This window comes from Typha latifolia, chromosome 3 (genome assembly GCF_019914945.1).
Source record: "Typha latifolia isolate L0001 chromosome 3, TyphaL0001v2, whole genome shotgun sequence".
Taxonomy (NCBI): Eukaryota; Viridiplantae; Streptophyta; class Magnoliopsida; order Poales; family Typhaceae; genus Typha; species Typha latifolia.
This window is the reverse complement of record NC_133088.1, coordinates 9,463,634-9,535,722: the sequence shown is the minus strand read 5'-3', so window position 1 is coordinate 9,535,722 and position 72,089 is coordinate 9,463,634. Positions and strand designations below refer to the sequence as shown.

General features: G+C 38.5%; 3 protein-coding genes across 6 annotated transcripts; all 3 read right to left on the bottom strand.

Annotated features, from left to right (window-relative positions):
• Positions 1–16,573: 16,573 nt before the first annotated feature.
• LOC140785194 (beta-fructofuranosidase, insoluble isoenzyme 3-like) lies at positions 16,574–21,060 on the bottom strand. 2 transcript variants are annotated; one of them, XM_073132963.1, is made up of 7 exons: positions 20,868–21,060; positions 18,902–18,910; positions 17,939–18,798; positions 17,696–17,860; positions 17,319–17,560; positions 16,953–17,046; positions 16,574–16,877 (listed from the first exon to the last, which is right to left on the bottom strand). In XM_073132963.1, the coding sequence occupies exons 1-7, from the start codon at positions 21,058–21,060 to the stop codon at positions 16,692–16,694; spliced, it is 1,749 nt and encodes a 582-aa protein (XP_072989064.1). In that variant the 3' UTR covers positions 16,574–16,691. The 2 variants fall into 2 exon arrangements, with proteins under 2 accessions (XP_072989064.1, XP_072989063.1); XM_073132962.1 differs by lacking the exon at positions 20,868–21,060 and adding an exon at positions 19,504–19,771.
• A 5,613-nt stretch (positions 21,061–26,673) lies between these two features.
• LOC140785195 (short integuments 2, mitochondrial-like) lies at positions 26,674–54,432 on the bottom strand. Of its 3 annotated transcripts, XM_073132967.1 has the most exons (6): positions 54,187–54,432; positions 53,555–53,774; positions 46,899–47,003; positions 46,607–46,710; positions 27,676–27,779; positions 26,674–27,006 (listed from the first exon to the last, which is right to left on the bottom strand). In XM_073132967.1, exons 2-5 carry the CDS (start codon positions 53,711–53,713, stop codon positions 27,773–27,775), a joined length of 375 nt encoding a protein of 124 aa, XP_072989068.1. In that variant the 5' UTR covers positions 53,714–53,774; positions 54,187–54,432; the 3' UTR covers positions 26,674–27,006; positions 27,676–27,772. The 3 variants fall into 3 exon arrangements, with proteins under 3 accessions (XP_072989068.1, XP_072989066.1, XP_072989065.1); XM_073132965.1 differs by lacking the exon at positions 27,676–27,779; XM_073132964.1 differs by lacking the exons at positions 26,674–27,006; positions 27,676–27,779 and adding an exon at positions 37,064–38,121.
• A 1,666-nt stretch (positions 54,433–56,098) lies between these two features.
• Positions 56,099–56,944, bottom strand: LOC140783632 (uncharacterized). The gene is made up of 2 exons (XM_073130574.1): positions 56,706–56,944; positions 56,099–56,507 (listed from the first exon to the last, which is right to left on the bottom strand). The coding sequence occupies exons 1-2, from the start codon at positions 56,942–56,944 to the stop codon at positions 56,099–56,101; spliced, it is 648 nt and encodes a 215-aa protein (XP_072986675.1).
• Between the last annotated feature and the right edge of the window lie 15,145 nt (positions 56,945–72,089).

Genomic DNA, 72,089 nt, shown 5'->3' with positions numbered 1-72,089 from the left:
TTAACATCTATGATTAAAAAAACAACATATCTCATTCCTAACTAAATCACTTAAACCTCATATTTCTTCAAGAGTTCTCAACTTAATATTTTATCACATCCTCTATATAAAGTCCACCACATATACTGAACACTTTAATCTTATAGCATCATCAAAAAAGTCTTTCTATATAACATCATTAATATCACCTAATAATCATAAAAAATAAGTATGTATATTTATAATTAAAATTCATCAACCAAAACACACAAATATTATGCTATAATATTCATATCCTCTAAATCAATGTCTAAAACTAAACTAATAATCAAAATATACTTTCACTATCATATATGTCATGAGACCATCAACTTAGTAACTATCATTACTCTATAAAATTCCTTTCATTATCATTCTTTTCATATAATCATATTAACATACTTAGCAGCTACTAAACTAAACCTACTATCGTGTCATCCAGAACTATATACATTATGTCTCAACTACTAAAATAATTCATAATCCAATAACTGTACCCATGTCATATTTCCTATGCTCATTACCCTCTTTGGTAATCATCAACTTAAAGATTTAAATGAGACGTTAATTGTAACGCCCCCGCCTGGCACGGGCACGTGCACGCCCACGCGCCCACACGGCATGCGCAGCGCACGCGACAGGTCGGATGGGGCCCGTCACGCACAGATACTCTCCTGTACACATACAATCATGATATCATCAAATACTACCTGCTAACATATCCATGATCACATAACCCATCACCGATTAAATCATATTATTAACCAAATAAACCTATTAACATATGAATATCCCAGTCCATAATAATATACATTAAACCACTATATCCCAGTCCATAATAATATACATTAAACCACTACATAATCTGGCAAAACTCACACAGACCACAACAAACTATCAAGATACAACTAAAATGACTAATATAAGAGTACATATGATTCGACCTGTATTATACAATTCATCGTCTAATACAACATAGTACAAATATCAAATACTGGCACAACTCAATTCCTATATAAACTATCATCTATACTGTCTCACATCTATAGCTCACCTCATCATCACTCTAAAATATTTTCTCGAGATATCTCAAGTTGCTATCACATACCACGTATCTGAGGGGGTTAGAAAATAAATAAAGAGAATCATGAGCAAAAGGCTCAATGAATAGACCTTACCCCGAATTAATGATACCAAATAGAGAGTAAATCATGTACTAGATAATATGAATCAGAAAGTAGCATGATGCCATGTATGAACATGTATATATGTATTCTCAATGACATATATATGAATAGAATTAATTCTCATGAATGAGCATATTATATCCTCAACTAAAAATATATCACATGATGAAATTACTATATAGCATCACCGAATATAACGACATATCATGTATAACAATAATAAAACTGGTCACATCAATGATGATGCATGATGCATGCCAACCACTAGATAATCGTATATGTCAGAGCTAGATATAATCCACATATTTCTCACTATCACAATCAACCGTCTCAACTCTAAATATCATCCACCATGCTGGACTACGGTACCCGGCCCCAAACTTGATACACATCATGTCACAAGCTCAGAGCATACCCTGTCATACGCTAAGAGTATCTCTGTAGATAAATCATACTCTGCCATACACTAAAGGTATCTCAGAAGAAAGTAATCATACCCTGCCATACGCTAAGGGTATATCAATGATAGTTGTACCCTGTCATACGCTAAGAGTACAACCATCAGCCATCACCATACTCTACCATACGCTAAGAGTATGTCCAATACCAATCCGGACTAGATACCGTTCCAGCCATCACATCACATCACATCACATCACATACACATGTACTTTTATGATTTCCTATACATGATAAATCATATGCATATATCTAGTACGACAACAGATCATGCAACTCAGGAATTTAGGTAGTAAAGAAGCCGAGAGAAAAATGATGCAATGCCAACTTTAACCATGTATACTTTTGCTAATCTATCACATGCATACTCATGATAGAGATCATCCCGATATAAAAACCATAACAGTATAATCATCTGTATATATCACCAATGTACTCATATCTTAGATCAACCTAATCAAATGTATGATAAAATATGCTTGACTAAAATCATCTCTAGATAAAATTATATAATCATGCTGGAGGCCAAAACATGCGTGTACATAAAATATAATATATCTTAATTTGATAAAGGCGTCTAGGGAATAAGACTACTCACCACCACTGCAAATACCAAACAACCACTCGTTCACGTTGCTACGACAATGATCAAGACTCGATAGCTAAGTCCACGGGATCCTAAACAGGGGGGATCGGAATCTGAAATTATTTAAGTAGTATGATGTTAACCGTTTATCTAATTAAAATCCGTTCATATAATATATGATGATTTAGAAGGTTTTAGAATTTCTACTTATCTTTATAACAAGTTAGATTTTTTTTAATTACAGATAAAAATAAAAATAAAAATATAGATGAAAACCTAACTATAATTATATCTTGATTAATTAGAGATTACTTTATAAAATAATAAATAAATACATAAGCCTATGTATTTTATTTGTTACAAAAATAATAATGTATAAGACATTAATAGAATTACTTAAAATGTATATCATAAGAATATTAGAATATAAATCTAATAATTATAATTTACAAATCTATCTATTAATCCAATATACATATAAGTAAATAAATAAATAAATATAAGTATTACCTATATTTATGTGTAATAGTTTATAACCTAATTAATCATTAATTAATTATAATTAACAATAATTATATTGATGAATATTATTATTAAAATAAATAATGTCTAAATTTCTTTGTATTAATTAAAACAGAAATACGTAAACAAATAAAAAAATACCAAAATAAGGATTACTAGTACTAGTGCTGGGCTTGGTCCAGCGCTAGCCTGCTATAGTGCTGGGCCGAGCCCAGCATTGTTGCAGAAAGACAAGAAGAGAAGAAGCAGCTGAGAAAGAAGAAGCAGAAAGGAAGAAGAAAGAAGGAAGAAGAAGAAGAAGAGAAGAGAAGAGAAGAAGAAAAGAAAGAGAGGAGGGGAGGGAACTGCGGAACCGGGCCGGCGGGGAGGGCACCGGCCGCTGGGGCCAGCCAGCGGCCGACCTCTCGCCGACGGCTCGATTCCGACGGGCCCGAGCTCGGGTGTGAGTGGAGAGAGAGAGAGAGAGAGAGAGAGAGAGAGAGAGAGAGAGAGGAAGAAAGAGAGAGAGAGAGAGGAAGAGATAGGAGCTCACCGAAGCTCGCGGAGGTGGCGGTGGCGATAGGCCGACGTCGATGAGAGAGGGGGGGAGAGAGAAAGAGAGACCGAGAGAGAGAGCGAGAGAAAGAGAGATGTAGAGGGAGAAAGAGAGGCGGTGGGGGGGTCTTGGCGGTGGCTATGGCGGCGCTGGGGCCTGCCGCGGCCAGCTGGCCGCTGCCGATTGGCTGCGGCGACGCGAGGGGGGCGTGGCACACTCCCCTCCTGCCACTGCATGGCACGAGGCCAGCTACACTATGGCCGACCACATCGTGCCATGTAACTAGTGTTTTTTTTTGCGGGGGGATTGGTTGTTACATTAATCATCTAGTAATACTATTGGACAAACATATCCCTATTAAATCATCAATCTCGTCAGTATAATCAAAATTTTATACCTATTAACACAAATATCTTACAAACATAATTTATTATACTAGTCATCCCAAAAATTCTTTTTCATATACAATCTATAATCATCTATATCACATCACTTAATATCTTTTTGGTTATACAAAATCATCATGTCTTACTCATCCATCCACAATCCATAATTATAACCCTCATAAAAATCAAAATAGTCTATATCTGCTCAAAATAACCTCAAATCTACTGATAATAATCCAATGCACAAATTATATATTTCCACATATTTACAAATCTCTACACTTTATCACAACATATGAACATGTCTATATATCCAATATTATGCTCCATAGACTATAACTCCTCAATATTAATAACATCAATGCATGATTTTAGTAATATATCTCTTCCTATTCATTAGTCACTCAGATTTGTTCTCAATATACCAATATCACAAATTATTTCTATCAATATCATCAAGTATCAAAACTTAATAATCTCGACATCACAACCTAGATATCTATCTCAACCAATTAATATTCCACTCGTAAGGATCGATTACTAGCATAACCATAAAATAAACCGACAACTACTATACTTGATGGTTTGCCAGATCATCCTTGAACCTAAGCTCTGATACCACCTGAATTGTAACGTCTCTGCTCAGCATAGGTACGTGCACGCCCATATGCTCACACAGCACGTGTGGCGCACGCGATAGGATGGGCGGGGCCCGTCACGCATAGATGCACTCCTGTGCACATATATCATAACATATCCATGCTCACATAATCCAACACCAAATAAATCATATTATTAACCAAATAAATTTATTAACATATGAATATCCAAGTTCATAATAATATACACTAGATCACTACATAATCTGGCAGAACCCACACATGCCATAACAAACCATCAAAATATAACTAAACAACTGATACACGAGTATACTATAATCTGACATGTATTATATAAATCACTATCTGATACAATCAAGTATAAATATCAAATAATTATACAACTCAATATCTAGTTAAACTATCTTCTATACCATCTCACGTCTATAGCTCACCTCATCCTCGCTCTAAAATATCTCCTCAAGATATCTCAAGTCGCTATCCCGTACCATATATCTGAGGGGGTTAGAAAAAAAAATAAGAGAGTTATGAGCAAAAGACTTAGTGAATATACCTTACCCCGAATTAGTGATGCCAAACAAAGAGTAAATTATGTACTGGATAATATGAATAAAAAAAAGCATCATATCATGAATGAGTAAATGAATATATCCTCAGTAATACATAAACGAAATATAGATAATATGTCATAACTAATAAAAGTGTATAATCCTCGACAAAGAATAAATAAATCACCATGTTATACTATTGTCATAACTCTCTCTCAAATATGACACATGATGCATGTCAATCATGACCATGCTATAATATCAAATGCAATCATATATGATGTATAATGACCACTCGATAATTAGAAAATTAGATGATAATAAAATCATATGCATTTCTTAACATCTCAGTCATCAATGTCAGCTCTATATGTCATCATCATACTAAACCACTGTGCACAGTCCACACCCGGTACCCGGTCTCAACATCATGTCCGAAGGATCAGAGTATACTCTGCCACCCGCAAGAGTATCTCAAATATAACCATACCCCGCCATTCGCTAGGGTATCAATATCCATCCAGACCGGATACCCACATAGTAGATAGAAATCTCGTGAGAATAACTCGCCACATATGCCCTCGGGAACGGCATGTGTCCGAACATCTGCTGTGCACACAGAATAACGACCTCAGACGTAAGGCCAATAGGATCGCGACTATGTCGAGCGATCAATCATCTCTAGGCACGCCCTAACCCTCGCGCCCACTCAGGTATCCTCATGCTTTCTATCAACTATCCTATCAATCACATTTCACATTTTCCTTCTAAATAACAAATCATATGCATATATCCAGTACAATAATAAGTCAATGCATAACAGGAATTTAGGTGGAATAGGAATCAAGAGAAAATGATGCAATGTAGTCTCCAACTGTATCGTCAACACATGCATACTCATGCTAATCTATTACATGCATACTCATGCTACAGATCAATTCGGTATACAATCATAATAGTAGAATCATCTCCAATCATCTCTATATATATCACCAATATACTTATATCCCAGATCAACATAATTAAATGCATGATAAAATATGCTCGACTATAATCATCTCTAGATAAAATTATATAATCATGCTGGAGGCTAAATCATGCATGTACATAATATATAATATAACCTAATTTGAGAAAGGCATCTAGGGGATAAGACTACTCATACTGATCAGAAGACACAAACCACATACCCTTACATCCGCCAATCAACCGAGTGACACTCATCGCTAGCAAGGTCCACGGGGTTTCAAATAAGGGGTTCGGGATCTAAAAATATTTAAGTAACTGTTTATCCCATTATAATCCATTCGAGTAAAATATGATGATTTATTAGATTTTAGAATTTCTACTTATTTTTATAACTAGCTAGATTTTTAATTAAAAAATATAAAAATCCGATTATTTTATAAAATAATAAATAAATACATAAGCCGATTATTTTATTTGTTACAAAATAATAATGTATAATAAATTATTAGAATTATTTAAAATGTATCTCATAAAAATATTAGTATATAAATTTGATAATTATAATTTACAAATCTATATATTAATCTAATAGAGATATAAATAAATAAATATGAGTATTACCTATATTTATACCTAATTAATCATTGATTATATAAATTATAATTAATACTAATCATATTGAAGAATATATATTATTATTAAAATAATTAATGTCTAAATAATCTATTTGCATTAATTAAGAAGGAAAACCTAAATAAATAATGTTAATAAAATAAATAATTAATTAATTAATTAATTAGTTAAAACACTGCCATTAGTGCTGGGCTCGGCCCAGCACTGTGCAGAAAAAAGGAGAAGAAGCCTAGAAGAAGAAGAAAAAAAAGAAAGAAAGAAGAAGAAGAAGAAGGAGGAGGAGAAGAAGAAGAAGAAGAGAGGAGGGGAGCTGAGGGAAAAGAAAGGAGAAAGGAAGAAGAAATAAGAAATAAGAAGAAAGAAGAAAGAACAAGAAGAAGAAGAGGAGAGGAAGAGAAGAAAGAGAGAAGGTGAGGGAGGGGGTTTGCGGACCTAGGCTGGCGGGGAGGGCACTGGCCGCTAGTGGCCATCCAACGGCCAGGCTCTCGCCGACGGCTCGGCTCCGGCGAGCGCGAGCCCGAGGCAAGAAATAGAGAAAGAGAGAGAGAGAGAGATATAGTGATAGAGAGAGAGAGAGAAAGATAAGTTATTACAAGGTCTTGTGGCCGGCCACGTCGTGCCCATAACACAGTTATTTTTTTAGGATAGTTTATTACAAGGTCCCCTTAGGCCAAAGTTCGATCATTTCTGATTTTCAGATCTTGACAGAATCTAATATGGAACTTTGAAAATAGATCCTGAAAGATTCAGCCGTCGAATCGATGTGAAATTTTGATATGTTGTAGCCCCAAAAAATAGATCAAGTTTTAGGCGAATTGGATGTTGGGATTTCGAGATATCGTCTGATTAGTAGATGAACGTCAGGAAGTCTGTCTTAGGATCTGTCGATAGAGGCACGAAATCCTTGGTGATGGTGGAGGTTGGTGGACCGGCATTAATAGGGTGGCACCGGTGAATAAATGGTGGTGGAAGGGTTAGGGCAAAGTGATGGATAGATTGGAAGAAGGGGGAGGAGTGGGCCGCCCCTAAGGGACTTGGGTGATTGGCCGGTCGAGTGAGGCTAGAAGCGACGACGCCGAGGAACGAGAGAACGGGAGAGAAGAAGACGAAGGAGACAAGGACAAAACTCAATTTATTCAATAATGATTCCATGGTTGCCATCCACACCGAGAGGCTAACCAAACAATTAAAAAATAGCAATTATTAACCCTAAAACAGTAGATTTTCGCCGACCACGTTCGAACGCGCCCGATCACATTCGAACGCATATTTTGCGTTCTCTGTATCTGCGAACACGATGCAGGTGTTCGCAGGCGCGTTCGAACGCATATTTCACACTCTCTAGATGTACGAACCTGATGTAAGCGTTCACAAGCGCATTCGAATGCACTCTACTCGCGTTCGAACGCGAAATACAGAAAACTTACTTTTTTAAGACTTAAGCACTAAAACAAGAAACAAAGACATCCCTAAAGTGTATCCATGCCTGAGACGACATCGGTGAAGTCCGAATCATATCAGATTTCCTTATATTTATTGATCTAGTAGAGTTAGTATATTAATTACAATGATTTGACACACTATTAAGGTTCACTAATGTGATTATCATTACATTTACTGCTTCACCCATTATTGTCCATTTAAATTAAAAAGAATAGACTACATTCAATTAATTTTATTGACTATAAAAGAACCTCTAATGTAATTACCAAACTCTAATTATAATTAAATTCCCATTAAAAGCAAATTCAAAGAAATACTCACATGCATTGCCCCATTTATTAATATTACGATTATTATGGCTAACTAGACTACCTTCCAAAGGTGATCAATACTTAAGGCTCAATTGATAAGAATAACGCATAAGATGACTAACATAAATTTAAATAATTATGGTGCTACCAATATGCTTGGACCAACTCAAGGCCAAGCACAAATCCCCCAAGATTGGGCCCGAAGCCTCGAGGCAACTAAGCCTAAAAGCCTTTTGGGCTGGGCCGTAGCCCTACCCACCAAATCATTAGAGCTTGGCTAAGCTGCACCTAGCCCACCCACTAGAGCTGGGATGGGCCGCACCCAACCCAACCCACCTACACTAACCCAAGGACTGGTCCAAAATCCAACCTAGCCAAGACTCCACTTGGGCTGGGTTACAACCCAACCCAACCCGAGCTGGGTCACACTCACCTCCTCCTCTCTCACTCGACAGCAGACTCACCAAGGGAGGAGATGGCTGCCGATGGCGAGGAGCAGCACGCCGGAGAGCCGAGGGAAACAGTAAGAAAGCTTGAATCCAGCATAATAAGGAAGTCGACAAGGACCAATGGTTAGCCAGCCAAGGTGGTTGGCGGCGATGAGAGGCCTCCTCCATGGCCGACGGCCATGGGGTTTGCTAAAACAACCCAATGAGCCATAATAGCCCCATTAGATGGTTGCTCAACCTCCCACGAAGGGAGAGGAATCTGATCGACCTAAGAGAGAGGGGACACATCGCCCTCGACGGCCGGAAAAGCCTCGAGAAACCAGCGACGGGAGGCTACGGTGTAGCCTCAACCGGCGGCCTAGAGTACTCATGAAAGGTACCTAGCGAGGGGGAGCTCCCCGGTTCGTCATGGTGTCTACATGAGGTCGCCGACTGGCCTACTGCCCGACGAGACGAATAACGGAAGGGGGGAAAGAAGTATACCAATGCGCTAATTAAACAAAAATTATATTCACAAGTCGAAAGGGGAGTTACCGGCAAGTCAGACCATGGGATCGACGGGCTCCGATGGCGCTCCGGCGCGATAGGAGGAAAAAGGGGGAAAATGGTGGCTGCGGGGGTAGGGGAGAGAAAAGAAGAGAAAGAAAAAGAAGAAGAAGAAAGAAAGAAAAGAAGAGAGGGAGGGGTCAGCATGTGCGCTCACTTTTTTTTATATTAACTAGAACGGGATGTTACACAAACCTATGGACATGCCAACTTTTCGAGGTCAAAAATTATCTATATTCAATGGTGATTCCTTAAATGATCTACTTCAGTATTGCCAACTAGTTAGATTTTTACAATATATGACCTTAACTAGGCTAGATATCACCTATGCAGTTAATCAAATTTGTCAATATTTTCATGCGCCAACTACTTGTCATCTGGTTGCTGCAAAAAGGATCTTAGATATGTGAAGAAAACTTTAAAATATGGTCTTCATATCAATTGGTCTAAAGAGATTTCTTTGATTGTATACTATGATGTAGATTGGGCCGGCTCCTCGATGAAAGACCACCCCTGGTTTTGCTATCTATCTAGGACCTACTATCATTTCTTAGGGGTCAAAAAGATAGGCAACAGTATCACGATCAAGCTACGAGGCTGAATACTGAGCACTTGCTACAGTAACTTTTGAACTGTTATGGATGCTTAATATTTTCAAGTTTTTGCAATTATCTTTTATTGAATCTCCCTTTTTATATTGTGATAACCAAAGCATAGTTCATATGACATCGAATTTGGTATTTCACAATCGCAGCAAACATATTGAGATCGATGTGCACTTTGTTAGGGAAAAGGTTTCTGAAGGTCTTCAACTGCAGCATTTACTAGGTGAACTACAACTTGTTGATCTGTTCACAAAGGCCTTCCTCATCAACGGTTTCTCAATCTCATATTCGAGCTATGTGTTGATGAACAACCTTGAGCTTGCGAGGGGATGTTAGAGATAAAATTAATTAGAGTAATCACAGTTGTAACCTTCTATATATATCCCTTAATTTTCTCTTTTAGTTTTTCATTAATTGTGCATCCTAAGATTGTGCTTACGACTGTAACTAATTTACAGTCGTACTTCTATAAGAATAGAAGCAAACCCTAGGAAAGGATAATGGGGTTTTACCTTTCTTCTATTGTGTTGGTTACTATTCATCATCTTCCTTGGATTTCTACAGAGATTAGGTGAGGGTGTTCTATTACACCTTAGGGAGCAAGCAAACAAAAATGATAGTTTTTATATGTATTGAGTATATTAGATCTCCTTTTCTATGCCTAACTACTGAAAATCGAACACCAATTGCCGTCACATGTGTGGCATATGCTGACATAAGAGTTGGGTTGAAAGCATATGAGTTTATACAAGGATAAATTGAAATTGTGATGTCTCTGTTCAATTGATATGGGACTAGTATATAAAATGTCTTCATCTTGAAGCTAATCATGCTCCAATCCTTGCAAGGGCTAGGTGTGATTAGTATAAACCAATAATAATGGTAGAAAAGGTCACAGTGCGTGAGGTGCTGCTATTTCTAAGGGACAAAAGGATATCGAATATCATCATTAAGTTAGATTCACTTCTCCTAGTCAACGCTTTGAATGGTGTCACGAAATTTGCATAGGCCAAAGAGGATCTTGTTGCTGATATTAAATATCTTACTTGCTGTTATTAAAATTGTAAAGTCATTCATATTTTTAGAGAGGCTAATCATAATGCTGATTGACTTCCTAATTATGGTAGAACCATAGGTTATGGTTGTACCTGGGATGGTGATTTTTCTGGTGAGCTTCTACAGCTTTTGATCTCCGACTCTAATAAAACGTTTATAACCATGGAAGTTAAGTTTCTAATATATTTCATTTTATTTAAATAATTTTCATCTTCCTAGCTGTTGCACGATAACATATCTTTACTCTAGTATGTCAATTTTTCTACTTCAAATTGATTATAATTCAACTTCAATTTTTCTACTTCAAATTGACTTCTTTGATGGTTAAATTTGAATCGAAAGAAGGTTGATTGATTGATTGATTTTAATCCAACTACTTTTTCTGGGCTAGTATGTGCAAAAGAAAAAGTTTTAAATCAATTTAGTGGAATTGAATAATATATGGCATTGTGAAATATTTACTGCTAAATAGCTAAAAACAAGGAACATTAAATAATAATAATAATAGGCAAATAGAAATGTTTCAATCATATACACAATTATACACATCAAATTATTGCATCACAGAAACATGAGTTGCCCAACTGGGAATTTCAAGAAGTTCTCCACTGCGACTATATTTGAATATGACCATTTTTGGAGTCAATAAGATTATACTTCACATTGATCCTCTTGTTGCTGACAACATCTGCATGGCTGATGATTATGTAACGCAGAATTTCCTTAACATGAATAAGTAAATTTGAGTTTAAGAATTGGAAGCACCAAGGAACAGAGATTAACTATCTCAAAATTCTTGCAACTTAATTACTTTCTACAAATCAATGTAAGAAAGCATCAAGCAGTGGATGGGTAGACCAACTAAACTTTAATTTTCTTCTTTTCTACTTGATAAGAGAAGAAAGTTAAACATCTCAACTGCAAGTGTAATATAAGAATGTTTTCTATACTTCTAGACAATATACACAATCCATTAAATAATGCTTCGATTTACAACCATTCATCATGGGTTAACCATTCATCAAGCAGTGGATGGGTAGACCAACTAAACTTTAATTTTCTTCTTTTCTACTTGATAAGAGAAGGAAGTTAAACATCTCGACTGCAAGTGTAATATAAGAATGTTTTCTATACTTCTAGACAATATACACAATCCATTAAATAATGCTTCGATTTACAGCCATTCATCATGAGTTAACTGATAGAGAAAATAAAACTCTAGTCATTTGCCAGATGGCTCTTCTTATTGCTTAATAGATACAGTTGCAGCTCTTCTGATTCCTTTGTAATTTATGGATGTATGATTGTTCCTTGCAATGCAACTTAATGATAGCTTGCAATAGTTTCTAGAAAATTTTGGAAAAATAGAAAATTTCAAGCTTCAAAGTTCATTTTATTTCATCTTAGATGGATTTATATCCATCAGAGTCAATTAAATTTCTAGATTAAAACCTACTGGGCAGCATGCCTAATAATAAAACAAGCAACAATCTCATTTTTCCTCTCGAGTCTTCTCCAGTCTTCCCTCTAGCTTCCTCGCTATCAAGGCTTTTTCCCTCCGAGCTCCATCACCTTGTTGCTCTACTCTGTTACTACCCTCACTCCACCAAAGAGTTCTTGTTCCCCTCATTGACCATGACTTCCTCGGATGATGAGTTTCTTCGGAAGTTATCGGAACTCCTCTTAGAGGAAAAAATGGAGGTGGCAATCCCAATGGTTGAACAATGCATGGTTCCCAAATGCAAACCAAGCCTTTGCCTCATCGGCAAGCTCAACATTGATAGAAACTTCCACTCCACTGGTCTCAAAATTGCCCTCACCAGAGCTTGGGACTTAGAAGGTGACCTAAACTTTGTTGAATCTGGCAAAGGAGTTTACCTTCTAGCTTTTGAGCTAGAAATATATATATATATGAAAAGTTTGGCTCGGCTCACCCCGGTCCTTCAACAGAGATCTCTCTCGCCCCCTTCCAGCCAAACCTCCTAGCTGAGCTTTGGACATTCTCCCACTGCAAGTTCTGGGTACAGTTCCACGGGCTTCCTCTAGAATATGTCATTGAGAACTGCAACAACCCTTGTAGAGAGAGTCGGCACCCCTGTCACCTTGGACACAATCGACAGCTACAAATGAATTTGCTTCATCAAAATGAAAATCTCTGTAGACATCACCAGACCCCTAGTCCCCTCAATCTCTGTCACTCTACTAAACGGTTGCACTGTAGAAGTCATAGTGAAATATGAAAGAATACCTCATCACTATTTCTTCTACGGACAAATCGTTCATGAGCTTATTGAGTGCATGCCAAAGGGAGCCCTCAAGGAAAATGCAAAAACAGAGTTCTTGCCCCCATATGAGATCTCAGCTATTTAGCCTCCTCAAACCCAAGTTTGTCAACCTTAATACGGTGGCAGCCCTGTCATAATCTCTTGACAAAAGGGGAGAAGGTAACAAGCCTCCTCACAAGCACTTCCTTGAAGGTTCCAACTCTGGCACGTCGTACAAGGAGATGTGCACCTAGATGCTGCAGCTGCCTAAGCTTGGAAGGGGAGTCAAGGGTGCTAATGGGATGCATCTTGCTAGATTTGAAGACACGTTGTCCCCTCTGGAGCTAGTGAGGGAGGGTGTCAGTCCATAGCCTCCTCCCCATCCACTTGTCGAATACCTAGTGGGCGAATCCCAACTCGAAGGCAAAGCCTACCTTAACAAGGTGACATCACCCCCTCAAGCTTGCCACGCACATTAATGAAGAGCGTGGTTTGTTCTCCATCCCAGTGCAATCCCAACTTTACGACACACATAGCAAGACCTTCTTTTCCTTTTTCTTTTTAAAGTCTTTCTTGAACTAGGAAAACATCTTAAGTATGTTATGATGCTTCTCTTTATAATTTGAATTGGATGTCAAATTCTCAATGTTGTGAATATTGTATTTCTTCTCAATGTTCTTCTTTTGATTTTTTTAAGAATGTCTCTAGTACTACTGGCTTCACTTTCAATTTGGATATGTGTTTATCAACTCATTAAAAGTTAGAGCCTTATTATGTTTTAAAATACGTCGGTAATTCTTCTAAAATGGAGGAAGTTTACAAATAACATTTGAAACTATAAAATTCTCGGTGATAGGCTCTCCACTTTCTCCAATCTCACGAGTAAGATTTTGAATTTTATTTACTTGTTCAAGGGCTGGTTTAGCATCAGCCATATTAAAATTAATATACTTAATAACATACGTCTATTCAAATCTTTCTTATAAAAGTGTTGCCGTTGTGTACTTAAAAAATTCATCGAATATGGATTTGTCATTGATTTGAGAATGTTATAGTAGCAAATATAGTCATCATCGATCCATTTTTTTTATTTATCGCTAATTCTCATTTAAGTGCTCCTTCAACTGGAAAAAGAGTTGTCATCTCATAAGCTATTTTCAATATGGTGAGTTGGTAGAAGATTTTCAATTATCATCTCTTGTAGTTGATTTCATCAAAGCAATCAAGCTTCGCTGCTACTTGTATGGTAGTCTTGAGCATTGAAGACTCCATAATAAGGATAAATACTTTCTTAAAATTGTTAGAAAATTGTTTGAGTAGAGTTCAATCAAAACATAAATTTAGATTTATAAGGCAAGATACTAAAAGCTTCTTTCAAGATAATAATTTCTTCACTAAGGTACAAATGGACTTTTGAAAATTCTGTCTCCATACTATAATGCTTTCGCAGTTAAGTTTCAAGGACTATACTTCCAAAGAACTTGAAGACCAATCACCAAGTTAAAGATAAAGAAGAAAATTGAAATAAATGCTTTTGTATTAAAAAAAGGAGGATCAATAGGTATGATTAATTTTCTTATCTTTTAAAAACATTATTCCTCTTTATTTATAGAGTTTTAGAGATAAATAAAACATCTTTCAAAGTAAGAGATCTCATTTGAAATGGCACCATTTCGATCGAATAGAACTATTTTTTAATAGAAAATAATTATTTTTTAAAAGTAGTTCAAACGGATTTCAAATGTTAAATAGAATTTGCTCTCCAATTTATATATTTTATATTATATTATATTTTAAAATACCGTACATTTGAAATGGCACCATTTTGAACTGTATCCAAATCGTTTTCAAGTTTCGACCCAATGAATCACTCAACTCCATCATCTCTCCCATCTTCCCTCACTAACTTACTTGCCCCAACCTTCCTCACCTCCCTCTACCTTCCTAAATTGCACTTCCCTTGTAATAAGGTAAAATGTTCAGTAATAAAGATTTAAATTATTTAATGAGCTGAAAGACAAATAAAGTTTATTGCTGATGACTAGAGATTAAAATATTTATAAATAATAATGGCTCGGAAATTCTTTCGAAATTAACAGAAGAAAGATAATTTTTTTTTATAGAAATATTGAATGAATAATAATACAAGATTCCAGTCCTTATTTATAGAAATCAAATATACTTTCTAGATAAACTCAAAATCAAATGTTAATAGTAAACAAATAAAGGAATAATAAATCGACTAAAATTCGTTCTGAAAGGGACATCCCCACCTTGAGGGGATTTTGGAAGCTAATCAAGAACATCCAAGTGTGTGGAAAGGCACTGTGATGCTCCGTGCTAATGAATGGGTATTTAAAGAGTCTTCAAGTGGAAAGGCAACGTGTCTTTCTTCACTGCCTTGGTTTTGCTTGGCTTTCCATTAGTTGGGAGTATGTAGTTGCTTTCCTTTCTGTGAGCTATGTTGCTTCTCATATGACTATCAACTTCTGTCCCTTTTTGCATAGTTCTTTTTCTTCAATAATATAGCTGATATAACTACCTCTCTCATACTTGGGAGCTAAAATGCTTTAATACTATTTTTGAGAGTTTAAGATTATTTTTTCTCTTTGAATGTAAGACGGTGATTTGCACTAAAAAAAGCAGTATATTTTCTTTATATATATATATATATATATATATATATATATATATATTGTTATACTTTTACTCGTGAAGAGAGAGAAATCTGTTGTACAATAAATGCATTTCAATAATTTTATAGTATTCAATCATTTTTGTCACGGGAAGACGTGAATAATAAACACTAATCACAAATGTTTAATAATTTTGAATTGCATAATAAAAATACTGTGAAATATAAAATACAAGTGTTCAATAGTTATAAAATTATAATAAAACTGTAAAACAAAAAATATAAGTTTTTAATATTTGTAACAAAACTATGAATCTTGCAAACCTACAAATATTTAATAACTTTGAATTGAATAAAAAAATTATAAAATAAAAAACACAAGTGTTCAATAATTATAAATTTATAATAAAACTATAAAATATAATTAATTTTTTATTCAAATTTTTTGATTGCTAATTGTCGAGCCCATCCATTATAGGAGGACAAACTTAGAAAGAAAATTAGAAAAACCTCTGAAAAATTAAAACTGGCCTAAGTGACAAAAAAAATAAAAGTCAAAGTTTATTTTCAATGAAAATCATCTAATAAAAGAAGAATATATCTTTTCATGTTAAAAGGAAGATCGAATCGGCCGACAAGTTAATCATTCAAACTTGGGAGGCATTATTGTTATCCACTTTGACTCTTCAAAACAAAACAAAAGTAGATAAGCTTTCTTTTTCGATTCTCTTTTGTTTGGACTATTTATTTGTACATAAACCCAGAAGAAAATTTTACTTATTGTTAACCAAGGTGCATCACTGAACTAAAAGCATTTCAAGACAATTTATTCCATCCACTAGGGAAACCAAAAGTGTCCCCAATTATTTTCCACTACAAATTAATAACTAGAAATTAATAATTAGATCAGTGTAACACATTAAGATCCATTCATCAAAGGTCTCATCATCTCCGACGCTTTTAAGTTCGAGACTCTTATATCCTCCTCTCCATTATTGAACACAAAAAGATGAGCATCTGATCCGACTGCCAAACTTGGGTAAACTCTCGACGTAATGCAAGTCTTGCCATTCTCCCCAAAGCTCTCTACCACAGAGTGATCAATCTACAAATAGAGCTCACAAAAACATTTAGTCAGAGAAACCCAATTAAAGATAAGAGATAAGAGTAACATGCATACCAAGCTCCTCAGAGAAATCTTTCCCGTCTTCTTTATGTCAACATCTACAAACCCAGCAAATGTTGGTTTGTAGAGATCTGGACTAAGAGAGGAGCTGTTTCCAAACAAACAAGTAAAATTATTTAGCTCATTAAGCGTTAAGCGACCTTTCCAATCTAGATGTCACACACAAGCAATTCCTCACAATTATGCTTAACTCGTCAGTGGTTTATCTTTTAAGTTGAACTGACATAGATGCCGACATTGCAAAACTATAATACTTTTTTTTATTATTAAGTTTAGGTGAGGTTTAGTTCAATATATAAGTATAGACTAGAGCTAATTTGGCTAAAACTTTGAATAAACATACTTAAGATGAATACAAACCTAGTAGGATCTTGGCACATGAGGACAACGTTCTTATCGCCAGCTTTGAAAACTCTAAAAAAGACAGCTGTTTTTTCCTCTAACTTGGAGGAGGCCAAAACCCAGAGTCCAAAGGGTCCAACCCCACCTTTGACATCTGCTCCTTTTATTTTACAGAGAGCTTGTGCATCAGTGCTGAAAGCATAATCAAAAGGTTCAACTTTCTCTAAGTTTGACACATAAAATTCCACCTCCACGTCAGCCTGTTGTTTCATAAACACAAACGTCAACAACAAAGAAGAGAAATGGAATAAGACTAACAAAAAAAACAAAGAAGAGAAATGGAATAAGACTAACAAAAAAAAGGGAGATTTCAAATCAATTTTCTAAAGACCAACCTGTGCAGTATTTTGTATTCCTTTTACTTCCAAATACTCTCCACTCTTAAGAATCTTGTCATGGGTATAATGAACATGTTTCCCTCTAAGAGCTTCTAGCTCCTCGATAGGCCATTGCAACAATTGCCGACCGCTTGGATCGAGCCAAATAGTTCTTGGAATAGCCTACAAATAACAAAAGATATAATCCACAACTACCAAAAGAATTAATAAAACTATATATATATATATATATATACTAACCTGAATGCCAGCCCAACCCTTAGCATTATCAGCATTCGTACTATCTGACTCATTAGCCCAACCCCACAAGATCCTACGCTTCTTATGTGCATCGTAGAACGTCTTGGACGCGTAAAAATTACCGTAGTCGTACCTCAACCCCGTACTATTATCCGCTAGTGCGGTATCCGGCAGGTATCTATCCATCTGCAGGTCGTAGGATCCAATGGTGTAGTACTCAAACCTCGTCAAATCTAAGCTAACCTTAAGCACATGCTTTATGCCACGACCATGCATGGACGTCTCTAGCCCAATCTTCCTCCCCTCGTCGGCCACTGGGTAAAAATCTGGGCACTCCCACATGCCGGTCCTCGCCATTGAGTGCAACGGGTGCTTCGCCTTTATCCAATTCTTGAAGTCCCTACTTCGATAAAGGATGGCTTTCCCCCTCTTATTCCACTTGCTTCCCACCACCACGCGCCAATGCTTATCCGGTCCAAGCCACGCCGTCGTCGGATCGCGGAACGCGCTGGCGTTGACCCGGACGGCCGGCGCGATGATCGGGTTGTAGTCGGGCTTCACCCATTCCCGGAGATACGGGTCAGATAAGTCCTTTGGGAACGCTATGTTTTGAACCTGGTTCTGGTTCGGGTCGATGCCGGTGTACAATATCGCCGGTGTGCCATCCGATAGGATTGTGGCGGAGCCGGACCAACATCCGTTGATGTCAAACGGCTTCGTCGGATAGATTGCCGGCTCGAGAGCGATCCAATTAATTAGATCCTTTGAGATGGAGTGAGCCCACACTATGTTACCCCACACTGCACCTTTGGGATTGTACTGGTAGAAAAGATGGTAGAAGCCTTTGTAGTATAGAGGACCTGATCCAGTTTCCAAATTGCAACCAGCTTAGATTTAATGACTCTTATTTTCTTATATATATATTGGTGAATGAATCAATTTCAAAAAGTCGATCGAACATACCATTTGGGTCTGTTTGTTGCGGCAACAACAGGTGCATGCACAGCCACCAGAAAGAGACACGAGAGTTAGGATCAGAAAATTTATATTATAAGATAAGGTAAAAAGTACAAGATTAAAGGGCAAAAAGTGCAAGATCAAAGTAAATATTATTATATAAAATAGCATGTACCAAATTAAGATCATATTCAAGCCAACAGATGTTGTTCAGAACTAATTAATAATACAGGATACATTTAAAAATTCTTGAAATCCAGGAGGGAATTAATGGCCAGAATTGTGGCAAGAAAGCTGTCACGGGCCTTTTCGAGAGAGATATCTACTAAGATATAGGGTGTGAGAATATCGTGATCTACTGGAGCACCATTGATTGATTCATTAAGTCGTGATCCTCCTTGGCTTACTTTAGATTAAAAAACCCTTCACATACCTTGTTAAAAAAATATAGGATCCAGCAAATGTGATCTAGATGAAGACAAAAAGGCCCAACTAAAATATATAGTGGAAGATTTAGGATATAGGAAAAAAACATGAACATGTAGCTAAGAGAAGGAGAGAACTATATGATAGTATTGTTGATAGGCTAGTGAGGTGAAGAAATATACCATTAATCCAATTCTTTGGAGGCTGGAAGTGATACCCGGTTCTCAACTTGGGATCTACAGCGGCAGGTGAAACGGATTGGAGTTCTCTGTACACCAAATGAGATGCATCCACTATTCCACTCCACAGAAGAATCACTACCCATGTCTCTAATACTTTATGGGAAATGCCCATCTATCTATTTGAGAAAGAAACTAGAAGTATATGGAGAGAGAGAGAGAGAGAGAGAGAGAGAGAGAGAGAGAGAGAGAGAGAGAGAGAATAATGTTGGGTTTGAGATGGATAGATAGGTACTTGGCACGACGGAAGAGATGGCCCTAGAGATTTATATAGAGAAGAAAGCTTTGGGCGTTGAAAAGTCTCCTTATTATCGTTGATTACATAACTAGTAGTTTATATATCACCATTATTGAGCATCACCAGGGCTATGCTTTCTATGTTTGGAGAATTTTAGCTGTACTGGAACTACATTTCATTCTATTTAGAAGTGACAGCCTATTCTCGCTAATGCTTTCTTATAGGAGGGAAGATAAGACTATTTAATTTGTCGATTATCGAAAGCCCGAGAAGTAGAAAAAGGAATAGAAACAGAGAACATGAATCTGCAAACTGATCGACTTATATTCATAGGCTACTACTCTATTCACTTGATTGGAAAAAAATGGACCCAAAAACGAAAATGACAACGAGTACTTGCAATGCAAACGCGGGGAAATTATTAAACATCGGCTTCTTAAATCATTTTACTTGTTAAACACGTTACTTACCAAGGGGATTAATTTCAAACACATTGCGTGTGTGAAGAAATCCAAATATTAAAATTCATATCACGCTTCTAAAGAGTAGTCAAAGCAAGGGTTGTTAGGATAATGAAAGAACAGCAACAGAATAAAAATAATTATTAATTCAGGAACTAGTAAAATATATAATCCTTCTTTAATTGAAATATCGTGCAGATGTCTTCTTAAATATAGAAAATGGACTATTAAAATTAGCCAATGAATAGGGAGTCTATCGGAATTTGTCTTGCAGTTAACATTGCAGTTGGCATTGATTTTAATAGTCAATGAATTGTACTATTGAAATAGGAATCCACCATGATTTTTTATTTTTATATTAATGACAACGTTAAATATTGCTAAATATTGCAAGGGTGCCCATGGCAATTACTCCACACCGGAATGCTCACTTCCACGATCTCCATAGATTTTTACTAAAAATGCGCCTCTAGAGGAAAACAAATGGGACTCTTTTTTTTTTCTCTAGATTAACAAAGTGAAAATAAAAATACCAAGCAAAGACTTAAACTGAATTCAAAGTGCTACAGGATATACGGGAGTAAGATCAAGAAGATGAGAAAACGTACCATTAATCCAATTCTTAGGGGGTTGAAAGTGATAGCCAGTTCTCAAGTTGGCGTCAATGGTGGAAGGTGAAACGGATTGGAGATCTCTGTGCACCACATGTGAGGCTTCCACTATCCCACTCCTCCATGTGAAGCTCCACTGCAGTAGAAACACCACTATCCATCTTCCGAAAGCTCTATGGGGAGTGCCCATCTATTGCTTTTTAGAGGCAGGATAGTTAGATAAGAGATATAAAAGAAAGAAAGAAAAAAAAGAAAAAAAAAAGAAAAAAAAGAAAGCAAGCAAGAAAGAAAGAGACGGGAACGATGGTGATGTTAGGGGAATATATATATATATATATATATATATATATATATATATATATATATATATATATAAAGGGGAGAGTGAGAGGAAGAGTTGAATATGATTCAACCAATGCTATCTTTCACGGTCAAACATAAAGGAACTGGAAATCCGCTATAATCAAACGGTTTTGATCACTATGATTCAACCAATGCCATCTTTCACGGTCAAACTTAGAGCAACCGGAGATCCGCTATAATTAAACGGTTTCCATCCATATGGATAAGAGGATAGTTATGAAGACAGACTGTAATATGTTGGTCGAATTATGTGGTTTATTTGTGACCAAGTTATTTTTGGAGGATTTCCTGCCGATATATAGGAGGATTTGGAAAAGATTTTGTACATATATGGATTAATCTAATATTCTTTCCTTTCTATGCTCATGGCATTGCAGGGAATCTCTGGTAGATCTCGCTACCCCAAGAATTGGTCCAAGAGCTTTTCGTCAAAACGTTTTGTGGACTTGATTGCTCAACTACACTATAAAAGTATTAATAATATCACTTGCACGTAACCAGGAAAAGGATGATCAGGCTCGGCTAGTTTGGATTTTCAGCACGCCCACAGCCCACTGATAGAATTGTCTTTCAGTACGTCTTGTTGATGGGGTGTCACATTTGTCATTAGTTGTTGGGAGTATTTGGTCCACCTTGTGCAGCAATTATTTATTAACCAATTATAAAATAAGCTATGTAGGTAAAATAAGCCAGGTAAGAGACGGAGCAAACCCCAGTTCCTCTGTGCCATTAAATTATGTCTTGTATGCAAAAGCTCTTCTCTTTCGTGCAATGATGGATATTATTAATGAATTTGACAATAAATCCACTAGCAAGTAATACAATGCAGTAGATCCTTGTTATGAACCAGATCTGAAATGATTTGTTCATAGAAATTTCTTGAGATTTTAAGGGATAATAACTTTAAAATTCTCGAATCTAATAGCTTTGGAATAAAGCCAATCGGAGGGTCGCAGATGGCCAAAGGTGGTGGTGGACCAAGGTGTTTGCTAGTGGAGGAAGATGACTAGGGTTTAAAAGATTGGAATACTTTGATGATTATGATCTATTCTTGGAAAGATAAAAATGATTTAACGGTTACAGTAAAAGATAAAGATAAGATTAATAATTTGGCTAAGCTCGGATTCGATCAATGATAAACAATTAGGGCTACACCCCACATATTTATAGAGTCTAATCCTAGACTGAATTTAATTAGGATTTGCCTTATTAGCTTTCCTAATTCAACTAACACTCTTGCTTTAAGACAACTAGGCCTCTTGCTTTAAGGGCTTTCTTAACTCAACTAGGACTCATACTTAACTAAATTAGAAATAAATTAAATAAAGGTATAAATAAAAGATAATTAGGAATGTAATCCTAACAGATTAAGCTTGAGATAGTCTGGTCTAGCCAATATCGTATCATTCCACCATGCTTACGCAACCTTGTCTTTAAAGTGACTAATCTCTCACGTCCTTGTACTTGTACAACTTGTCGTGTCAATTAGTGAACTCAGGTTCATCCTCTTTGAGTCTGCCTAGGAACATAACGTGGGCTGGCTAGTGCTTGAGTTTATGACCGCGGGTAAATTGGTTATCATAGTAAAAACATAAGCCTTTCCTTCTGTGCTCCTCCAAGTCATTAGGTACAAAACAGAACGAGATCATCTAGCAGATGGGTTGAGCCGCCTATGCGAGCTGAGTCGGGATAGATGTAGTCTCTAGTGGAACGTGGGTTTGGGTCGTCTTTCTTCTCTCCTCTTTATAGATCTAATTCAACTAATCTAACTTAGACTTCATCAAAATAGCTAAAGAGAAGGCTTCATCAGAAGTAGTAGGCCTTAATGCTTTGATCTCAGTCTGAATGATAGGTCTGAGCCCACTAATGAATGTACTCTTTAGGGCTGAGTCTAACCACTTAGTGACCAGATTGTAGATCCGCTCGAACTCCTCCCGATAAGCTTAAAATATTGTTGACCGAGTTAACTTAGTCAACATGGCATAAAAGTTCTTGTACTGGGTCAGACCGAATCGAGCACAATTGCATACGCAAAGTCCTGACAAGACTCAAATAGTCAAGTTTGCTCAGTTGACTAGCACCACCTAATCACCATGCTGTCCAAGTGGAATAATGCTAGTTAGACCTTTTGGTAGTCTAGTGTACCATAGTACGTGAAAAATTTCTCCACTAGATAGGTTAAGTCCAACGGATCTCCTTTAGAAAATTTTGGGAAATCAAGTTTGACAATTTGAGCTTGGATCCCAAAATATGGCCTATCATTGCAAGCCAAGTGATCTCGTGGTCAATCAGGTTTGGCTCAGTTTAATGGCGCGAGCCCATCGGGTCATTCCACTAGTCATTCTCAGGTTTGAACTCATACTCGTGCTCGAGGTCATGTACATAGATCCCAAACTAGTTTGCATGAGGTGGTCAAACCGATCCACGAAAATTTGGCCTACCTAAAAAATTGTGCACTTCATCACCTTCATGCAAATAACTTAACCGTAACCCTAGGGCTGAATTGGAAATTCAGCCTAGGGGCGCTGCCACAGGTTGCATAGGGATGGCGGCGGCTGGGTTCGATTATGGGTTGCCCGGCAGTTGGCCCCTAGTTGATCCTTGCAGTAGTAGAACGCTGGCATGCGATGGTAGAGGGAGATTATTTTCCATGGCTCAGGCTGGCTACACAAGCCACCACGGCGTGTCTCCAACAGTCCCTTTATTACGGACCAGATCTGGACTGACCTTGATGTAAGAAAATTATAAAAAATTAGGTGATGGTTATTTTAAACAAATAGAAAATTTCTAGTACTCTCTTCGGTACTCTCGGATTCAGAAACAATATGAAATAAAAAAAATTAATAATCATATTTCAAAGAAACAAGTCATAAGTTTTAGCACCAAATCATAATTTTTGAATAGCTAAAACATTCCAAAAGTTTTGAATGTAATACTTTCATCTTCTAACATCAAAAAACAAAGGATTGAAGTATTAACGGAGGGTAACAGTAGTTCAAAAGGTACTTTTGAGTAATCTAGACTATTCGCACTCTAAAAATAACTATAGGGTAATCCCATGTATTTCACTACAGGAGAGATATTCCTTAAAAATTAAATCGATTAAGAATCACATACAGATAAACCAAATTTGTTGCATGTAATTTGACAAATTATTCTTCGTATACATATATAAATAACACATACATAAAATCAACAAAATGTTAGTTAACCTAAAAATATTTTTCCTCCTTGTCATTCTTTAATTTTTTCCATCACATAATTTTCCTGCAACTTCATGTTGGCGAGCATAGCCGAGCTCAGTCAAGAGTACCTTTATGTAGCTAATTAAGTGCCTCTGACTTTTGATTGGTGAAATATGATGACCGAGTCAAATTCGAATTGTCAGATCCAACTGATCAGATATATCTAGATTTGTCACATCCTTGACGCTTAGCTCGACTCTTGACTATTAGAATGATTTGTTAGCATCAAACCGCCCTGATAGGTACTCTCTCACTGTCGCTCAATAGACCGTGGGTTTATTTTTTAGGAGAAGGATTACTCTAATTTTTATTCTATTCATTTTTTTTTTCGTTTGGACTCATTTCCTTCACCACCTTCCTATTGGTGTCAAAGAAAAAAAAAAGAACAAGAAAATCCCTCTTTTTATTAGAACTATTACTTACCAATTTGATGCAATCTTACATTGCATTTGTGACTATGCATTCCGATATTACAAAAAAATGTATAGTTTATTTGGTTATACATTTATTCTTTTGACAAAAAAACTTTTATCCTATTTCATTCAGAAACTTTATTACCATAATTTGCAAAGCAAGTTTGAGATCTACAATTGCACAAGTACACCCAAACAGAATACCCAGTAAACCTCACCGTTAAAGACCTAGTATAACCAAAATATTCCATTTAAGTATAGCTGCAACCATAGTTACTAAACTTAACATTAGTAACTAATATATTTAATTTATCATAGTATTACTGTAGACTAAATTATTACATTGCAAATTAGCATAATACTTTTTTGAATTAAGGTGTTAAAGATTGTCAATTGTTGTACTACAAAATTTATGTATTATGTTGTGAATAGAAATAATGCAGAATTAACGGATTATATTGTCTTCTAACAATAGCAGAATACTATCTAATAACAATATAATTCATTCTAGTAACTAGGGAATAGCTTCTAGTAAAAGAAAGACTTTCTAATGATAGAATAATATGTTCTAGGTATTTTTATAAATCACACCTTATATTTTGCCTATTTTGTGATTCGCACCCTGTCTTTGAGAATTTTATAACGCAACCCCTCATTTTTTCTATAATATTTATTTAACACTCTAACGTTACTTTAGCAAACTGACATTAACCATGTTATGTAGTTTATGTGACTCTAGTTCAAAGCTTACTAAAATACCTTTAAAAGTTCCTGATCTTACCTAAATCCCCACAAAATCCTTCTTACCCAAACTAAACCCTAACCCCACAAAATCTAAATCATCTTATCTATAACTAAATCCTACCTCATAAAATTATATCAAAATCCACAACCCCACAAGAATCCCTCAAAATCCCTATCATGTACAAGCCTTAGAAGTTTCCCCCAACTTTACCTAATTTTCTCCATCTCTCCGGCTCAAACCTTTTTTTTTCTCCATCTTTCCCCAAATTTTCTTCATCTCCTTCCCCATCTTTGAAGTCGCAAGCAACAAAATCGATTTGGCGTTTGGGGAGCTCTAAAATCTCTATGGCTTGGAGTTTGGAAGCTCTAATATTAGCTTGACATTTAGGTGATGTTCTCCATGGTTTGAGAAAAAGCAACAAGTATGGATGTTCACGTTATGAATAAAATTAGAGATAAATATTAGAGTAATTATAAATTACATAATGGATTATAACAAAATATTCTCTTTCTGGAATCATTTAGTTTAATTATGGTTAGGTTAAGTTAACTCAGGGTGTTAAATGAACATTATAAGAAAAATAAGGAGTCGCGTTATAAAATCCCCAAAGACAGAGTGTGAATCATAAAGTAGGCAAAATGTAGGGTGTGATTTATAAAAATTCATATATTCTAATAGTAATAAAGTATGCTTTAATAATAGTGGAATATCTTCTCATAAAAGTAGAATATTTCCTAATAATGTTATTGATACGACCTGTTCTTATTAGATCATAACTTGGGTTTGCACGCACCTTGAAGGCCCTCAATAGCTAGGTATGTGCTGAATTAATTCTCTATTTAATAGAATAATATTTCTATTGTAACGCCCTCGCCCGGCACGGGCACATGCACACCCACGCGCCCACATGGCACGCGCGGCACACGCAACATGACGGGCCTGCCCGTCACGCACAAATGCTCTCCTATGCACATATAATTATGACATCATCAAAAATTACTTGCTTACCTATCCATGATCACATAATCCATCACTAAATAAATCATACTATTAACCAAATAAACCTGTTAACATATGAGTATCAAAGTCCATAATAATATACACTAAACCACTGCATAATCTGGCAGGACCCACACAGGCCACAACAAACCATCAAGATATGTCTAAAACAACTAATACAAGACTACGCCATGATTCAGCCTGTATTATACAAATCATCGTATAATATAAAAAGTACAAATATCAAATACTAGTCAACTCAATTTCTATATAAACTATCATCTATACCGTCTCGCATCTATAGCTCACCTCATCTTTGCTCTAAAATATCTCATCAGGATATCTCAAGGCGGTATTACGTACCATAATATCTGTGAGGGTTAAAAATAAAGAAATAAAGAGAGTCATGAGCAAAAGGCACAGTGAATAGACCTTACCCCGAATCAGTGATATCAAACAGAGAGTAAATCATGTACTAGATAATATAAATCAGAAAAACATCATGTTATATGAATGTTTCTCAATAATACATAAATGAAAAATAGATAACATGTCATGTCATAACTGATAAAATATATAACCAGGCATGCCCTAACCATTGCGCCCACTCGGGTATCCTCACGCATTCTATTAACTATCATATTAATTATATTTCATGTTTTTCTTCTAACTGACATATCATATGCATATATCTAATACGATAACAAGTCAATGCATAACAGAAATTTAGGTGGAATAGGAATCAAGAGAAAAATTATGCAATGTAGTCTCCAACTTTATCGTCAACACATGCATACTCATGCTAATATATTACATGCATACACATGCTAAAGTTCAATTGGACATAACCTTACAACAATACAATCATCTCTCATCATCATACTCATATTCAAGATCAGCATATGCATGATAAAAATATGCTCGACTGTAATCATCTCTAGATAAAGTCATATAATCATGCAGAAAGCCAAAATGTGCATGTACATAATATATAATATAACTTAATTTGAGAAAGTCGTCTAAGGGATAAGACTACTCACTCTGATTCGAAGACGCAAACCACGTATCCCTTACATCCGCCAACCAACCGAGTGACACTCATCGCTAGCAAGGTCCATGGGGTTTCAAATAAGGGGTTCAGGATCTGAAAATGTTTAAGTAGCATGAAGTTAGCCGTTCATCTAATTAAAATCCGTTCATGTAATATATGATGATTTAGATTAAAATTTCTACTAATCTTTATAACTAGCTAGATTTTTAATTACAGATAAAAATAAAAATAAAAATATAGATGAAAATCTAATTATAATTATATCTTGATTAATTAAAGATTACTTTATAAAATAATAAATAAATACATAAGCCTAGTATTTTATTTGTTACAAAAATAACTATATATAATAAATTATTAGATTTACTTAAAATGTATATCATAAGAATATTAGAATATAAATCTAATAATTATAATTTACAAATCTATCTATTAATCTAATATACATATAAGTAAATAAATAAATAAATAAATAAAAGTATTACCTATATTTATGTGTAATAGTTTATGACCTAATTAATCATTAATTAATTATAATTAAAAATAATCATATTGATGAATATATATTATTATTAAAATAAATAATGTCTAAATCTATTTGTATTAATTAAGATAGAAATACCTAAATAAATAAATAATAAAATTAAAAAGAAGAAGGGATTACTAATACTAGTGCTGGGCTTGGCCCAGCATTGGCATGCTACAGTGATGGGCCAAGCCTAGCACTGTTGCAGAAAAACAAGAAGAGAAGAAGCATCTGAGGAAGAAGAAGAAGAAAGGAAGAAGAAGAAGAGAAGAGAAGAAGGGAAGGAAGAGGAAGGAGGTGCGGACCCGGGCCAACGGGGAGGGCACCGGCCTCTCACCGGCAGCTCGGCTCCGACGAGCCCGAGCTCGGGGCAAGAAAGAGAGATGGGGGGAGAGAGAGGAAGAAAAGGAAAGAGAGGGGGTAATAAGGGATCTCACCTGCGGCGATGGCTTGAGAGGAGGTGGCGCTGGGCCGACGTCGGCAATGAGGAGAGGAAACAGTGCGAAAGAGAGTGGAGAGAGAGTAGAGTGAGAGAGAGAGACCGAGAGAGAGAGATAGATAGAGAGAGAGAGATTTAAAGAGAGAGAGGGAAGGTGATGGAGGAGGGGTAGCGGTGGCGCCAGGGCCTGTCGCGGTCAGCTGGCCGCAGCCGATTGACTATGGCAGCGACAGTGGGCACGTGGCGCCCTACTACGCAAGCTGCATGAGCAGCTTGCATGGGCACGAGGCCGGCCACACTCGTCGTGCCCAAAATTAATTAATTAATTTATTTTATTTTATTTTAATTTTTTTTAAGGTTCGGTTGTTACATCTAGAATAAATTCTTCTTTATTTTAATAGTAATAAATTAGACTTTGTTATTTCTATTCAGCTCTATTTTCAATGTGAACAAGAACTAAACTAACTAATCCCAACTATTTCGCTACATAATCATTGAGAAAAATTATAACACCTACTACCAAATACACGTGCCTCTCACATGGGTGAACCCACATGATTTCCATGTGATAGATTGGTTAAGGTTTCAACACAATAAACAAGAGAAAAGTCCATATTTCAATAAATAATACAAAATAAAAACAATCTCATAACACCATAGCTTATAACAAGCCCCCAAAATACCGAAACCATAGATAAATGCAATTGCCTACGCAGGGGCTACAAGCCATCTAGCTTAATTTACATTAATAAAATAAAAAACTATAAACTAGTTTTTGCCAGATATTCCACAAGTTGGAGGCCATATACTAATCTGAAATTATTTCTCACAGAATGTGGTGAGCATAAAGCCCAACAAGTATCCACTATTATAGTCTAAAAGTAATTTAATTAAAAATGCCATAGTAGGTAAATATGAATATACACACCATGATCAATCAATGCATTAGTACTGCATACTCATTATGCTCATCTAATGCGCAGATGCATTAGCAATGTACAATATGGCATGTATCAATCCGAACTATCATATCCTCAAACTCGAGCTTACATCGAGCTTCGCCCATAGGCTATGTTAATAATATACAACAGAATATATATACCTCTTTTCAGACTATCAAGCCTTAAACACAAGCTTATAGAAAGTTATGCTCGTAGGCCACAACAACTCTCACACCCGGCCACATAATACCCATAAGAGAGGGTAGATCCTAGAGATAACTCGCTAGGCTATCACCCTGCGAATAGCATGACCGATTGTCCACCATCGCAAACTAAGGATCTCAATCGTAAGCCCATCATATAGGTCAGTATCGCATATTGGTACTACCATTTAAGCCCTCGGCTCCACATTATCGCACTATCATGCAAAAATCATAAGATGTCGCTCACGAACGCCCTCACCTTACATCATCAAGTACTGCTTGGTCTACATTATCCTACTATTCACTTTCTAACTTAAATACCATAAAGAGTTTGACTCTCGTCAATTGATAGTAAATCACCTATTGCTCGACGAAATGGCTGCTAGATTGTTTGTAATCAACAAACTGAGAATAAGAATAACAATATCCTCCACCCCTAACTTTGGCTAGAGCTGTGTCGAGTACTGTCAAGACATAGAAGTCACCATTTCATAGTTGTGCGCGTGTGCAAGCGATATGATATTGTATAGCACAATAAGCATAATAGAACCCACATCATTATCATGTATTACGTGCTATCACACATGATCATGCCTAACAAATAGAAATCATAATAACACAAAATCTTACTAAACATCAAATAAAATTAATATGCACGGCATGCATTACTAATAGTAAAAAATCGTATGCACATGCATGATATGAATGCGATGATGTCATAAGGTAAGACGTTGTATTCTTTAGTCTACTTCGAGATTATAAAAGTTTCACTTGGGTGTACTACTTTCCTAATACCATCGCTAGTGGCCACGGGATCATCCTCCCATAGTGGAGAATCCACCTCAATAATAGAGATGAATAAAATTATAAGCATCATATTCTTTATAATAATTAATTAAATACTCATACTATTATTCACTATAGGCTTAGGTAGGTCTATCTACAGATTTCTATATTTATTAAATAGGTAGAGCTAGTATAACTATACCAACGCCTAACACGTTATTAAAAGTAATTTAAAATAATTTACCTCGAATTATTATTCCACTAATTATTATCGATTTAGGGTAAATCACATAGGTAATATTTAATTAATTTGCTTCGTTAAATAAGACAATCTCCTTAATATAATTTCCCTATGGTAATATGTATTAATTATCCGACATGAGCAATTAATATAAATATCGATAGATCAACGATTGATCTACTAAAATTAATTTAACGAAATTGTAATCGACCACACTAAATCCCTATTAGAGCTAATTCTCTATTATAAGTTACTTATAACGACACTCTCACGCCATAATCTAATTCATTAAAATTGATTTATAATAAATAATATAGCAAACACTGCTATCCACTAAAAATGATTAATTAAAGCTTATGTTTGACAAGATTAACTAACTAAAATGTTAAAATAAATTAAACAGTAATTAATCTATTTGGGCCAACTCAAAGCCCAAACAAAAATGGGTCGAGCCACCACTAACCCAAAGACTACAAACCCATCAAAGATAGACCCAAGTACCCCAAACCACAAAGAAAGCTATTTAGGATAGGCCACAACCCAACCCATAATAACATGGGCTGGGCCACAACCTAACCTATAACCATACCATGGGCTGGGCTGGGCTGACAACAGCCTAACCCACCAGCATTCTAAGTTAGGCCACAACCCAACCCAAGCTTGAGCTAGGCTAGGCAACCCAGCTCAACAACACCAGCCACCTTGAGCTGGACTGCACCCAGCCCAAGCCAACTTGGGTTGGGGCTCAACCCAACCCAAACTCGAAGGCTAGGTCGTAGCACACCAAGGAAGGGTCAACCCAACCACGCCTCCTCAGCCTAGCCTAGCTAAGGAAGAGAAGGGAAGGGCTATCGATTAGCATCGCCACCAGTAGTAAAGTCGACACGTTGAAAGACACCCTACTGGCCAAGGAAGACACCTACGATGTTGATTGGTCGATAGAGGAGGCAGCGGCTATCCACAACTCAACCAAACGCCCTAACGATGAGGAGGGGAAGTTGTTAGCGATCCTAACCATCGGCAACATCAATTGACGCCACCAACTCCCTCCCCTCGGCAAGAAGAAGCTAGCGGACGGAGAGCTTAGTCGCTATAGGGGGTCGACGACGAGAATCACCCTTGCCAAGGCCGTTGGCTAGGGCGGGAGTCGCCCCGGTAGATCCGGCCAGGAGGGCACTGAAGAATGCCACTAAAGGCACCCACGCGAGGAGGGGAAGCTCACTAGACCGGCGTGATGAGGCATGAGGTCGCCGGCCAACTGGCTCGCAACAAGACTGAGAGGAGGAAGACTCGAGAGATAAAGCACTAAATACTTAATTAAACTAAAATTAACTTTACAAGGTTGCAGGGGACTCATTGGCAGCTCTAATTTGATGAACACCTAAAGGGGCTAATGGTAGTTGCGAGTGGGGAGAAGGAAGAAAATAGAAAGATAGAAAGAAGGAAAAGAAGAAAAAGATTGAGGGGGGAGAGAGGAAAGGGGCGCACGTTTCCCTTAAGTTCAACACACATGCCTGTCACGTGCGTGCCTTTTTTTTTATGGATGTTACAAAAATAATAAAACATCGGTGTGCATAATATGCAAAACCATTGCCTCACAAGCTACAAGGAGCATTTTTCCTTAAAAATTAATTTGATTATGAATCACATACAAATAAGACAAATTTGTTGCATGCAATTTGACAAATTTCTCCATCATTTAATTTTCTTGAAACTTTATGTCGTACATGGTGAGCATAGTCGAGCTGAGTCCAGGCCGTAGCTAATCTAGGGCACTATATCCCTATTAAAAATGTTAAATATTTTAGTGTTACCCGTTTGAAGAAAACCGCTCACTAGTTAAGCATTTTAGCCAAAAAGGAAAATGCTAAACATTTTAGTAGTTCTATTTCGCTATTTTAGTTAACCACTGGTTAAGCACGTAGTTAAAAGTTAAGGGTAAAATGTCGAACTCAAGCGTTTTGATGAAACGCTTTCATTTTAAGCGTTTTGGCATGACAAAATTATTCCGGAACTAAAAAGAAAATGGTTAAAAGATACGCATCTTAACTAAAAGAAAAAACTCCAATCCTTTAAGCTTTGTTACTACCACCAGTGAGTGAGAAAGTAAGCCCGACTAGGGGTCGAATTTTAGCATTTCCATTAGCCTTCTATGTCGCCAAATGCACCAATGACAGCACCCGAAATTGCAGTAAAATCCTTTTGTTTGCAATACTTCTACAACCACTCCACATGCAACACATTAAACACTTAAAATTTATGAACAAAAGTCTCCTCTTTACCAAGCGATATCTAACCAGGTTCTACAGTTAGGAGTGGCAATCGGATCGGGTAAGTCATGTAACGGCTTCGCCCGGCATGGATACGTGCATGCCCACGTGCCCACACAGCACGTGCGGCGCATACGACAAGACGGGTGGAGCCGCCACGTAAAGAAACACTCCTATGCTCACATAATCCATCATAAAATAAATCATGACATTATCAAGTTAAACCTAATGCTCTGCGACGGGTGTGTGCTTCGTCGGTGGAAGCAACACTCATGTGTACTACAATTCCTCCTGTGTTGAGTAACCGATGGAGCTTAGTCTTGAGGCATTCTCGCCTCGTTGCCATGGGAACTAGAGATGGGACTCCATTGCCATGGAGGTCTACTCCCAGAGCCTCACCGTCTCCGACACCTTGATCTCCACCGCTGCTTTGCCAACTTCGACAACACCTCCACCGCTAGAAGCTGATGTAGATTTATTACTAGATATTGTCAATAATTCTGCTAGATTTGTGTTATATGTTATATAATTTTTATTAATTTGATTAGAATATGATGTATATATTCTAAATCTTGTTATATCAAGTTTTTATAGTAATGTTGTAAATAGCTTAATCTTGTTTTGTAAATGGATTAATCGGGTTTTGTAAATTGGTTAATCATGTTTTGTAAATGAGTTGACTATGTTAAATAAAGAATGTAATTCATTTATTAAATAGGTAAATGGGTTGTGTTCGTGTTTAAAAACTTGACCCATTTAATAAACGAGTCGTGTTCGTGTTCGTACTATCTTGACCCGACTTGAACTCGACTTATAAAAACTTAACCTTTTAAAAAATTATTAAGTATTTTGCGCACGATGCGACTAGCCACTTGGTGGCCAGCCTCGTGCCTAAGCCAAGCCTAGTAGATGAGAAAATTTCTCACCTATTGTGGCAGGCTATGGGGTGCCACGCACCGCAGGCACGACGAGCTTAGCCGCGGTGGACCTTGCTCCCTCCCCACCGCCTCTCTCTCTTTTTCTTACCTCTTTTATGTCTTCCAATCTCTCTCTCTCTCTCTCTCTCTCACTTACTCTCTCTCTTTTGCCGATGCTGGTCTACTATCACTGCCCCTAAACCCACCGAGCGCCGATGAACCTCCTCTCTCTCTCTTCCCCCCTTTCTTCCTTTCTCTCTCAAGTTCACTGGAATTGAGCCGCCGGTGAGACGCTGGCCATTGACTTGCCAGCAACGGCCGAGCCCCTACCCGTCAGCCCAGCTCTCCAACTCTCTCTCTTCTCTTCTTCCTTATCTTCCTTTCTTCTTCTTCTTCTTTCTTCTTCCTTTCTTCTTCTTCTTCTTCCTTGGTTTCTCCTCCTCATTTTGTGTAATGCCCCCGCCCGGCACGGCACGTGCACGCCCACGCGCCCACACGGCACGCGCGGCGCACGAGAGATACTCTCATGTGCACATATAATCATGACATCATCAATAAAACCTGTTAACCTATCCATAATCACATAATCCATCACCAAATACATCATACTATCAACCAAATAAACTTGTTAACATATGAATATCCAAGTTCATAATAATATACACTAGACCACTACATAATCTGGCAGGGCCCACACAGGCCACAGCAAACCATCAAGATACATCTAAACAACTGATACACGAGTGCTATAAAATCTAACATATACTATACAAATCATCATTCGATACAATAAGGCACGAATATAACAAACAACGATACAACTCAATGTCTGGTTAAATTATCTTCTATACCGTCTCGCAACAATAGCTCACCTCATCATCACTCTAAAATATCTTCTTAAGATATCACAGACCGCTATCACGTACCACAAATTTGAGAGGTTAGAAAAGAAATAAAGAGTCATGAGCAAAAGACTCAGTGAATAGACCTTACTCCGAATTAGTAATGCCAAACAGAGAGTAAATCATATACTGGATAATATGAATCAGAAAGAGTATCATGCCATGAATGAGTATATAAATGTATCCTCAATAATATATAAATAAAAAGTAGATAACATGTCATAACTGATAAAAGTATATAATCCTCGACCATGAGTAAACAAATCTCCGTATCATACTATCATTATAACTCTCTCTCAAATATGACACATGATGCATTCCGACCATGACCACATTATGATATCAAATGCAATCATATATGATGGATATTGACCACCCGATAAGCAAGTAATCAAATGATAATGAAATCATATGCATTTCTCAACATCATAATCATCACCGACATCTCAGTATAATATCATCATACTAAACCACTGTGCCAGGTAAACACCCGGTACCCGGTCTCAACATCATGCCCGAAGGCTCAGAGCATACTCTGTCATCCGCAAGGAGTACCTCAAATATAACCATACACTGCCATCCGCTAAGGGTATCAACATCCATCCCGACCGGGCACCCTTCTATCTGATAAAAATCTCGTGATGATAACTCGCCACATATGCCCTAGCGAACGGCATGTGTCCTAATGTCTGCTGCGCACACAGACTAATAACCTCGGACGTAAGACCAACAGAATCGCGACCATGTCGAGCGATCAACCATCGACCAAGCGCGTCCTAACCCTCGCGCCCACTCGGGTATCCTCACACTTTCTATCAACTATCCTATCAATCACATTTCATGCTTTCCTTCTAAATGACAGATCATATGCATATATCCAGTACGATAACAAGTCAATGCATAACAGGAATTTAGGTGGAGTAGGAATCAAGAGAAAATGACGCAATGTAGTCTCCAACTGTATCGTCAACACATGCATACTCATGCTAATCTATTACATGCATACTCATGCTACAAATCAACTCGATAAACAATCATAACAGTAGAATTATCTCTGATTATCTCTATATATATCACCAATATACTCATAATTCAAATCAGCATAATCGAATGCATGATAAAATATGCTCGACTATAATCATCTCTAGATAAAATCATATAATCATGCTGGAGGCCAAAACATGCATATACACAAATATATAATATAACCTAATTTGAGAAAGGCGTCTAAGGGATAAGACTACTCACCGTCTAATAAGAAGATACAAACCCCACATCTCTCATGTCCGTCAGGTAACCTAGTGACACTCATCGCTAGCAAGGTCCACGGGGTCTCAAATAAGGGAGTTCGGGATCTGAAATATTTAAGTAGTATGATGTTAGCCGTTTATCTAATTAGAATTAATTCAGTTAAAATATAAAGGTTTATTAGATTTAGAATCACTTTTTTTATTTTTGATTACATAACTAGGTCTATAATATAGATACGATTCAAATATTATAATTCTTTATTATTATAAAATGTTAGTTATAATATAAGGAGAAGAGGTATGTTTCCTTTTATATAAGAGTATTTCTAAATATATAATTATAAAATAAATAAATAAAATAAAGGCTAAATAAGTATAGGTGGTCTAATTTTAAATAATTTTATAATTCATACACTATCTTGATTAATTAGGGACAACGCAGTCTTTACTCAATAAAATAATAAATAAATAACTAAACAAACTTAGTATTTTATTTGTTGCAGAATAATCATAAAATTAATAGAAATACTTAAAATATATATGATGAGGGTATTAGAATATAAATCTAATAATTATAATTTACAAATCTATCTATTAATCTAATAGATATGTAAATAAATAAATAAATATAAGTATTACCTATATTTATACCTAATTAATCATTAATTATAAAAATTATCATTAATAAAATTATATTGAAGGATATATAATATTATTAAAATAGTTAATGTCTAAATAATCTATTTGCATTAATTAAGAAGAAAAATACCTAAATAAATAACATAAATAAACTAATTAATTAATAAATTAATTACATCGCCATCGATCTTTGGGCTCGGCCCGATCAGAATGCATGGCCGATCTTTGGCCGAGCCCAACACTATGCAGAAAGAAAGAGGAGCTGAGGAAGAAGGAGAAAAAGAAAGAAAGAAAGAAAGAAAGAAAGAACAAGAAGAAGAAGAAGAGAAGAGGAAGAGAAGAAAGAGAGGAGGTGAGGGAGGAGGTTGCGGACCCGGGCTGGCGGGGAGGGCACCAGCCTCTCGCTGACGGCTCGGCTTCGACGATCCCAACCTCGGGCAAGAGAAAGAGAGAGAGAGAGAAGGCGGTGGAGGAGTAGTGGCAGCGCCGGGGCCCATCGCGGCCAACTGGAATATATTGACTTTTTTCTTGACTCCTCTTCCACCAAAATTCCTAATATATATTGACTTATTATAATACTGGATATATGCATATGATTTGTCATTTAGAAGGAATAGCATGAAATCGATTGACCAGAATAATTGATCGAAAGTGTGAGGATACACAAGTAGGCACTAGGGATAGGACGCGCTTATGATTGATCGCTCGATATAGTCACGATCATGTATCCTTAAGTCCGAGGTTGCTAGTCTGTATGCGCAATAGATATTTAGACATATATGGTGAGTTATCCTCACGTGGTTTCTACCACCTAGAATGTAACGCCCCTGCCCGGCACGGGCACGCCCACGCCCACGCGGTATGCGCTGCGCATGTGATAGGCCGGGCGGGACCCGTCACACACAGATACTCTCCTGTACACATATAATCATGACATCATCAAATACTACTTGCAAATATATCCATAATCACATAACCCATCACCAATTAAATCATATTATTAACCAAATAAACCTATTAACATATAAATATTCCAGTCCACAATAATATACATTAAACCACTACATAATCTGGCAGGACCCATACAGGCCACAACAAACCATCAAGATACAACTAAAATGACTAATATAAGAGTACACTATGATTCGACCTATATTATACAATTCATCGTCTAATACAACAGAGTACAAATATCAAATATTGGTACAACTCAATTCCTATATAAATTATCATCTATATCGTCTCGCATCTATAGCTCACATCATCATCGCTATAAAATATCTTCTCAAGATATCTCAAGTCGCTATTACATACCACGTATCTGAGGGGGTTAGAAAAGAAATAAAGAGAGTCATGAGCAAAAGGCTCAGTGAATAGACCTTACTCCGAATCAGTGATGTCAAACAGAGAGTAAATCATGTACTGGATAATATGAATCAGAAAGAGCATCATGTTATGAATGAGTATATGAATGTTCCTCAATAATACATAAATGGAAAATATATAACATGTCATGTCATAACTGATAGAATATATAATCATCGACAATGTATAAATAAATCTCCATGTCATACCATTATCATAACTCTCTCTCAAATATGACACATGATGCATGCCGACCATGACCATACTATGATATCACATACAACTATATATGATGCATATTGATCACCCGATAATCAGATAACCAAATGATAATGAAATCATATGCATTTCTCAACATCACAATCATCACCGACATCTCGGTATCTGTAACGCCCTCGCCCGGCACGGCACGTACACGCCCACGCGCCCACACGGCATGCGCGGCCCACGCGACAGGTCGGGCGGGGCCCGTCACGCATGGATACTCTTCTATGCATATATAATCATGACATCATCAAATAAAATCTGTGAACCTATCTATGATCACATAATCCATCACCAAATACATCTTACTATCGACCAAATAAACTTATTAACATATGAATATTCAGTACATAATTTGCTCTCTGTTTGGCATCACTGATTCAGAGTAAGGTCTATTCACTAAGTCTTTAGCTCATGACTCTATTTATTTTGTAACCCCTTCCCCCAAAGATATGTAGTACGTGATAACAATTTGAGATATCCTGAAAAAATATTTTAGAATAAAGATGAGGTAAGCTATAGACGCGAGACGATATAAAAATTAGTTTATATAAATATTGAGTTGTACCATTATTGGATATTTATACTCCTTTGTATCAGATGAATTATAAAATATATGTCAGATTATAGTGTACTCATGTATTAGTGATTTTAGTTATATCTTGATGGTTTGTCATGGCCTGTGTGAGCCCTATCAGATTATGTAGCTATCTAGTATGGTTGTTGTAGATATAGATATGAATTTGTTAGCAGGTCTAATTTGATAATGTCATGATTTATTATGATGGATTATGTGAGCACATAGGTGTACCTATGCGTGACGAGCCTCGCCTGTCCTGTCGCGTGCACCACGCGTGCCCTTTCCGGGCGGGGCTGGTACAATTTACACAGGGTATGAAATGGTAAAATGATCTATAGAATCATGGAGTATGCATTGGTGGGGGCTGGAAAGTTATATCTATCATAAATATACCAAGGCAAAAGGCCATCGTTAATTGTGGTGTATTTCTCCTTGAATATGAAGATTATTCAGTGTCATGCTCCCTTGTCTAGGTTTAGACTGAGGGACATGAAGAATTAGCATATTACGTACAATCGAGATCGACTCAAATGGCTTTATAGAGGATTATGCTAGCAGTAAAAAAACAAATGTACCTACTAGACAAAAAGTGTGAATTATTTGGAACATTGTTGCATTTTGAATTAATGTATCATTTGTACATTTGTTGGGACATGTAATTGTAAGTTCTTAGTTCTAGTGTACTAATGCCAGTAATTTCATTGATACAACAAGGAATTCTTATAACTCTGAAAGCATGCATGTGTACATTTGTACATTTTCTAAGACATGTATTTTGTTTTCCAAGTAGTTGATTCTATGAAACTGGTTAGTTGTAAGTGTGCAATGTAATTGTTTTTAAGTGGTTCTATGTGTGCAACATTCAAAGGCTATAATAGTATTGTATAGGGTACGTTTGATTGCAGAGAAGTGAGGCAAATTGATACACCTTGTTAGAGTCTTTTCTTATTACATTAGTTATTTATTTTCATTAAAATACATTTTCTGTACGTCACGTTCGAACGCGGAAGAATGCGCGTTCGAACGCCTTTGCGAACGCCTGCATTAGATTCACAAAACCAGAGAACGTGAAATATACGTTCGAATGCGGTCGGACGCGTTCGAACACCTACATCAAGTTCGCATCGATAGAGAACGTCTTTTGTGCGTTCGAACGCGATCAGCAAGAGTCTACTAGAATTAGAGCTAATAATTATTATTTTGGCTTGTTGGCTACCCTTTATAAAAGTGTGGATGACAGCCAAAATGAGAATGCTAAATGAATATTGGTTTCTTGCCTCCTCTATCCTCTTTCTAGTCTCTCTATCCTAATCTCCCTCCTCCCTCTTCACTAACTAGCCACCTCTACAATTGGCAAGGTCTCTCCTAATTTTTAATCTCTTTTGTCTGTCGAGTCTTCCTTATTCCTTGGGATCTCGATAACTTCTTCTCCTTCGTCTTTATCCCTTAAACTACATCAACCATCCACCCTCATCTCCATTATCCTCTATAGCCCTATCATCCACTCCACTAGTCACTACCACCTTCATCCCCACTATATCATGATTTCGTCCCAATTGCAGTTCAAATCTGCAAAGGGTTATACAAAAAACGTAGATCAGGAAGTTACAGATTGATCCCACATGGTTTCGTAATTTTCTGACTACAGGAGAATATTTGGTAAATATTTTTCCTCGGTTACGCGGATTGCAATCAATCCAGATCTTGAAGGGATCGTTCCGTAGTTCACCTTATCACAAATAAAGTAGGTAGTTTCAAAAACGGTCACTTTTTATCGTTTGGTTGTAGAAAGTGAAGAGTTGGAAAGTGAATTGTCTTTCTCCTCCTAAATCATAGGACTTGTTTATTTTTGACCCAATCTACTTCCTCTAGAAAAAGGAGTTCACTTTCCAACTCTTGCTCCCAATCACATGCAAAGCATGTGACCACTAAGTTCCTAAAGCTTTATATTAAGTTCCTAAAATGCTTTATATATGAACCCATATTATCTATTTCAAGTTTGTTTCCCACATGCATGCCCTTCTAAAACCTCTTATATACATGTATACCCCTTAATAATATTTATATTTATCTTCTTTAAAACCCTTGGTGTTTAATACGATCACCCATTTTGGCCGAGGCTCGATCTATTCCGATTTAAAGATCTGGAAAGGATCTGATACGAAACTTTAAAAATAAATTCGAAAAGATTCAACCGTCGTATCGACGTGAAATTTTCATATGTTGTAGCCTCAGAAAAGAGCTTTCCAGGCGAATCGGACAGTGGGATCTCGAGACATCGTCCGATTAGTGGACGAACATCTGGGAGTCCGTCTTAGGATCCGTGGATGGAGGCACGAGATCCTTAGTGTTGGTGAAGGTTGGTGGACCGGCATTAATGGGTCGCACCGGTGAGTACGTGGAGATGGAAGAGTTATGGGTGATGGAAGGGTTAGGGCAAAGTGATACATAGATTGGAAGAAGGGGGAGGAGTGGGCCGCCCCTAAGGGACTAGAGTGATTGGCCGGTCAAGGGAGGCTAGAAGCAGCGACGCCGCGGAACGAGAGAACGGGAGAGAAGAAGACGAAGGAGACAAGAAAAACTCAATTTATTCAATAATGATTCCATGGTTGCTATCCATACCTTTAGAGGCTAACTAAATAATTCAAAAATGGCAATAATTAACCCTAAAACAGTATATTTTCGCCGACCGCATTCGAACGCACATTTTGTGTCCTCTGTATGTACGAACGCGATGCAGGCGTTTGCAGGCGCATTCGAATGCATATTTTGTACTCTCTGTATGTGCTAACCTGATACAGGCATTCACAAGCGCGTTCGAACGCACTCCACCCGCATTCGAACGCGACATACAGAAAACTTATTTTTTTCTGAATTAAATACTAAAACAAGAATAAATGACATCCCTAAAGTGTATCCATGCTCGAGACGACATCGGTGAAGCCCGAATCGTATCAATCCACTACGCTTCCGCAACCTTATCCTCGAGGTGTGAAACTGGGGAAGCAATTTATAATATCTGAAACTAACTCCCAGGTAGACTCATCAGTGGGCTTGCCTAGCCACTCGATCAGCACTTCCGTCTCCAATCTGGATCCATAGCGTCTTCTTCTACGGCCTAAGACTCGGATCGGTTCAGCTGGGCCATCTTCCTCCATTGGTTCGGGCAAGGCCAAACCCACATGGTTAGGCCTGATCTGGGCCTTCATGCTGATACATGGAAAACCGGATGGATCCTGGTTCCCTTAGGTAGGTCCAACCGGTAAGCTACTCGGCCCATGGAAGGAATTTGACCCAATCCTTTGCTCTAGTCTGCGATTCACCACCTCGATTTGGTCATCCGTCTCGGGGTGATAAGCTGAACTAAGGTTGACTCGAGTCCCTTGCAATCTGAAGAACTCGGACCAAAAATTGCTGATGAAGATGCGATCCCGGTCTGACACAATCGTCCTAGGCATCCCATGCAAGCGCGCCACTTCCCGAACAAAAATTTTAGCAAACTTTTTCGCTGAAAACGAGTGCGTCAATGCTACGAAATGAGCATATTTGCTCAACCTATCCACCACAACGAACACCACCGATTATCCTCGAACCTCCGGCAGCCCCTCAATGAACTCCGTAGAGATGTCCTCCTAAATATGCTCCGGTATAGGCAGTGGTTGCAATAGCCCGCTAGGCTTGAGTGTCTTTGATTTGACTCGTTGGCAGATTTGGAATTCACGCACATATTTCTTCACGTCCGACTTCATCGTTGTCCATGTACAATTTTGGGCCAGTTGCTTGTAGATACGTAAGACCCCTTCATGGCCTGCTATAGAAGTATCTTGATCCGCCCGCGCTGGCTTGATGGATTCTCTCTCAGCTCCTCTATGAGTCAGACCAGATCACTATCCTCTGCGCTGACTCTCCGCAAATCTGAGAAGAAAGGAAAGGTAGGTGCCGAGAAAGAGGCAAGCTCCCTTGCATCCCCTACGTTTGGAAGTTCAAACAGCGGTTGACTTCCATCCAACAGCACTCTCCGGTCATTCCTCCAAAATGTCAATGTGAGGTTTGTAAAGTCAAATGTCACGGGCCCCAAGCTTCGAAGCCATTGAGTCTCCAAAATAATGTCGGCACCTCGCAAGGCCAACGAATAAAGATCCAATATGAAAATTTGGCATTGCACCTTCAATTTCACACCTCCACAAATGAAATCTACCCACAATGTGGTGCCATCTCCAATCGTCACATCGAACCCTTTCGTGGGTCCCGACTCAAGCCCAATCTTCCTAAAAAGCCTCTTAACAATGAAATTGTGGGTGGACCCAGTGTCGATCAAAATTCTCACTATGGTTGTCTTGATTACACCGTTCACCCGCAGAGTTCTTGGTGCGGCTGTCCCGGGATAGGTGTGGAGGGAGATCTCGACCATCATGTCCTCCAAAGGTCGCTCCTCAACTACTCCTCCTTACTGTCCAGCCACACCCTCATCTTCATCTGCAATCTCATCCTTAGCCTCCTCCAATCCGTCGATTAGCATCACCGATCCCATAGGTTTAGCGCAACGATGCTCGGGTACAAACTTCTCATCATTGTTCGATGTTTGTCTTCCATGGGCACCGCATCTTCGAAGGCCTCCTTTAAAGTTCTAGGCCTCAAAGCCCTCACGTCGGTTTGTATGTCTCCCCGCAGCCCGAAGATGAAGGTGCTGCGAAGTTGCTGATCTATCCATGGGGATTGGCATTGGCTATTTATCCTCTCAAATTCTTCTTGGTATGCCCCAACCGTGGTCCTTTGCACCGTCTTTGAGAGAAGGGCATCAAAGTCTTCATACCCCGACGCTCCAAAACGCCGCGTGATATCGGCGCAAAAGTCGGCCTAAGTTTTAATAGCCTCATGGGAATTGGCTGCTCGAAACCAATGAAGCGCCACATTTTCAAGGTGAAAGCTCGGAAGCATCACCTTATATTCTTCCGTTGTACCCGGGTATACGAAAAATTGCTCCACCCTATACAACCAATCGATCGGAGCACCACCTTTGAACTTGGGAAATTTGAGACGCACGATTTGCCCACGGATACCGTTGTCTCGATCTGGATCATATCCAAGTCCTTGTCTAACCGAAGGAGGATGCACCATGAATGGTTGATGATCCCTCCTTCGATTTTGATTAACTCAATGAGGGTTTTAGTTCGTATTGCCCCGCCCACGGATCTAGATCTCCAAAGTGATCTCCATAGTGGTTCGCTCGTCGGATAGGTTCACCTGCAACTGGGCATGGTGGAACTATGATACGATCTCCCCTTAGGCCAAGGTTCGATCTACCCCGATTTTTAGATCTAGACAGGATCCAACATGGAACTTTGAAAATAGATCCTGAAAGATGCCGCCGTCGGATGGACGTGAGATTTGGATTCGTAGCCCCGAAAAAAAGCTTTCCAACAAATTAAGTTTCAAGCAAATCGGATGCAGGGATCTCGAGATATCATCCGATTAGTGGACGAACGTCAAAAAATCTATCTTAGGATCCGTGGATGGAGGCACGAGATCCTAGATGATGGTGGATGGTGGTGGATCGGCATTAATGGGGTGGCACCGGTGAATAAGTGGTGGCGGAAGGATTATGGGTGATGGAAGGGTTAGGGCAAGTGTTGGATAGATTAGAAGAAGAGGGAGGAGAGGGCCGCTCTTACGAGATTAGGGTGATTGGCTGGTCGAGGGAGGTTAGAAGCGGCGTCGCCGGGGATCAAGAGAATGAGAGCGAAGAAGACGAAGGAGACGAGGCAAAAACTCAATTCATCAGTAATGACTCCATAGTTGCCATCCACACCTTTAGAGGCTAACCAACATTTCAAAAATAACCTAAACAAGTACATTTTCGCCGACCGCGTTCGAACACACCCGATCGCATTCGAACGCACACATTTCTCACTTCTCTGGATTTGCGAACGCGATGCAGGCATTCGCAGGCGCATTCGAATGCACAATTCACTCTCTGGATGTGCGAACCTAATGCAGGCGTTCGAACGCACTCCACCCGCGTTCGAACGCGATATATAGAAAAGTTATTTTTCTAGAATTAAACACTAAAACAAAAGACAAAGACATCCCTAAAGTGTCTCCATGCTCGAGACGACATCGGTGAAGTCCGAATCATATCAAAACATCCTTGCTTATCTCTGCCCATAGGGTGGTGGTAGCAGCGGCTCTTGTGGTTGCAAATTCTGAACCGATGGCGGCGGGTTCATGGGGGTGGACTCGCGTCGTGGGGTCGATGGTGCATTCCCGTTCGCCATGGCTTCCCTTGCGCCCGTAATTCCCGTATCATCTCCATCATCATCTGGTTGTTAATGGTCATTTGTTCGAAAAGAAACCCAAACATGGCTTGAATGCTAGGCTCTTCCGTATTCCAATTTGGTCAGGCGGTTTCGCGGGTGAAAGTCCCCGGAACCATTTCCCCCTCCTCTATTGGGAGAATCTCTTCTTTCTCATCTCGCCGTGCAGCCATGGCTCTGGTTGTCGTCATAGGAAGCGTGTGTCCGAGAAATAGTGGCTCTGATACCAGCTTGATACGATCTCACCTTTTGGCCAAGGCTCGATCTATTCTGATTTAAAGATTTGGATAGGATCTGACATGGAACTTTAAAAATAGATCCCAAAAGATTCAGCCATTGGATCGACGTGAAATTTTGAAATATTGTAGCCCTGGAAAAGAGCCTTCCAATGAATCAAGTTTCAAGCGAATCGGACGATGGGATCTCGAGATATCGTCCAATTAGTGGACGAACATCAGGGAATCCGTCTTAGGATCCGTGGATGGAGGCACAAGATCCTTGGTGTTGGTAAAGGTTGGTGGACCAACGTTAATGGGGTAGCACCAATGAGTACGTAGAGATGGAAGGGTTATGGGTGATGGAAGGGTTAGGGCAAAGTGATAGATAGATTGGAAAAAGAGGGAGTGGGCGACGCTAGGGAACGAGAAAATGCGAGAGAAGAAAACGAAGGAGACAAGGAAAAACTCAATTCATTCAACAATGATTCCATGGTTGCCATCCACACTTTTAGAGGCTAACCAAACAATTCAAAAATGGCAATTATTAACCCTAAAACAGTAGATTTTTGCCGACCGCGTTCGAATGTGCCCAATCGCGTTCAAACACACATTTTGCCTTCTCTGTATGTACGAACGCGATGCGGGCGTTCACAGGCGCGTTCGAATGTGGCGTTCGCAAGTGCGTTCGAACGCACATTTCGCACTCTATATGTGTGAACCTGATATAGGCGTTCACAAGCGCATTCAAACGCACTCCACCCGCGTTCGAACGTGACATACAGAAAACTTATTTTCTCTGAATTAAAAATACTAAAATAAGAATAAATAACATCCCTAAAGTGTATCCATGCTCGAGACGATATCGGTGAAGCCCGAATCGTATTAGTGTTTTATGTGGATACTTAAAAAAAAATTCTGAATACCCCTCAAGCCCAACTAATAATTAAATTTCATCAATTTGATTGAAAAAGACAAAAAAAAAACATTTCCTTTTACACAATAGCTAGTTGGTATAGCACCTAACCAATTCAAGCTTAAATATGCATATGATACCAGAAAACTGACCTGACTAATAGAACTTCTGTTGTGTGCATTGATTGAAAGACAATCTTGTTTGCACGAATAGAAATAATGAATCCAATGCTGCAAAATAAGAAAACAACATGCTTCTGCAAAGAATAAAAATTTAAGAGAGTATATATCAGAGAAACACATTATAATGAGAAGAAAAGAATAAAGAACTCAAGCAAAAATAAAAAAACTGAACAGGAAACTTAACATGAAAATTAAGATTGATTACTTAATAATTTAATATAAGGAGGACAAAAGCTAAAACCTACATTCCGAAACCACTTACATGCATAATATTGGGATTTGCAAGATCCTTCATGTTTAGAGCAATTATACGTCTCTTAGAAGCCAAAGCACCTTGAAGGTCCTGATTTGCAGAGGACAAAGGAATCTGCAGCTAAGCTACATTTAGTATACACAGGATTCCACCAAAGGATCAACCAGGAGAAAAGGAAAGTATTATAACAAAATACTCAGGCATAAATAAATGCTACTTGGAGAAATCATCAGATCAAGCATTGCATTCCCCCCCCAAATATCCCAGTAGATGGCAGCTGAAAAATGCAGGTTTACAGAATCCAAGAATGGAAATAAGCCTTTCTCTCACAGTGTGCTAAATGAACAAATATAGGATGGCTGTCTGAATATATAAATATTCTAAGATCTAACGAAATGGTTCTAGACTTCAACAAATTTATCTCTTGATTCTCTTCTGGAAGGTTCTCAATAGGAAGATGAAAATATTTAGAAGGATAAAGAGATAATAAAGAGGATAAAACATCATGGACAAGACAGCATCTTGCCAACAAGGATCATGCTGTATGACACAGCCTCTCATGCATTGCATAACTCCCCAATTTGGAGGAATTAGCTGTTGCTGAAAAGGAGTTCCAGAGACGCAGACAGAGAGGCTAGAGAATAGAGAGAGTGAAAGAGTACAAAGAGAATAATAAGCAGTGCCATTTACATCAAAGGAGGATATCACACTTCTCATAGTGCGACCTAGGCAACACTTGATTATTAGGCAAGCTGCTCTAGTTAAAACAATTAAATACTAGGCAGTTTTGGGCCGGAAACCCTATCAATGCCAAATGATTTTGATACGGATATCACCAACATATCATATTAGTGTATCTATTAGCACAGGAAGAACCGACATGATATCCCCAGCAGAGATTTAGTTGAGTTATTTTTTTATTATTATGTATTTGTTCATTTCTACTGTTAGGATTGTATTTGGTTATTTTTGGTATTTAGAGTTGTATTTGCTTATTTCTTATGTTTAGAGTTATATTTGCTTTCTGTCGTTGCTTAAGGTGATATTTGCATATTATCATTGTAAGATCTATATATAGACCCATTTTTCTTTCGGTTAGGATTAATGAAGAATTTTGAGATTTGTCTCCGTTGTGAGTTTCGCGAGCGAAACCCTAATTTTAGTGTGGAGGTGTGAAACTCACCTCTCTTTATTCCTTTCCAACCACCATCTCCCTAGAACCCTCACAATCCCTATTATTTCACTCTATTTTTTGTATTAGAGCAATGGTACTTTAGGATTCAAATCTTCCCAAAACCTCTCCTCGATGCCCATCTCCATGTTGCCATTTTTCTTTTTTCTTTTTTCTCATCTTCTTCACTTCCCATCGATCATCGCCACAGTGTTACTCCATCTTCCTGTCACGGTCAACATCATCTCCTAAATCATCTTCACCCTGTCAAGAACACCACTCAAGTTCTATTTCTAAATTTTTATCAATTTTTGCTATCTCTATATTTGTGAGAGAGATGTTAGAAGTTTTCATTAGCTTGCTGCCTTCAGCCCTTCGACCATCATTTCATTAAAGGTTTCAGCACCATCATAGCCTCAATAACCAATTACCTTAGGAAGAGTGAGTTTGAGTAGTCAAAAGTCGCTACCAAAGCATTTGACAAAATCAAATAAAAAATAATGAAAGCTCCTGTCATGCGCCTTCCCGACTTTTCTAAGATTTTTGGGGTTGCATGTGATATTTCAGGTATTGGTATAGGTAGAGTCCTAAGCAACGAAGGTCATCAGGTTGCCTACTCTAGTGAGAAACTGAATGAAACTAGGCAGCGATACAATACTATTCCTATGCAGTGGTTTAGTCTCTTCACCATTAAAGGCATTACTTGCTCCTAAAAGAATTTATTATATTTTTTTACCATGAGGCCTTTTGGTACATCAACTCCCAAAGAAAAACATAATACAAAACATGGTAGACGGGTTAAGTTTCTCCAGGACTATACGTACACTCTTCGACATAAATCTGGAGTTGAAAACTAAGCTGCCGATGCACTCAGTCATTGCGTGACCCTTCTCTCAAAGATGATTGTGAAGGTAACAGTAGGGGGGTAATCGAGCCGAGCTTGATCGAGCCTGGCTCTAAGCAAGCTTTAATTGAAATTAATTTCAAGCTTGAATTAAAATCATTTTAATTTGAGCCAATTTTGAGCTAATTTCGAGCTTAAGTTGACCTCGAGCCTAAACAAGCCGATCAATAAACAAGTTCAAACATTAATCAATTCAAGCAAAAATTTGAGTCTAATCAAGCTTGAATTAAATTAAGCTTGATTTAGGCTTGAATCAAGCTTAAAATAAGGCCTAATTGAAAAATATAAACTAATAGAATCAAAATTTAGAACTAAACTCTATAAGATCAGAATTCATAATAATCCACCTACGTAAATCTTAGAATATAATAAAATTATAGTATAGTATAGAAAATATTACTCATATTATATATATAAAAATAATTATTTTGAGCTTTATCGAGACTTATCGAGCTTATTTGATCGAGTCGGCTTGGCTTGATAATGCTTGATTAAGCTCGGTTCAACTCAAACAGCCCTAGGTAACAAGTTTTTATTATGCATTTTTTTTTTGCAATTGTTTAGGATGCTATTTGCTTATTGTTATTGTAAAATTTTTATATAGATCCACTTTTCTCAGTTAGGGTTAATGTAAATTTTTGAGATTTGCTTCTATCGTGATTTTTAGGTGTGAAACTCTAATTTGGGTGTATACATGTGAAACCCTACCTCTCTTTATTCCTTTTCAGCCACCATAATCTCAGAAATCCTAACAGTTCCCATTGTTTCGCATCATATTTAGTCAATATTAAGGGCATGCTTGGTTTGTGTAATACCACTTGGCAATATTCCATAGAATTCCTTGGAGTAAACTATACATATCAAGAAGTAAAGAATGTGCTACCTGGAACTTAAATCTTACAATAAAATTCAGGTCATAAATCTTAAAAAAGTAAAAGATGTATTATAGCCTTTTGTTCTATCTAATCACTTCTTTTAGGTTAGCCACTTTATATCTTGTTTAATAAATGTTAGCAATAATATATTTCTTACATGCACTCTCCTATTCAATCAAATATTTAGTTCTATTAGTAAAAAAATATTAATATTTGATTAATGTGCTCCCTATTTCACCTTTTCTCCATCTCATCTTTTTAGTATTTATTCTGTTCACTTCTCTCAATTGAGTCAATTCATTCCATTTATACAATTTTTTTAATTTTATGTCATCCTTAGCATGAAAAGTATATCAATCCAACAACTAAGATGTGTATCGAGAAAAGATAAGATAAGCAATTCCTCAAGAATCAACCAAATTCTTATAGCTTGAAGATAATTTCCATCCAATTGAAATAATTTTAATGACAATTAGAAGAGCAAATATCAAATATAGCTGATCCTGACTCTGACTGATTGAAGAAAGAAGTAAAGTCGGACGAAAAAAATGAGATGTGTCATGTGATCCCCAAGATACTACTCCACTACATTCAAAGAGATCATGGGTGCCTAAGTCCCAAATAGAGGTAGACCCATTTCTAACAAATTGGTCCGCCTATCATAGCGACCGAACGGCTACAGCTTCCATTTATACAATTTTCCAATTTTATGTCATCCTTAGCGTGAAAAGTATATCAATCCAACAACTAAGATGTGTATCAAGAAAAGATAAGATAAGCAATTCCTCAAGAATCAACCAAATTCTTATAGCTTGAAGATAATTCCCATCCAATTGAAATAATTGTAATGACAATTAGAAGAGCAAATATCAAATATAGCTGATCCTGAGTCTGATTGATTGAAGAAAGAAGTAAAGTCGGACGAAAAAAATAGGATGTGTCATGCGATCCCCAAGATACTGCTCCACCACATTCAAAGAGATCATGGGTGCCTAAGTCCCAAATAGAGGTAGACCCATTTCTAACAAATTGGTCCGCCTATCATAGCGACCGAACGGCTACCACCCCCCTCCCCCCCCCCCTCCCCCTCCCCCTGGGTCTTATGAAGTTTTTGTCTTTTCTAAGTGTTGGTATGAATCCAACTTGTGACAAGTACTTGGTCACAACGATGGTCGTGCCACAAGCACGGATCGTGCCGACCACCAGCCATGCCATAAGAGGAGAGAAAAAAAAAGGGATACTTACATTTGCCTTCACTATTGCCGCCGCCAATCGCCGCTCGCCTTCGCCATCGTCGTCGTCGTCGCCCGAGCTCACGTCGAGTGACCTAGCCCAAAGGAGGAGGAAGAGAGAGAGAGTCTTTCCTCAAGCTAGGGCACTTGACGCAAGCTCGAGCGATGGCAATCAGCGATGGCGACAGCGATCAGCAATGGGTAGCTCGACGACAAGGTCGATGACAAGCGGCAAAACTATTAGGAGGGGTGTCGTGCGGCACCTCTCGTGCCACATGTTGGTACGTTGCCGGCACGGCCATCCATGCTTAGTTATATCGATAGATAGGCGCCTCGATAACTGTCCCATTCCTCACTTGATGATAACAGACAAAGATTCATCACAATACCCACGGCAATGCCTACTCAAACATTAGGTCATACTTCATTAAACAAAGATATCATGGCAACAGTTTTGAAAGTATAAAATTTTCCTTTTTCCTAAAGGAAATGGGCTTCCTACTAGATGAAGATGAACCTCTAAATTTGTAATATCGTTGTCCTTCATTAGACTATTCCATGTCTAAGAAAATGATTGAAAGTATAGCTCATGAATTGCATATTACCTTAAACTGTGACTGCTGCAGATTTGAACCTCTTTGTATGATTTTGGCTTAAACCAAGAGACATCTAGGAATTTCTAGAGGTTGAAGTTGATTGTTACATAGAATTCAAAGGTAAAATTCCTTGCATTCTCATTCAGGATGAGAGGCCATGTTCAAAGTATTAAACCAAGTTGAAGGAAGTAGATTACGCGATAATGATCCTCAACCAAAAAATTGATCATGAAAGCACCACATCTTAGATGTCAAAATCAATAGCTCAAAGATGGGCCCATACAAGAGATGTGTTTTGATGTCCTCTAGGCCATTGGATTTATTGATAGAAGAATCAAATGATGTTAAATTTCAAAACAAGAGAAGTTACTTTCTATCCTAAGCAACTAGACTTAATTTTGCCTTGATAAAAAATTTACCTAAAAGATTAAGTAAATCCCATCTTTTCCTTCATCAACATCATTTATATAGAGAGAGGAACTTCCCAACAGTTGTTCCATATTTTGGCCAAGAAATGAAAGAGATTACACAAATCAAAAGTTGCTATCCAACTCCTTCCACATCATTTAGATACACAAAATCTTTTAAAGGTTCCTCACATAATGCATCAGCCTAAATGATCTATATTATTCTATTTACCAACTAGCTTAATATATATCCTTGCCAAGTTTTTCAGACTGCTGCCACTAGATAGATGCTCAGTTAAAAAATCTGTCAAAATCATGATGAAGCCTTCCCGAATTTCCAATTGTGCTCTAGCAGACCTTGTATATCCACAATCAAGCTAAGATGATTATGACGACAAGAATGTCAGGATATAAAGTTTTCTAAATGGACATACGATTTACATTGGATCTAACGAGTAGGAATACTCAGAATTGTTTCCAACATTGAGTTTCCATTCATCTTGACGCATCACCAGGGTCTAGAAAAGGTTCACTATTTCCAGGTGAAATATGACCCAACTAGTTTATAGAAACTTCTATCGTAGAGCATTCTTTATATAGTCCTATTAAAAATAAAATCTTCAGCCTTTTTGATGGTTTAGTGAATGGAAGTTTGATCATTCCTCTCTTTCCCTTTCTTCTCAATTTTTTCAAGCTGCCGTTCAATTTCCACCAAAAGACTTACCCTCCTCTCTTTCATCAATCAGCTATTCATATGATCTAATTATTCAACTCAAAATATCAACTCAATGTAGCATCAAGTTCTCCAAAGTTACATCAGGCCATGTCCCAAAGAGATGGAACTAGGATTATCAGACCTTAACATCAAATAGCGACTGTAGTTTCTAATGTCTGGTCAGCCAATTTCCACATAGAACCAACTCAACTTATTAGGTTAAGAAGAATATATAAATGGAGAAAAAAGGAAAATAGTTAACATGCAGAATCTTATTAAATTATTTGGTTCACTTACAGAGCCTTAAGCCCATTTTTGGAGAGGTTGCTTCCGTAGATCAAACCTATAACCACTTTGGAGAAAAGAGGCAAGTCTTACTGTCATACCAACTGATGCCCAATGTGGGGTTGTTTTCATTGACAACCTGCTCAAATGGTTCAAGATAATGTGCTTTAGTGGACTCTCTCTCCCTTCAAGGCTTAGCTCCAACCAATCACTAAGGCCAACCATGCCATGTTTTGGCAGAGCACGTGCACCAGGCAGCTGGCTGTCTCAACCGTATAAGGAACTCTACGGCGATTAGAATAATGGAAGACTGTTCTTAACGTTAAAAAGAACGTCTTCACTTCTAAGAGTCTTATGATCGAGCAACTGATAGGCTATTCTACAGTTATCAAACAAGAGTCAAATTGAACTACAACAAAAAAAAAAAATAGACTTTTTTGAAAGGAGAAAAAGGAGGAGAGAAATGGCAGAGAGGCTCACTCGAGCATCACGGACTTCGATGACTAGGTCGGCTAGCTTGAGGCGTCGCGGATAGCGCGTGGCGGCTGCCATGTGACCTGGGATCCAGTTCACGACCCCAACCCCGGCGTTGAAGCCCATCTCGGCGATCCGCTTCCCTGCCCTTGCAGAACCACCCATCGCGGCGGCCAAACCCTTTTTCTTCCCTCCCGGGAAGGGTCAGTCGCGAGTCTGTTGCGATCTGAAATCGAAGGAACAGTGGAGAACAATCTAATTGGTGAATCGCACTCGATTTCACAACAACTAGCCTGATAGAAATGGATTGAGAGATTGCCCCTTCTCCAAGCTAAGAGAGGTAGCTCTTCATTAATTTATGAGAAATTTCAATGAATTGGAGATTCTGATATTTATACCGAGATCTCCTTCTCTCACGATGATCGGAAAACGGGGTTTATATGCAAAACTAATGGGCGGGAAAACCCGACTAATGCACGACCGAAATGTAAAAATCAATCCCTCGTATCGCTGATACGGGGTTTATATGCAAAACTATCATCTTCTCTAGCTTCACCACTTCTCTTTCCTAGTCGAGACCATGACAATGCACCCGCCTTAAAATCCTTATCCTCAAGGATCTAGAGAAGGGAACTTACCCACTAGGGCGTGGTAATCCTCCCAGCTAGCCTCCTCCGATACTGCATTACGCCACTGGAGTAGTATCTGTGACACAATATGATTTCCCCATTTGGCCATCCGACAAACTAGGATCTTCTTAGGGAGGAGAAGGTATTCGCCTTCAGCATCAACTAATACCAAGCTTATAGTGTCAGTGCTCTCCGGTCACAAATGGCGCATTTCAATATATGGAAGACCCGGTGGATTTTGGACTCTGGTGGCAAATGAAGATGGTAGGCAACGGCTCCAACTTTATCCACTATTTGGTAGGGTCCGTAGTACTTTGCTACCAACTTGAAGTTCTCATACACGTCTTGATTATAGAGTTAGAAAAAAAAAGTAGAGAAAAATAATCAAACATGAGGAATCCACCAATCGGGGTGTCGGAATCCACCGACGTTAGAATCCACCAACAAACACTCAATAGGCAAAAACTCTCAAAATACTCATTAACTCATAAGAAATGATTACAAGCATTTATATAAGCCAAATAAAGTAAAAGATAAAAGACAAAAATAGCCCTAGAAGGTGACTAAAATACAAGATGAAAAATAGCCCTAGAAGGTGACTAGTCACAACCCTCGTTAAGCCAAAGGGCCACGGGTGCAGCCCTTTTGTGCTTACGAGAATAAACGTGACAAAAAGTGGTGTCCCCACCAAGTTCTGTCAGAACTAAATAGAGAACTACAAAAAGTGGTGTCCCCACCAACTCTCCCAGGGTGGAAGAAACTCGACCCAGTCGAGTGGCTCTAATAGTACTCCAAAATGTCAGGGTCAAGCTATTGTAACTCCTCGCGAGTGGTCCACGTACAATCAGACTCTGGTCGCCCGTCCCATCGAACGAGAAAACAGTGAACCCTCCTTCTGTAGTAGATGTTATTTGATCATCTAAAATAGCGTCTATCTTTTCTTGTGATGTGGATGGGAACGGAGAAGTGGTAGGTGGCATAGTAGGGATGTCTGGAAGGGTAGTAGATGTAGCATAGGGTTCGGTGGGGATGTGCATAGGTGGATGGTAGGCTGCTAGATCCTCAATATTAAAAGTACAACTAATGCCATAATCAGGGGGAATATCAATGACATAAGCATTAGCACCAACACGTTTTAGAACTTGGAAAGGTCCTGTACTACGGGCATGCAACTTCCGAATAGCTCCCGAAGGGAATCATTCGGGTTTGAGACGAATCATAACATGATCTCCAACATCGAACTCCTTGGCATGTTTGTGCAAGTGGGATGTAATTTATACTGGTGATTACTCGCCTCAATTCGCTTAGTGATCTCTTGATGCAAAGAATGAACATAGTGTGCAAATGTTTCAGCAGACTTAGAGACTCTAGAATGAGATGACATAGGCAACAGATCTAGAGGTTTGCGTACTTTAAAACCATGAACAACTTCAAATGGACTCATGCCAATAGACCTATTAATTGAGTTATTATATGCAAATTGGGTTATAGGAAGAATGACATCCCAGTTTTTGTTATGATTACCCATGAGATAGCGCAAAAGATTTCCAAGACTACGATTAACAACCTCGATTTGACCATCGGTTTGAGTATGATAGGTAGTAGAAAATTTTAATTTTGTGCCAACCATGTGCCATAAGGTTTTCCAAAAATAGCTCATAAAGTGAACATCCCGGTCGGAAACAATAGTTTTTGGAAGACCATATAACTTGACGATATGGGCAAAGTACAATTTGGCCACTTGTGACGCATCAGAGGTCTTAGTACAAGGAATAAAATGGGCCATCTTAGAGAAGCGGTCCACAACCATGAGGATTGAATCATGTTTTCTAAATGTGCGAGGCAAGCCCAGGACAAAATCCATACTAACGTCCTGCCACGGGTGATCAGGCACAGGTAACGGAGTGTAAAGTCCAGTGTTTTATTTTCTGTGCTTTGCTAACTGACAGGTCCTACATTGACCAACTAATTTTGCGACATCACGTTTGAGACTTGGCCAGTAGAATTGGCGCTCCACTTTCTCAATAGTCTTATCACGTCCAAAATGACCCGATAGACCGCCGGCATGGATATCCCAAACAAGGAAGTCACGCACGAACGTACGGAGAACACAAAGCTTGTTAGCTTTAAACAAGTAACCATCTTGGAGGGAATAACTGTCCAAAGCTAAATTCGGATCAGTCAGCAAAGGAAGAACGATTTTGCCAAAGTCTGAACAAGTTGTATAATCTTCCTTCAGTTTGTCAAACCCAGTGACTTTGATGCTAATGGCAGACAAAAGGTAAACCCTTCGGCTAAGCGCATCAGCCGCCTTATTCTCAACCCCAACTCTATGTTTGAGTACAAAAGTATACTCCTATAAAAACTCGATCCAACGAGCATGTCTCGAATTTAGTTTCTTCTAAGAATTTAGGAATCAAAGAGCTTCGTGGTCGGAATAAAGCACGAATTCATGCGGAAGTAAATAATGGCGCCAATAGCATAAAGTTTGAATAACCGCATAAAATTCTTTATCGTAAGTGGAGTACTTTTTCTTAGCCTCATTTAGTTTTTCGCTAAAATAGGCAATAGGATGGCATTCCTGGCTAAGGACACCGCCGATCTCGATGCCTGAGGCATCACATTCCACCTCGAAAGCTTTAGAAAAGTCAAGAAGACGCATTACAGGCGCTATTGTCATTTTCTTCTTAATCTCTTCAAAAGCTTTATCTGCTGCCTTACTCCAATGAAAATCTCCTTTCTTCAAGCAAGCAATGATCGGCGACATGATAGTACTAAACTCTCGAATGAAGCGGCGATAAAAAGTAGCAAGGCCATGAAAGCTATGCACATCATGAATATTTCATGGTTTCGGCTAATCAACAATTGCTTTGACCTTCTCAGGGTCAGCGCGGACTCCTTCTAAAGTAACCACAAATCCTAAGAAGATGACTTGATCGACAAGAAAAGAACACTTCTTCCTATTGCCATAGAGTTGAGCAGCACGAAGCGCTAGACAGACTTGACGCAAATGGTCCAAATGAAGCTTTTTTGATTGACTATAAATCAAAATGTCATCAAAATACACCACAAGAAATTTGCCCATGAATGGGCGAAGCACTTGTGTCATGACACGCATAAAAGTGCTTAGGGCATTTGATAAACCAAAAGGCATTACCAACCATTCATACAACCCATCTTTCGTCTTAAAAGCAGTTTTCCATTCATCGCCTGGGCGAATTCGGATTTGGTGAAAACCATTTTTAAGATCGATCTTAGAGAAAATTAAAGCTCCCGCCATCATATCAAGCATGTCATCAAGTTGTGGAATGGGAAAATGATATTTGACTATTATTCTATTGATGGCTCGACTATCGAGACACATACGCCAGGACCCATCCTTCTTTGGCGTGAGCAAGGCAGGCATAGCACAAGGGCTTAGGCTCTCGCGGATGAAACCCTTCATAAGAAGTTCATTTACCTGATGTTGCAGTTCAGCATGTTCGTTGGGGCTCATTCGATAGTGTGGCAAGTTTGGGAGGAACGCTCCAGGGACAAAGTCAATTGCATGTTGGATATCGCGTAAAGGAGGTAATTGGTCCGGCAAATCATCCGGAAACAAATCTTGAAACTCATTTAGTATAGGAGCAGATTCGTCGGATGATGGAGTGAGGGTAGTGCTCCCAACTTCACGAGCCACCAAGGCAAACACAATAGAGCCTTGGTTTGCTTCCTTTTCAAATTCTTTAGAATTTATTATGTGCAAACCCTTTTTACTTGGAGAATTTTTCTTATTATCTTTATTAATTATTTTAGGGCGCATATGATTTATCGTAATATTTTTGCCTTCAAAATTGAAAGAGCACGAGTTGGAACGCCCAAAAATAGTTACATCATGATCAAATAACCAAGGGCGGCCTAAAATAATATGCCCTACATCCATCGACACAATGTTGCACCACACATCTTCCTTATAAGAAAGAAAAGTGATAGGAACAAGGCATCTCTCATTTATAGCAATGGAAGAATCATTTACCCAAGATACCTTATAAGGATTCGGATGAGGTGTAGACTTTAACGCCAGGCGAGATATAACGTTAGAAGAGACAGCGTTAATACAACTCCCACTGTCGATGATGTCTTTGCAATCTTTAGTTCCACATTTAATGTAGGTGTGGAATATTGCATTCCTTCGCCAATCATCGATCTTCCGGGGTTGCGTCAAAGCGCAACGAACAACACCAACAGTATGGTCTCCATAATCATGATCTTCATCACTATCTTAGACATCATCAGGGTCAGGTTCATAAACTTGTTCATCGAGCTTATTTTCCCCAATAATGTCATCCTGTTCCCCAAGATAAAGGGTCTTTTGAGGATAGTTTGAGGCTACATGACCAACTTGTCGGTATTTGTAACATCGACAGGGGTCATTAACAGGTACAGTTTCATGGAGGGCCCCCTTCCTTTTGTCAGGTTGGGCAGGTGCGGCAGTTTGGGTAGTTCTGGTAGGTACCAATGGTGGTGGAGCTTTTACGCTAGTAGGTGCGTAACTGGGAGGGGTGCGCCCAATTGGTCGCCTAGGCAATTGTTGCCTATTAACCATCTCGTAGTTCAACGCAAGAGTGTAAGCTTGGTCCAAGGAGGTAACCTTCTGGAAAACTAACTCTTTTCGAATGTCGTCATTAAGGCCACGCCTAAAATGACTTAGTGTCATCCTCTCATTCTCCACAACATTACACCTCAGTATATATTCCTCAAATTGGGAGACATAATCGCTCACATGCCTATTTCTTTGTTTAAAATTATTCCATCGATCCAAAATGTCACCAAGATAAGAATGTGGCAAATATTTTTCTTTTAATTTTTCTTTCATTTCAAGCCAATGAATTATGGGAGGTTGGTTGTCGCACTAATAATTGTTCTATACTTTGCCAAAATAGTTTGGCCCGGCCGACTAGTTTCATTTGGGCAAATCTAACACGTCGGTTTTCTAGTAGATCATACCACTCAAAGAAATGGTCCATCTCACGGAGCCAATCAGTAAATATAGCAGGATCTAAGCGACCGTCAAAAGTTGGGGCATCCACCTTAATATTTTTTATAATTTGATTGTCATGGTTTTGAGATTCTCTAAATGCGACATTGCCTCTAAACCACCTATTATTTTGAAAATCAAATGTATCTTCACAATAATTTTGCTTATGGGGTTCTCTCTCAGGACCTCTCTCATGGTGAGGGTAGTATGGAGCCTGCCGATGGGTCTCGACATTAGGAGCGGCACGCGTGGCACCCGTGTTGGACGCACCGACGTCACTCCTAGTCTCATGTTGGTCACGACCCATCTCAATAGCCTCAAGGTGAGCATTGAAGTCGTCCAATCTGGTAGTAATGGTTTCAATGGACTCTTGTAAAAATCGATGAAAATCTTCCATGGTATTAGATTCCATGACAGACTGGGATGAAGGGTGAGATACTCTCCTACCACTACGAATGTTCATATAAAGTGTCTCTACCACTAAAGAAATAAATACAATAAATGAATGATGATATGCAAGCTAAGAAATCACAACGAACAATAAGGGAGTAATAACCATAATAACCTATAGCCACTTATGAAGTTTTCAGTAAGAGCTAGTCAGACTCACCAGAAAAATTGCAAACCAGTAATACAAGCTCCCGAGATCAAGACGGGGCCGGCAGCTATGTCAAGACTTTCTCTCTAACCTAGCTAGTTCTACCGTTAATATTAATTGTTTTTTTGTAACAAACAAAAAGAAGTAGGTAGGCAATATTAGGCTCAAGCGTTTGTTGAAATAAAACAAATGAATCAATATAAATAGGTAGGCAATAGCAGGCAATAACAGGCTTAATATGTTTATGATCCACACCAACAGAAAGACAGTTGTTATTTTAAGACTAACAAATAACAGTAAAGAAAGGATGGATGTTACCGAATGTCGCACGTCCACTGTAGATGGTGGTCGTGATAACGGTGGCCGGAATCCAATAACAGCGACTGTGGCGACGGCTACGGTGGTAGGGACAGCGGCAGCAGCTGCGATGGCAGGGAGCTGCAAGAATGGCAGCGACGATTGCGATGAAGCAATGGCAAGCCCGCGCAGGGGCTGCAGCAATGACAGTAGTAGATGGTGAAGATGGTGGTGAAGATGGTGGCACAGCAGAGCAAGGGCCATGAAAATTGGTAGTGGCGTCATCCGTGGAGGTCGACGGCAGCGTCGGCGAACATAGGAAGATGGGATGATGGATGTGAGTGACGACTGGGGCTAAAGAGGAGGAAGATGACGATGGGTTTAGATTGGGTTGGTTGGGATTAAGTTAGGGAAGTAGATAAGATAGGTATTTATCTTAAAATTAGGGAACTAATTTTCAAAAATTATGGAAACTAATCCCTAAAATTTTAGAAACTAATCCCTAAAATTATGGAAAAGGTAAATAAGAAAAAGAAGAAAAAAATATCTTCTAAAAATAATTTCGAAATCTAAAATTAAAGATAAAGATGAAACAAACAAACTGAATTTCAGATTTTTTTTCTCTCTTTTTTTTCAGAGAGCTCTTTCTTTCTTTTTTTCTCTTCTTTTTTCCTTTTTTTTTTTTCAGAGAGCTCTTTCTTTCTTTTTTTTAATCTAAAACGGGGAAAGAAAATCTATTGAATAAAGCTTACTTGTGATTATCTCCTTATGATGGTAATGGTTTATTGTTTTCCTCCTTGAGGGTGATCTCCTCGCGTAACTCGGATCCGGATCCTAATGTTATCGGGCGACGGATCTCGTAGCGATCTGGTGTTCGTGGAATGATTGATCTGACGAAGAAAAGATGGGGCGTTGCGTAGAATCCAGGCGGTGGAGTGTCCATAAACTAGGAAACAATCCGCTCTAATACTAAAGCTGATGCAGAACAACGTCTTGATTGTAGAGTTGAGAAGAAAAAGTAGGGAGAAATAATCAAACCCGAGGAATCCACCAATCGGGGTGTCGGAATCCACCAACAAACACTCAATAGGCAAAAACTCTCAAAATATTTATTAACCCATAAGAAATGATTACAAGCTTTTATATAGGCCAAATAAAGTAAAAGATAAAAGACGAAAATAGCCCTAGAAGGTGACTAAAAGATAAGATAAAAAATAGCCCTAGAAGGTGACTAGTCACAACCCTCGTTAAGCCAAAGGGCCACGGGTGCAGCCCTTTTGTGCTTACGAGAATAAACGTAATCTAAGATAGACAATCACTAACTTGATAGTGCTTTTCTTTTCGATGCCAGTCTGCAAAATATTTTATGTTAGTCTGAGTTCAACTATCAGAAGTTGAATCATTTAGTTCTTATCTTGTAGATAGAACTCCACTAAAGCTATTAGTGATATGAGATCGGCTAGAATGGCAAGTTAAGGAGCCAATGGCATAGTGGGGCCACCCCTCCATGTGGTAGAAGGGACGATGCGGGGAACGAGGACATGCCATACATGAAGACGGGCCATTTGTAGGGGCTCAAGTTCGGACCATATGATTTGATTTCCCCAAGCTTGCGGGAGGCTATCCACTAGATTGGCTCTATCAACCAGACTAGTTCTTCACCTACCAAAGGACCCCAGACCACCAAAAGATCCTAATTGTAACGTCCCCATCTAGCATAGGCACGTGCACGCCTACGCGCCCACATGGCACGTGCGGCTCACGCGACAGGATGGGCGAGGCCCGTCACGCACATATACACTCCTATGCATATATAATCATGACATCGTCAAATAATATCTACTAATATATCTATGCTTACATAATCCAACACCAAATAAATCATACTATCAGCTAAATAAATTTGTTAATATGAATATCCAAGTCCACAATAATATACACTAGACCACTATATAATCTGGCAGAACCCACACAAGCCATGACAAACCATCAAGATACAATTAAACAACTGATACGCGAGTACACTATAAACTGACATGTATTATACAAATCACCGTCTGATACAATAATGTACAAATACAACAAACAATGATACAACTCAATTTCTATACAAATTATCATATATACTATCTCGCACCTATAGCTCACTTCATCAATCTAAAATATCTTCTCGGGATATCTCAAGTCGCCTCACGTACCACATATCTAAGGGGGTTAGAATATAAGCAAAAGGCTCACTGAATAGACCTCACCCTGAATAAGTGATGCCAAATAGAGAATAAATCATGTACTAAATAATATGAATTAGAAAAAGTATCATGCCATGAATGAGTATATGAATGTATCTTCAATAATATATAAAAATAAAAAGTAGATAACATGTCATAACTAATAAAAGTATATAATCCTCGACAATGAATAAACAGATCACCATGTCATACTATCATCAAAACTCTCTCTCAAATATGACATATAATGTATGCCGACCATGACCATGCTATTGTACCAAATGCAATTATATATGGTGTATATTAACCACTCGATAATCAGGTAATCAGATGATAATGAAATCATATGCATTTCTCAACATCTCAGTCATCAATATCATCTCTATATGTCATCATCTTACTAGACCACTGTGCACAGTCAACACCTGGTCCCCGGTCTCAACATCATGCCCAAAGGCTCAGAGCATACTCTGCCACCCGCAAGGAGTATCTCAAATATAACTATACCCTGCCACCCGTAGGGTATCAACATCCATCTAGACCGGGCACCCTTCTAGTTGATAGAAACCTCGTGAGGATAACGCATGGCATATGTCCTAGCGAACGACATGTGTCTGAATGTCTACTGCGCACACAGACTAACAACCTCGAACGTAAGGCCAATAGGATCACGACTATGTCGAGCGATCAATCATCTACCAAGCGCGTCCTAAACCTTGCGCCCACTCAGGTATCCTCATGCTTTCTATCAATTATCCTATTAATCATATTTCATGCTTTCTTCTAAAGGACAGATCATATGCATATATCCAGTACAATAACAAGTCAATGCATAATAGCAATTTATGTGGTAAAGAAGCTAAGAGAAAAATGATGTAATGCAGTCTCCAAGCATGTAGTTAACACATGCATAACTATGCTAATCTATTACATGCATACTCATGCTACAGATCAACTAGACATAAAATTATAATAGTATAATCATGTCTCATCATCTCTATTTATCATCATCATACTCATATCTAAGATCAGCCTAATTATATGCATGATAAAAATATGCTCGACTGAAATCATCTCTAGATAAGTCATATAATTATGCTGGAGGTCAAAACATGCACGTACATAATATATAATATAACCTAATTTAAGAAAGACGTCTACGGGATAATACTACTCACCTCTGATCAGAAGACCCAACACACGTATCTCTCACGTCCATCAATCAGCCATCACACATCACTAGCAAGGTCCACGGGGTCTCAAATAAGGGGGTTCGGAGTCTGAAAATATTTAAGTAACATAAAGTTAGTTGTTTATCTGATTATAATCCATTCGAGTAAAATATAATATTTTATTAGGTTTAAAATTGATTAGATTCATAGGACAAGTTTAATTGTGATAATATTAATATGCTATTACCATAATTTATATTTATTTACTAAAAATCCTAGTTTGCTAATTACAGAATAAGTAATAAGTAAATAGTAATTTATCTCCTTTTTGTAAATAACCAAAGACAAATATATATATATGATTTAATAAAAATATAATTATAAAATAATAATATTATTAACACTTATTTTGTAATACCTACTTTTATTTAATTAATCATAAATTATACTCAAAATAGTCATTATCCTATTATACAAAAATAATATGCAAGTCTAGTATTTCATTTTATTCAAACTGTTAGACAATAATAATATACTAAAAATAGTTATAAAATATAAATATAAATGTAAGATTATTATGAATGAGACTACATATTTTAATCTAATAAATAATAACTAAACTATAAATAAATTTATAGGCAATATTTATAATTAAAATTTATAAAGTATTATACCAAAAATACTTAGTAAAATTATATTAGTGAATGTAAATTATCAAAATAATTAATTATCTAAACAGACTAATTTACTTAACATTAGAAAATAGTTATATATATATATATATATATATATATATATATATAATAATCCTCTTTGCTATAGTGCTGGGCCGAGCCCAGCACTCTTGCAACAAGAGGAGGAGGAGGAACCGAGAATGGAGAAGAAGAAAGGAAGAAGAAGAAAGAAGAAAGAAGAAAGGAAAAGAAGATAATAGAAGAAGAAAAGAAAGGAAGGGAGGAGGAGGACTTAGCGCCAATGAGGAGGGCACTGGCCACTGGTGGCCAACTAGTGGCCAGCCTCTCGTCGGCGGCTCGACTTTGGCGAGCCCGAGCCCAAGAGTGCAAGCGGGCGAGCGAGAGAGAGAGAGAGAGAGAGAGAGAGAGAGGAGAGGAGGGAGGGGAGGCTCACTATGTCAGTGGAGGCGGCAGCGGTGGCGGTTGCAGGCCGACGGCAGGGGGAAAGAGAGAGAGAGACCAAAAAGGAGAGAGAGAGGAAGAGAGATTTAGAGGGAGAGAGAGAGGCGGTGGGGACCCCATGCTGCACCCATTTGCATGGGCATGAGGCCGGCCATAGTGTGGCTGGCCACGTCGTGCCTATAACAGATTTTGATTTTTTTTCTTTAGGATAGGTTGTTACACTAATAGTATAATATCACTTGGAGGATGTCACGATTAGATGGTTCTAAGCGGCATAACGAACTCAACCGTTTTTGTCTTGGGATGAGCTTGTGTTCGACTTATGTACTCGATTCGGTTCGACTTAGTATAAAGACTTCCAAGCAATCTTGACTAAACTAACTCAACAGATCACAATCCGAGCTTATCAAGAAGAGTTTGAGAGAATTTGTAACTGCATATTGGGTTGGTCAAACTCAGCCCTCTACAGCACCTTCGTCAATGGACTCAGGTCCGACGTACTAGCGGAGGGCAAGACCATGAGGCCTAGGACATTGTTAGAGGCATTTTCTACAAAGGGCATGATGGAGGAGAAGGTCAAGGAGCTACAATGAAGCTCCAAGGTGCCATGGAGCCCTACGGACTAGAGAGGATCCCGGCTAGCTCTATCGAGTAATGTTGGATTTGGTCCTCTCACTCGGCGTCAAGAGGGGAAGTCCCTACCACCTAGTGCTCCTCTCACCGACTTTAGAGGGCAACGAAAGAGCTTCTCCCGATGGCTAACCCTGAAACAAATCGAGGAAATGAGGGCCAAAAGTTTGTGTTTCTACTGCGATGAGAAGTTTGCTCACCTTCACCACTACCATCGCTGCCCATCTTCTTACTCACCACCACCACCACCACCACCACCGCCATCACCCCTCATTCCACCCTCTCCATCTACCATCATTTGCCCTAATCAAGGCCTACACTCCCTTGTTGCTGATCGTCTCTAGTGGCCCGTATCAATTTGGTATCAGAGCCGTCGTTATCCTCGGACCAGATGATAATCACACGAGGGATGGCAGCAAGAGTAACCAGTGAGACTTCTACGGTTAGGGATCCACCATCGGCAACGACTACCCGAGAGCACAAGTCCACCGCCAGAACCACCAACCCGACCCACCCTCGACAGCTCAGCTGGAGGTGCTTCAATCCTTACAATTAGTAGAAGTACTCATGACCGAGATGCTGTCCACTATTCACAAATTTCATGATGAACGGACTCCACGAGCACGAGTAGAGAGGAGTGCTGTGGCTCTCGAACCTATGCACGTCGAACCAGTTGAAGATGAGGATGTCATAGGGTTTAGGGTGGACCCATCCCTTGGGCGTGCACACCAATGGACGAACCCACTAGAGTTAGGTGCACAAGATGGAGATCGGTGCACTGAAACTCCACGCCCACTTGACGGCTAGAGCTTGGTCTGACCGGACGACGCTTAGGCCTTGGCCCAAACCACTTGCGTCTATGGCTTGGACAGAGCCTCCCACGACTAGGGTTTGCCCCGAAACATAGTAGGGTGTACCTTGGCATGAACCGCCTGCACAAAGGCCAGGGCTTAAGCGACCTGCAGCAAGAGATTGGCTTGAGCCACCTACAGCTAGGGTTCGAACCAACAGGTCATGGAGCCGATGGCATAGTGGGGCTCCCCTCCACGTGGTAGAAGGGACTAGCACGGATAACGAGGACATGTCATACATGAAGACGGGCCATATATAGCTGCTCAAGTTCAGACCAAATGACTCGATTTTCCCAAGCTCGCGGGAGGCTATCCAATAGATTGTCTCTATTGACCGGATCAGTTCTTCACCTACCAAGGGACCCCAGACCACCAAAAGGTCCTAATAGTATAATTCCACTTGGAGGATGTTGCGATCAGATGGTTCCAAGTGATAGAACGAACTCAACCATTTTCGTCTTGGGATGAGCTTGCGTCCACCCTATGTACTCGGTTTAGTTCGACTAAGTATAGAGACTTCTAAGCAATCCTGACTAAGCTAACTCAACAGACCACGGTTCGAGCTTATCAAGAAGAGTTTGAGAGAATTTGCAATTGCGTACCAGGTTGGTCAGACTCAGCCCTTTGCAGCACCTTCGTTAGTGGACTCAGGTCTGACATACAAGCGGAGGTGTAACACCCACAACCCTAAACACGTGCATGGCACGAGCCCACATGGCACGTGCGTGGCACCTGACTATTTGGTTAGTTACTAATAATCAAATAAACTTGTATCAACATCATAAATTTATCCACAACATCTAAACTAAAAAATAACACAAGTCTAACTATCAACAGTACAGGGATAACCCTACTTAGGCCCCACACAAGCCACAACACTTCATTAAGAGCTTTTCACCACAACATATACATAACGGTGGTATATACATAATTATATAAGTACAAATTCACCTACTAGAATATAAGACAAGGATAAAGACACACTTTAGGGGATGTCCACTCATACATCAGATAAGATAACTCATCTAGCATATAACACTAACCACACTCTACTCTTCACCTACCAGCAAGACCTCTAAGGGAGTATCCTACTCCACTCGTTCACTTGGGTTTTTAGAAAAAAGAAAACAAAGAGAGTCACGAGCAAAATACTCAGTGAATAGACCTTACCCCAATTCAGAGATGCCAATTAGAGAGTAAATCATTTACTGAATAATATGAATAAGAAAGCAGCATGATGTCATATATGATCATGCATATATGTATCATCAATGACATATATAGGAATTAAATCAATTCTCATGAAATCATGATGAAATCACCATATAACATCACATGATGAAATCACCATATAACATCACCGAATATAACAACATAGCATGTATAACAATCATGATCCAATGATACTAGTCACATCAATGATGATGCATAATGCATGCCAATCACTAAGTAATCATATATGTCAAATGCTATAAATCCACATATTTTTCATTATCACAATCATCCGTCTCAACTCTGAATATCATCCACCATGCTGGACTATGGTACTCGGCCCCAAACTCGATTCACATCATGTCACAAGCTTAGAGCATACTCTATCATACACTAAGAGTATCTCTGTAGATAAATCATACCCTGCCATACGCTAAGGGTATCTCTATAGATAAATCATACCCTGCCATACGCTAAGGGTATCGAAGAAGAAAGTAATTATACTATGCTATACGCTAAGGATATATCAATGATAGTTGTACCCTATCATACGCTAAGAGTACAACCATCAACCATCACCACACTCTGCCATACGCTAAGAGTATGTCCAGTACCAGTCCGAATCAGATACCGTTTTAGCCATCACATCACATACACATGTAATTTTATGATTTTCTATACATGATAGATCGTATGCATATATCCAGTACTGCAATAGATCATGCAACTTAGGAATTTAGGTGGTAAAGAAGCCAAGAGAAAAATGATGCAATGCAGACTCCAACCATGTATCTAACACATGCATACTCCTACTAGTCCATCGCATGCACACTCATGATAGAGATCATCTCGATATAAAATCATAATAGTATAATTATCTCCAATCATCTCTATATATCACCAATGTACTCATATCTCGGATCAGCCTAATCAAATGCATGATAAAGTATGCTTGACTAAAATCATCTCTATATAAAATTATATAATCATGCTGAAGGCCAAAACATACATGTACATAATATATAATATATCCTAATTTGAGAAAGGCGTCTAGGGGATAAGACTACTCACCACCACTATAAATACCAAACAACCACTCGTTCACGTTGTTACGACAACGATCAAATCTCGATAGCTAAGTCCACGGGGTCTTGAACCGAGGGGGTCGGGATCGGAAATTATTTATAACAAATAATGTCAGTCTTTCTATTAATTAAAATTAACCTGGCTAGAAAATAATTTCTTATTGTAATCATGTACTCTTCATTTCTATATTTGTTTTGTTATTTATTAACAATAATTATATTATTTAATAGTGTATTAAAAACATAATTATCTGCCTATTATTCTCTTTGATAATTAAGCAAAATAAGAATTAAGTCACTGCAATTAACATAATTATCCCCCCTTATAAAAATTTTGACCCCGAAATTTACATACCTCTAAACAGTTCTGGATATTTGGATTGTATCTCATCCTCACGTTCCCAAGATGCCTCTTCTACTGCATGGTTTCTCCACAAGATTTTTACTAAAGGTATAACTTTGGTTCTTAGTACTTTATCTCTTATAGCAAGGACTTTCACAGGTTGCTCTTCATATGATAGATTTTGCTGCAGCTGAACTAGTTCATAATGAATCACGTGCGATGGATCTTATATATATTTTCTTAATACTAACACATGGAACACATTATGAATTTGTGCTAACTCAGATGGTAAATATAACAACCTAAACCCCCAAAAATAAAATTGGGCACGACAAGGGTCATGAGCAAAAGGCTCAGTGAATAGGCCTTACCCCGAATCAGTGATGCCAATTAGAGAGTAAATCATGTACTGGATAATATGAATCAGAAAACAACATGATATCATGTATAAGCATGTATATAAGTATCATCAATGACATATATAGGAATTAAATCAATTCTCATGAATGAGCATATTATATCCTCAACCTAAAATATATCACATGATGAAATCATCATATAACATCACCGAATATAACAACATAGCATGTATAACAATCATGATCCAATGATACTAGTCACATCAATGATGATGCATGATGCATGTCAATTATTAAGTAATCATATATGTCAAAGGCATATATATAATCCACATATCTCTTACTATCACAATCATCCGTCTCAACTCTAAAATCATCCACCATGCTGGACTACGGTACCCGGCCCTAAACTCGATACACATCATGTCACAAGCTTAGAGCATACTCTGTCATACTCTAAGAGTATCTCTGTAGATAAATCATACCCTGCCATACACTAAATGTATCTTTGTAGATAAATCATACCTTGCCATACACTAAGGGTATCTCAGAAGAAAGTAATCATACCCTGCCATATACTAAGGGTATCTCAGAAAAAAGTAATCATACCCTGCCATATGTTAAGAGTATATCAATGATAGTTGTACCCTGTCATACGCTAAGATTACAACCATCAGCCATCACATACTATGCTATACGCTATTGCTATACGCTAAGGGTATGTCCAGTACCAGTCCAGACCAGATACCGTTCCAGCTATCACATCACATCACATACACATGTACTTTTATGATTTCCTATACATGATAGATCATATGCATATATCCAGTACTGCAATAGATCATGCAACTCAAGAATTTAGGTGGTAAAGAAGCCAAGAGAAAAATGATGTAATGCAGGCTCCAATCATGTATCCAACAAATGCATACTCATACTAGTCCATCACATGCACACTCATGATAGAGATCATCTCGATATAAAATTATAACAGTATAATCATCTCCAATCATCCACGAGATTTTTATTAAAGGTATAACTTTGGTTCTTAGTACTTTATCTCTTCAAGCAAGGACTTTCACAAAGTTGCTCTTCATATGATAGATTTTGTTTGCGGAATCTGGTTCATAATGAATCACATACAATGGATCGATATATATTTTCTTAATACGACACATGGAACAAATTATGAATTTGTGCTAAGTCAGGTGGTAAAGCTACTCTATAAGCTACAGGCCCCACTCGTCCAAGAATCTCATAAGGTCCTATATACCTAGGACTTAACTTTCCTTTATTTCCAAAGCGAAACACATCCTTCCAGGGTGAAACTCTTAAGAATACTTTGTCCCTAACCTAAAACTCTAAATCACGCCTCCTATTCTCAGCATAACTTTTCTGTCTACTTTGTGCCACCTTCATATGTTCTCTAATTGTCTTTATCTTCTCTATTGTAGCTTGCACTAGTATTGAGTTTTTAACTTTCTTTTCTCCAACTTATTCCTAATCAATTGGTGATCTGCATTTCCTGCCATATAATGCTTCATAGGGAGGCATACCAATACTAGCATGATAACTGTTATTATAAGCAAACTCTATCAAGGGTAAATATTTGTCCCAACCCAATCCAAAGTCAACACATGCTCTCAACATCTATCTGAGGATGTAGTTTTTGTTCCAAAAGACTGATGAAACTGCTTCCAAAATCTGGACACAAAATGAGGATCTCTATCTGAAAGTCCCTACCACCTAGTGCTCCTCTCACTGACTTCGGAGGGCAACGGAAGAGCTTCTCCCGACAGCCAACCCCGGCACAAATCGAGCAAAGGAGGGCCAAGATTTTGTGCTTCTACTACGACGAGAAGTTTGCTCACCATCAACACCACCATCGCTGCCCATCTTCTTCCTCACCACCACAACCACTGCCGTCACCCCTCTCCTTCCACCCTCTACATCTACCATCATTCACCCTAATCAAGGCCTACACTCCCTTGTTGCGGATCATCTCTAGTGCCCCGTACCAATTTGGTATCAGAGCCGTCGTTATCCTTGGACTAGATGATAATCACACGAGGGATCGCGGCAAGAGTAACCGGTGAGACTTCTACGGTCAGGGATCCACCACCGGTGATGACTACCAGAGAGCACAAGTCCACCGCTGGAACCGCCAACCCCACCACCCTTGACAGCTCAACCGGAGGTGCTTCAATCCTCACAATCAGTAGAAGCACTCATGGCTGAGATGTTGTTTGCTATTCGCGAACTCCGTGATGAATAGACTCCACGAGCACAGATAGAGAGGAGTGCTGCGGCACTCGAACTTATGCGCGCCGAACCAGTTGAAGTGGAGGATGTCATAGGGTATTGGCTGGACCCATCCCTTGGGCATGCACACCAATGGACGAATCCACTAGGATTAGGCGCACGAGAAGGAGATCGGTGCACTGAAACTCCACCCTATCCGATGGCTAGGGCTTGGTCTGACCCGACGGCGACTAGGGCTTGGCCTAGACCACCTGCTCTAGGGCTTCGACCGAGCCTCCTGCAACTAGCGTTTGTCTCGAAACAGGGCAGGGTGGACCCGGGGATGAACTGCCAGCACCAAGACAACGGCTTAAGTGACCAACATCCAGAGATTGGCCCGAGTCACCTTTGGCTAGGGAAGTTAATGGTCCAATCCAACGGGTCATGGAGCCGATGGCATAGTGGGCCCCCCCTCCACGTGGCAGAAGGGATCAGCGCGGGGAACGAGGACATGCCATACGTGAATACGGGCCATTTGTAGGGGCTCAAGTTCGGACCATACGACTCGATTTCCCCAAGCTCGTGGGAAGCTCTCCTCTAGACTGGCTCTATCGACCAGATCAATTCTTCAGCTACCAAGGGACCCCAAACCTGCCGAAAGGTCCTAATAGTATAATTCCACTTGGAGGATGTCGCAATCATATGGTTCCAAGTGGCACAACGAGCTCAACCGTTTCCGTCTTGGG

What these genes read in the sequence shown, in the direction of transcription:
- LOC140785194 (XM_073132963.1), bottom strand. Translation starts at nt 21,060, where the DNA reads ATGGGCACTCCCCATAGAGCTTTCGGAAGATGGATAGTGGTGTTTCTA. An exon ending in AGGGTTGGGCTGGCATTCAG is followed by an intron (nt 17,861 to 17,938) that starts GTTAGTATATAT and finishes TGTTATTTGTAG; the next exon opens with GCTATTCCAAGAACTATTTG. An exon ending in GAATACAAAATACTGCACAG is followed by an intron (nt 17,561 to 17,695) that starts GTTGGTCTTTAG and finishes ATGAAACAACAG; the next exon opens with GCTGACGTGGAGGTGGAATT.
- LOC140785195 (XM_073132964.1), bottom strand. Translation starts at nt 53,713, where the DNA reads ATGGGTGGTTCTGCAAGGGCAGGGAAGCGGATCGCCGAGATGGGCTTC. An exon ending in CAAATCCCAATATTATGCAT is followed by an intron (nt 46,711 to 46,898) that starts GTAAGTGGTTTC and finishes TATTCTTTGCAG; the next exon opens with AAGCATGTTGTTTTCTTATT. An exon ending in ACAGAAGTTCTATTAGTCAG is followed by an intron (nt 38,122 to 46,606) that starts GTCAGTTTTCTG and finishes TAACCCCCTCAG; the next exon opens with ATACGTGGTATGTAATAGCG.
- LOC140783632 (XM_073130574.1), bottom strand. Translation starts at nt 56,944, where the DNA reads ATGTCGCCGATCATTGCTTGCTTGAAGAAAGGAGATTTTCATTGGAGT. An exon ending in CTAAATGAGGCTAAGAAAAA is followed by an intron (nt 56,508 to 56,705) that starts GTACTCCACTTA and finishes ACTCAAACATAG; the next exon opens with AGTTGGGGTTGAGAATAAGG.